Source organism: Hibiscus syriacus, unplaced genomic scaffold, assembly GCF_006381635.1.
Source record: "Hibiscus syriacus cultivar Baekdansim isolate YM2019G1 unplaced genomic scaffold, ASM638163v2 tig00112339_pilon, whole genome shotgun sequence".
Taxonomy (NCBI): Eukaryota; Viridiplantae; Streptophyta; class Magnoliopsida; order Malvales; family Malvaceae; genus Hibiscus; species Hibiscus syriacus.
In genome coordinates, this window is record NW_024063304.1 from 681,023 (window position 1) to 753,111 (window position 72,089).

The window sequence follows — 72,089 nt, forward strand, 5'->3', positions numbered from 1 at the left end:
AATACACAACTGAAGTGTCTCATTCTTCTTCTTAAAAAAAATTGTGCTCTCTAGGGTGACATATAGGTCAAGTGAAACCCCGATCCAACAACTACTATAACTAAACCTTTAATTCCTTAAACTCTTTAGGTTCAATCCGATATGGCACTATAGATACCAGAGCTGTGTTCAGGTATACCTCATTGCTGAATTTAATCTCCTTACGCTTAGGGGTACACCAAGCAACTCTTTTGGAAAAACATCAAAAAATTCTCTCATAACCCTAATTTTGGTTATCCCTTCATCAGACTGTCTCAGATAAAAAATGTAGGAATGATGGGATTATTGACCATACACCTCCACATTTGTTATTCTGTGGAGATCCTTCTTCGACATCGTATTTTACCCAACAAGATGAAGTTGATGTCGATGAAGATGGCGAAACTGAAGAGGAAAAGCAACCTAGACGAAGAAATCCTACTGAAAATAGACAATCACCACCCTATGGAACGTATTCACGAATAAGACATCACTAGTTTTTATATTATGTTTTTATGTTTTTAATTGAATGCTATATTTTTTATATTTAGTTTTTATGGTTAATATTATTTTTTAATTAAATATTATATATTTATATGTTAGTTTTTATATTATGTTATATTTATTTTTTAAATATTTAGTTTTTGTATTATGCTATATTTATTTTTTTAAATATTTTATTTTTTAAATATAAAAAGTAAATATGCATTTTACATAGCTCGTCTTCTAGGTGGACTATCAAATCAACATAAGACGCTTCCTACGTAACACACCTTTGTTGAGTTAGATAACATGTGTGTAAAACACGTCCTACTAAACGCATTTTACCGTCATGTAGTACGAAAATATGACATTTCGATAAATATTGAGGAAAAAGTGATATTTCAATATTTTTTTCATTTTTAATGTGATTTTTAAGTAAAATTACCCATAAAATTAAATAAAATCCTTGAACAATCAATTAGAATGTCTATATTTAATTCATTATTGACCAAATAAATAAATAAATTGCAAAAGAAAAAATGATGCCCACGTTATTCAGCCATCCACGAAGACTGAAAATAAAAAACTTAAAATAAACTGTAAGAAATTATATTTTTAAAAAGTATTTTTCTGCAACGATGCCCTGATTTGACTATATTTTTGTTCATTTTTTAATGCAAACCTCATTGATTGAGATCCTCTTTCAATGGCACCTTGCCTTTAGATATAATTTGTTTTTAATTTTAAGTCATTCAAACAATACATTTCAAGACTTGAAGCATTTGATTTAATTAACTAAATATTCCATCCATTTAATTTTTTAGTTTTATGAGTGAATTTAAATTATTTTCTGTCTTTTCTATGCATATTATATATTATTTTAAGATACTTTTAACTAATTATTTGATGTATTAACAATTTATTTTAATAATATTTTTTTTCATTCATAATAAAAAGGGCATTATTGGATACTAATTATAAGTATATATAAGGGTACGGACATTTATTGTTAAATAATTGAGAGTCTTTAAACAAATATTAACTTATATTTATCCTAAATTTATAAAATTAAATTTGTGCAACACATTCTAATAACTGTGGAATTGTTATTAGTTTCTTCAACTAAAATCAATTAATTTTATTATATAAGCAAAACTACAATAAAATTATTTTTTTATTAAGTTAAGTTGTTTAAAAAGTAGTATTTGTTCTAAATATTCTCAACTATTTGACAACGAATACTCAACTACCCTTACCGCAGTCGTTGATACTCGAATCTGAAACCTCTAGAAATAACAATATTCCTTTAACCATTATTGTTGGCACTCAATGATGAGCATCAATGTTGGAAGTGAATGACAAACAATTAATATTAACTTAGAAAATAAACATAACAATAACGACACATGGAGAACTAACTTCATCGCAACTCAAGTGCGGTTTATTTGAGACAATTATAAGCATCTATTTTGTTGAAAACATTTTGATGTTTTGATATAACAAATTAAGTTAAATGAATTTTAAGATTTTACAAAAGATTTTTCGATATAATTATTTGAATATCAAAAATTACTCCAAGTCTTTCAAAGTTCATTTTAATCCTTACTAAAGTGTAAAAAATATGTTTTAATCTTTTAAACAATTTTACAAAGTATTTCGAGCCTTAATCGAGCCAAAAAGCATTTCTTAATAAATCTCAAACTAAAATGGGCAGATTGCCCATAGGGAACCGATTCCCCCAGGAGTACCGATTCCCCCATGAATGGTTTGGCTCCGAGAAATAAAAGATTGCTCGAAGGGAACCGATTCCCCCCAGGGGGTACCGATTCCCCCAAGGGGGTACCGATTCCCCCTTGTATAACGATCAAAATATTTGAATTTTTAATTGCAGGAACCGATTCCCTATGAAGGGGTACCGATTCCCCCCACGCTCCAAGAAAATTTATTAATTGTTTTCACACTTAAACGGCTCTATTGACTCCACTAATCATCCCCAACATTCAGAATCAATTGAAGGAGTATTTTAACAAGCTTAGCAGCCATTGATCAAAACAAGAGTGTTCTTTCTTTGTTCTAGAATTGTGCAAACAATCTACCTTGTGAGGGTTTCCTTGTAAGTTTGCAAATTTTTGTATTTCTCTTTGAAAAAGAGTGTGCTCAAGAATTTAGGGTATAATTCTTGTGGGAGTTGTAAGGTTACTCTTTGTCCTCAAAAGAAAGAAAAAATTAGTGAATTTGTTGGAAAATCCTTAGTGTGGATAGCTAAGGTAGTGGACATAGACTTTGGTTGAGAAAGTCAAACCACTTTAAATCGCTAGGCAAATATTTTCAATTTTCTGCAAAAGCTTCCACCAAAATTTTTATTGCCAATTCACCCCCTCTTGCCAATTCCATCAATCTATTAACTCAACAATTGGCATCAGAGCCTCACTCATTTGAAGGTTTAACCACCTCTTGAGTCGATTCAGTAAGAGTTAAATCGATAAAGATGGCGTCCACTTCCGGTTCATTCTCCATGGAAGAATCCAGACCAGTTGACGTGCCTCCACACTTCAATGGAACAAATTATCGTCGTTGGAAGAAGTTCATGATGATATTTATCCAAGCATTTGATATGGAAGCTTGGATGATGATCGAGAAAGGATATTCTTCTCCTACGAAGAAGGCAAAGAAGTGGATTAATCAAGAATGGAAGAAAGCTCAACAAAATACAAAGGTTGTGTACATGTTGTGTTGTACAATTGATCCTAATGTATATAAAGGAGTTTCTTCTTGTTCAAATGTGTTAAAAACATTTTTGATATTTCGATATAACAAATTAAGTTAAATGAATTTTAAGATTTTTACAAATGATTTTATAATTTATATTCGATTCAATTTATCGAATATCAAATTATTACTCCAAGTCTTTGAAGATCAATTTTAATTCTTACTAAATGTGTAAAATTTGTGATTTGTACTTAAACTATTTTTGAAACAATTTTTCAAAGTATTTTAAACTAAAATCAAGCCTTAAATCAATTTTTCAAAGGCATGCACCGATGCATCAATACCATGCATCGATGCATCAATGAATAAATTGAAACATCGAATGCATTCCATGCACCGATGCACTCTCCATGCATCGATACACTCTGATTTAATTAAAACATCGAATGCATTTGATGCATCGATGCACAATCCATGCATCGATGCACCAGGATATTTTTCAAACATCGAATGCACTTCATGCATCGATGCACTAGGAGTCCAACGGTCAAAATATTTGAAATTTTACACTGATGCACCGATGCATAATGGTCATGCATCGATGCATGAGACGCTCCCACCCAGAAAATTAATTATTTTCACACAATAACGGCTCTATTGACTCCACTAATTATCACCAATGTTCAAAATTGATTCAAGGAGTATTTAAACAAGTTTAGAAGCCATTGATCAATAACAAGAAACATCAAGCAATTAGAATCAAGAGAGAATCAAAGAGAAAGCATCAAACCTCAAGTTTGAGCATTTCAAGACTATTTTTCATTCAATATTCATTTTGCTTTCAAGAACACTTATTGTGCTCAATTTTATTTATTCTTGAGTGTTCTTTATTTGTTCTAGAATTGTGCAAACATATTTGCCTTGTGAGGTTTTTCTTGTAAGTTTACAAATTTGTATTTCTCTTTGATAAAAGAGTGTTCTCAAGAATTGGGGTATATTCTTGAGGGAGTTGTAAGGTTATCTCTTTGGCCTCAAAAGAAAGAACAAATTAGTGAATTTGTTGGAAAATCCTTAGTGTGGATAGCTAAGGTAGTGGATGTAGACTTTGGTTGATAAAGTCGAACCACTCTAAATCGCTGTGCAATTTCTTTCAATTTTCTGCAAAAGCTTCCACCAAAATTTTTATTGCCAATTCACCCCCCTCTTGGCCGATTCAGTCAATCGATTAACTCAACAATTGGCATCAGATCCTAACTCGTTAAGAAGGTTTAACCACCTTGAGACGGTCCTAGAAGAAGCTCTACCAATTCCCGACACAACCGAGAAGATGGCTTCCACCTCCGACTCGTTCCACATGGAAGACTCCCTACCAACGGACAAGGCTCCATACTTCAATGGAGTCAACTATCGTCATTGGAAGAAATTAATGAAGGTATTCATCCAATCCAATGATCTTGATGCATGGGAGATAATCGAGAACGTCTACTCTTCTCCAAAGAAGAAGGAGAAGAAGAAGAGTGACAAAGAACGGAAGAAAGCTCAACTTAATGCCAAGGCCATGCACATGTTGTTTTGTGCATTTGGTCATGAAATCTATGAAGGGGTTTCTTCATGTTCAAGTGCCAAGGAGCTTTGGAATAAGCTTGAGGAAATCCATGGAAACAAGAAAGAAGAACCAACAAAGGTGGTGTCTCTAATGGCTTGTGAAGAGCCCGAGGTATCTTCTAAATAATATGAATTTAATTCATATACGTTTGATGAGTTACAAGATGCTTTTAATAGGTTATATTCAGAGTTTGAGACCATGAACTCCAAATATAAGAAAATGATTTCAAAATTAAAATCGAAAACGATTTTCTTTTGAAAACAATAATAGATTTTGAAAGCCAAAATGAAATTTTGAAAAAGGATTTAGAGCTTTCAAAAATAAAAACTGAAAGTTTTGAAAAAGAAAATCTTGATTTAAAAGTTAAGCTTGAATGCTTAACAAAAGAAAAAGAAATCATTTTAAATAATTCATTTAGTTCAATAATGACAATATGCTCACATTGTCATTATCATGGTCATAAGGAACATACTTGTCCTTTGAAGAAAGGAAATCGTTTTAAAATTAGACAAGTATGGGTTCCGAAAGGAACAAGGGGCATTGAACCTAACGTCCAAGGATCCAAAGCAATTTGGATACCATAATCAAAATAAATGTCTCTTGTAGGTGTGTGGGTGCAATGGTGATGAAAGTGATGATATTCAAGATGCTCTAGCCACACATGAAAAAGGAATGGGTAACCTCTAAACTTAATGCTTTTAATTTTGGTTATTTGGTTGTTCATTTGATTTTAAGCATGCATGAGTTTTTGTTTTAAATGATTATGCATCATTGTTTTAATCTCATGTATGTTGAAAAGATGATTATGATGAACATTTTAAAGTTATATTAATTTTTGAGAATTTTTAGTTCATCATAATGAATTTTGGCCAAAATTGGTTTTAAATGCAAATGATATCTCTCTAACAATTGATATCAAATTTCAAAATACTTTGATTTTATAAATTTTAATTTTTGGCCTAAATTTGAATGTTTATGCATGTGGTATAAATGAAAACGATATCTCTCTAGCAATTGATATCAAATTTTTCAAAATGCATAACATTTTGGAAAACTTTATGCAAATGCACTTAATTTTAACAATTGGTATTAATATCAAATTTCAACAATTGGTATTGCATAGAGTATTTTAGAATTGGATATATTGAATTTCATGTGCCTCTAACATGTTTGTTATTCTTTTTAGAAATTCAATATTTTGTTTAAGTGTCACGAACTTAAAAGCTAAATTTTGTTTGGAATGCTATTTATTGAGGGGGAGCTTTGATTTTTCAAATGATTTTTAAATGTCAAATTTACTACTTACTCTCCAAAGTTATTTTGAACTTCAAAGATTGAATTATTTTTTATATAACAAAAAGGGGGAGAAGTTTGGTTTGAAAAATTCAATTTCTTAATAAAAAAGGGGGAGCTTAACATTTTCATATATTTTCCAACAATTGGTAACAATTGATATTTTTTCATTAAACAATTTATTAAGGGGGAGTTTTGCCAAAAACAATTTTTTAAATGTTTTGATATATAAAAAAGGGGGAGATTGTTGAACTATGTTTTGATATAACAATTTAAGGCAAAATGTTTTTGGACTTGAATTGAATTTGCAAAATTTTTTTGGATTTGAATTGAATTTATTCAAAGTTTTAAAAAGGTTTCAAAAATAATTCAAAGTCCATTAAATTCGGATTTGAGCAGAAATGCTAAAGGGTGTCAAAGTGCATCCATGCATCCCTGCAGTGCATCCATGTATCCCTGCAGTGCATCCATGCATCTGCACTAATGCATCGATGCATCAGGCAATGCATCCATGCATCCAAACATCGAATGCAATTAGTTCATCGATGCATCCTTGCCATGCAGCGATGCATCCTTGCCATGCATCCATGCATCCTGCCATGCATCCATGCATCGATGCATCCTGCCATGCATCCATGCATCGATGCATCATGCCATGCATCCATGCATCAAGGCTGCAACGTCTAGTAACGGCTAGTTTATTTGAATTTAATGAAGGGGTATCGATGCACCTTGATCATGCATCGATGTATCATGTTATTGGCAACCTTTTTGAGTAGAAAAATCATCCCCAAACGACTCCAAAACATCCCCAACGGCTATATACAATATCAAACACATTCCAAGCTATAAATACAAGCTGAGGACACTTGAAGAAGTAAGAGAACAATTATCCAAGCAATCAAACACAAGAGAAGAGTTTTTCATTCTTATTTCATCTTTCTCTTGTAAATATTTTGTTCTTGAGAGCTCAATCTTGTAAACACCTACCTTAGAGAGGTTTTCTTGTTTACTTATTTTATCCTTTTGTAAAGGGGAAAGGTTCTAGCTTAGCCCGTGTAAAAGCTAGGGAAAGGTTATAGTTTAGGCCAAAAAAACTAGGGAGTTGTAAGGTTATCTCTTTGTCCTCAAAAGAAAGAACAAATTAGTGAATTTGTTGGAAAATCCTTGGTGAGGAGCTGAGGTAGTGGACGTAGACTTTGGTTGAGAAAGTCGAACCACTATAAATCGCTTTGCAATTCTCTATATTGTGCTCTTGGACCAGATGAATACGGAAGAGTTTCATCGTGTACAACCGCCAAAGAAATATGGGACAAACTTCAAGTCACTCATGAAGGTACCGATGAGGTAAAGAAATCTAAAATTAGTATTCTAACGCATAGCTATGAAAATTTCAGGATGAAACCAAATGAAGATATCAAAGCTATGACGGATAGATTTTCAACGATTGTCAATGGTCTCAAATCATATGGAGAGATCATTTCAAATGAAAAGCTTGTGAGGAAGTTAGTCTACTCCCTCCCAAAATCGTGGCAATCAAAGAAGACGGCAATCATCGAGTCTAAGGACTTAACGTCCTTAACTCTTGAAGAGCTAATTGGGTCACTCCTTACTCATGAAATGATGCTCAAAGATGAGGTGGACCTCGACAAGATTGACGAGACACCAAAGGAGAAGGAGAAGAAGAAAAACATTGGAGTTGCTCTCAAATCCACAAAAGATGAGAGTGATTCGAATAATGATGACAATGACAAGGAAATGGCATTGTTTGCCAAACGGTTCAGAAAAATGATGAGACCTTATCAAGGAAGAAAATTCAAACGAAATGAAGGCCTCAAAAATGAACCGAAAGAGAAGGATCCAATCATTTGCTACGAATACAAAAAGCCAGGGCATGTCAAATATGATTGCCCATAATTGAAGAAAAAGGGTCAATCAAAGAATAAGTACAAGGCTCATGTGGCTACATGGAGCGATGAAGAAAGTTCCGATGAAGAGGAACAAGAAGTAGCTAACTTGTGCTTGATGGTATTTGGGGAAGATTTTAAGGTAACCTCTAACTCATCCGATTTTGATGATTTATCCTATGATGAGTTTAGAGGAATATAATGGGTTGGCTTCGGATTATGAGAAATTATTTTTAAAATATAAAAATGATGTTTCAAAATTGAAAAATGAAAACAAACTCATATCCAAAACCAACAACGATCTTGAAAGTAAAATCAAAGATTTGCAAATCAAACTAGAAGAGTTTGAAAAGAAAAATTTACATTTGCAAAATTTACTTTCAAAGATCAATGATGATCATCAAAAGAAAATTGATGATCTTAAAACTTCTTTTGATAAAGTTGAAACAAAACATTTTGAAAAAGGTGGAAATTCAAAATCCAACTTTGTTAGAAAAAGTTTTAGAAACTACAATCATAGAGGTCCCCAAAGAACCTCTAATGGAAAAATCGTTAGAAGTATGTGGGTTCCTAAAGAACTCATTACTACTAAAGATAAAAATATCCTACACAAATGGATACCTAAGGGGACTAGGATTTTGGAAACTAATGAATATGGACCCAAAAGAATTTGGGTACCAAAAATCAAAAATTAATCTATGTTTGTAGGGAAATGAGCATTGCTACAAGGCACGGGAAACAAATTCAAATTCATGGTACCTTGATAGTGGATGTTCAAGACACATGACCAGAGACAAAAGGCGATTCATTGAGCTTAACGCCAAAAATGGAGGAGAAGTGACTTTTGGAGACAATTCAAAAGGTCACATTGAAGGTATTGGTACAATAGGTAATACCTCTTCCATACAAATTAAAAATGTTTTATATGTGAATGGATTAAAGCATAATCTATTGAGTATTAGTCAATTATGCGATAAAGGATTCAATGTCTTATTTGAAATTAATGGTTGTAAAGTCATTGACATTGCATCTAATCGGATTATGCTTGTTGGTCATAGAATAGGAAACATATACATGGTGCATTTAGATTCTTTTGATATGACTAATTTATGCCTAGTTGCTAAGGATGAACATGATAGTTGGTTATGGCATAGGAGACTAGGACATGCTAGTATGAGTGTTTTGCAACGGTTAATTCAAGGAGACCTAGTAAGAGGGTTGCCTAAGCTTAAATTTTATAATGATAAAATCTGTGATGCTTGTGCTAAAGGAAAAAAAAAGCGAGTTTCTTTTAAATCCATTAATGATGTATCAACTAGTAAAGTTTTACAATTGATCCATTTAGATCTTTTTGGGCCAACTAAAACTACCAGCTTGGGTGGAAAACAATATGCATTTGTCTTGGTAGATGACTATTCTAGATATACTTGGGTTCTATTTTTAAATACTAAAGATGAAGCATTAGAACAATTCATCACGTTTTCAAAAGTAATCCAAAATGAAAAAGGTTACTCTATAACTAGTGTTAGGAGTGATCATGGAACTGAATTTGAAAATCTTGGATTTACTGAATTTTGTAACTCTAACGGTATTAGCCATAATTTTTCAGCACCTAGAACCCCTCAACAAAATGGAGTTGTTGAGAGGAAAAATTGAACTTTAGAAGAAATGGCTAGAACCATGCTTTGTGAAAATAATTTGCCAAAAATATTTTTGGACGGAAGCCACAAATACCGCTTGTTATATTGTAAATCGAGTAATGATTAGGCCAATTTTAAAGAAAACTCCATATGAAATTTTCAAAAATAAAAAACCTAACATTAGTTATTTTCATCCTTTTGGATGTAAATGTTTTGTTTTAAACAACGGTAAAGAAAACATTGGCAAATTTGATGCTAAAAGCGATGAAGGAATTTTTCTGGGTTATTCCTTAAATTCTAAAGCCTATCGTGTATTTAATAAAAGAACTTTAGTTGTAGAAGAGTCTATACATGTTGTTTTCGATGATAATCCCCTTCCGAGGAAGGATTCTTGTGTGAATGATGATGTAGGTGTTATAAATACAAATGACGTTAGACATGACGTTGGAGAACCATCATCAAAGGAAGAAACGGAAAAATGAGGAAACTCATGATCCTCTTGAGAATCCAACCATTGAAGAAAGGGAAGTATCTTATCCAAGAGAGTACAACTATGTCAAGGATGGTGAAATTATAGGTGATCCATCAAAAGGGGTAACAACTCGATCTTCTCTTAGAAATATTTGTAATTATGTTGCATTTATGTCATGCATAGAGCCTAAGAATATTAAAGAAGCATTAAATGATGAACATTGGATTATGGCTATGCAAGAAGAGTTAAATCAATTTGAGAGAAGTAAAGTATGGACATTAGTTGAAAGGCCTAGTAATAAATCTACTATAGGTACTAGATGGGTATTTAGGAATAAGCTTGATAAGAGTGGTAATATAGTGAGAAACAAGGCTAGACTTGTTGCTCAAGGGTATACTCAAGAAGAGGGCATAGACTATGATGAAACATACGCTCCCGTAGCTAGGATGGAAGCAATTAGAATGTTATTAGCATTTGCATGTTTCAATGAATTTAAATTATATCAAATGGATGTTAAAAGTGCATTTTTAAATGGTTTTATAAAAGAAGAAGTGTATGTGGAACAACCTCCAGGTTTTGAAGATTCAAATTTTCCAGATCATGTTTTAAAATTGACAAAAGCTCTTTATGGTTTAAAGCAAGCTCCTAGAGCTTGGTATGAAAGATTGTCAAATTTTTTAATTGAAAAATGTTTTTCAAAAGGGAAGGTTGACACTACATTGTTTTTGAAGCATAAAGGTAAAGATTTATTAGTAGTTCAAATTTATGTTGATGATATAATATTTGGTTCTACTAATTATGTTCTTTGCCAAGAATTTTCTAAGCTAATGCAAAGTGAGTTTGAGATGAGCATGATGGGGGGAGCTCTCATTTTTCTTGGGACTCCAAATCAAGCAAAGAAAAGATGGCATCTTCATCAATCAAGCTAAGTACGTCAAAGATATGCTCAAGAAGTTTGGACTGGAAAATGGGAAACCTCATGACACTCCAATGAGCTCTTCAACAAAGCTTGACTTAGATGAAGGAGGTAAATGTGTAGATGTTAAATTATATAGGTCAATGATTGGATCTCTACTTTATCTAACAGCAAGTAGACCGGACATTATGTTTAGTGTTTGCTTATGTGCTAGATTTCAATCATGCCCTAAGGAATCACATTTACTAGCTGTTAAGAGAATCTTTAGATACCTTAAAGACACTCCTAGTTTAGGACTTTGGTATCCTAGAGACTCTAGCTTTAGATTGCATGCTTTTTCTGATGCGGATTATGGAGGATGCAAATTAGATAGGAAAAGCACCTCCGGTACTTGCCAATTCCTTGGAAATATGCTGATTTCTTGGTTTTCAAAGAAACAAAATTGTGTTGCATTATCTACTACTGAAGCCGAATACATTTCAGCTGGTAGTTGTTGTGCACAAGTTTTATGGATGAAACAACAACTTTTTGATTATGGAATTGAAGTTGGTACCATTCCTATCAAGTGTGACAATACTAGTGCTATTTGTCTCACTAAAAATCCCATCCAACACTCTAGAACTAAGCACATTGAAATAAGACATCACTTCATTAGAGACCATGTCACTAAGGAAGATGTAGTTCTAGAATTTGTTGATACTTTGCACCAATTAGCGGATATCTTTACAAAACCTTTAGATAAAGAAAGATTTTGGACACTTAGGAGAGAATTAGGTTTAGCCAACCTATCTTCACTTAGTGTTTAAAATAATTTTTAGCACTTTTAAGAATAAATGAAAAATGCTTATAATAAGTAATTTTTTATTACATTCATTGCCATTAGTTAGGGGGAGTTTATGTTATTTGGATTTACCTCTAATTTAAGGTATTTATTACTAATATACTATTTTTTTAATTATAAAAAAAGTAAACTATAAAAATGATCACTAATGTTTGAATAAATTTTTTATTAAAATTTTAAAAGTAATAAATTGACTACTAATATTATTAATTATTAATAAATTGATCACTTGATCTTAGTAGCCGTTAACGTAGGTGATGGAAAGCTGAGCAAGAGTGCACTTGGATGGCCTGTTCCTATTGGTGGTCTGTCAAGCAAGACACTAGGGGTTGGGTAATGCTTGCTTGGGACAAGGTGTGTCGGTCTAAAAAGCATGGTGGAATGGACCTACAGATCTCAAACTTTTTAACGTAGCCCTCTTGGGTAACCAAGTCTAGAGATTCATCCAAAATGAGAACTCGCTGGCCTTCAAGGTTCTCAAGGCTAAATACTTCCCCCATTCCTCCTTTCTTGACGCAAAATTAGGCGATAGAGCTTATGAATGGACAAGTATCCTCAAGGCTAAAGATGCTCTCTCGGATGGATTCTTCTAAAGAGTGGGAATCAACAGTTCGACAAGGATGTTCTGTGACAGATGGAGTGACTCTGGCCCTTTTGGTTGGACTTCCCATTACATGGAGAGTGGCGTTGACCCCATTCGTGTGTCCAATTTCATGCTCCCAATATTCCAAGATGGGACGATATTAAAGTTCGCTCAACTATGTAGGATGCTTCCAAGGTCTTTAATACGTTGATTGCTCCCATCCATGGTGACAGACTTCTTTGATGCCATCATAGTACATGCTCTTACTCGGCCAAGTCAGGCTATAACTGGCTTTTGATTCTCAACGGCACGGCTCCAGATCCTGATAAAATCTAGAATTTCATTGCAAAGGCCAAAACCCTCCCCAAGATAAAAATTTTCGGCTGGGGAATATGCCACAAAGCTCTCCCTACAGGAGAAAAACTTAAACAAGCCCGACTAGAGGAAGGGATTTGCAACCTATGCAATGACATGCTTGAAATGCCGCTGCGCGTGCTTAAGAACTGTCCAAAGACGATACCCATTCTCACCCTTTCGGGACTTCCGGAACACATCGTTAGTTGGGAGGGGAATTCCTGTAAAGACTGGTTGATCTATGCAGTCTCCAAGCTGAACCGCGATGGATTTGATTTATTCCTCACATTTCTTTAGAATATTTGGAATCACAGGAATAAATGGATCCACGATGCTGAGCTCCATCCGGACAGAGATGTAATTACAAATGCTTGGAGTCTCCTCGGCAAGTTTAAATAGGCAACAACCTCGTTTTCGGGTCTTGTGGGAGGATCACCCTCTCTAGAACCAGCACTTGGAGTTACCCTCCCTGGGCTCGATTAAACTTAATGTGGATGGTGCTTTCTGTTCTAATTCACAAAAGGCAACTATAGGCATTGTGGCTCGAGACACCTATGGAATGGTCCTAGGAGGTGTGGCTAGACAAACTGACCCCCCTAACTCTGCGGAGTCATCAGAAGTATGTGCTTTTACCCAGGGAATCAACTTTGTGGTCGAGAATGGATGGTGCGACGTCCTCATTGAAGGAGATGCTATCTCAGTGGTTAATTGACTGGTAAACAAGACTTCGAACAAGACCCAGGATCTCTCTATTATCGGATTGTTGCTCAATGAGGCCCACTCGCTGCTCAATGGAAATTCTTCCTTTAAAGTCCACTATGTCTGCCGAGATGCCGGCTCATTCTCTCGTTAAATGGGCCTTATCAAACCCCAATCCAGTTTGGTTTTTCCTGAACTAACCTGAATGTATTAAACATGTTGTTCTCTTTGATGCTATTGGAATATAATTCCTTCCTTTTGCTTCAAAGAAAAAAGAATATCATCATCTTCAACCCCATCTCTTCATTGTCTAGGCATAGAAATGGGTTTAAAACAAAGAGAAAGAAAAGCCCTAAACAACCCTTCGACTTCAAAGGCCACGAGCATGAAGTAAGGGAACTTAGACGGGGATTTCAACAAAGCCTCTTCGACACTAAAAAACACCAGAGTTTGGTCTTTTGATAGATTTGACGATCTGTGAGCAAAATAAGGATTCTTGTGGTATAATATTTAACCTTCATTTGCATGAAGAAGATTGCTCACGTTTCTGTGGAGAGCTTTGGGGTTTTTAGCTTGTCTCAAGGCGACTCAGTAGAGAAAAAAGAAGGAAAAATAGTTCATCAAAACCTGGTAGAGATGAGGGGCAGAGTATTACAGGGTGAAGCAAGAGCTTTTGGTAATAAAGGTGCTATTGTATAACTGTAACAGTAATCCAGGAGAAGATTGTTGTGTTTTGTGGTAGCTTACTAAAACTACACCTCAAAGATAATTTAAGTTTATGTAGGATTTTTTTGTCATGTGTAATCGGAAGCTTCTTGGTTTAGTGCCAGTAATGATTTAGGGATGTATATAAACCATAATGACTGGACACTACGTGGAAGTTGATAAGAGACTTTTTTCATAATATTTGTCGTAACATTTTCATGAACTTTTTGTCGTATGTGTTTTTTGCTCATAAGAATGTAGTTTACGTGGGTTATCTGTAAATTTATGGTCATCATATGAAGAAAGTCTCAATACTTGTGATTTATAGCCCCTGGATGGGAATTAAGAATCAGTTGATGTCATGCACTAGATTTAGAAGTTGGTTGAGTTTGACGAGGATCATATGCATTTCAAACATTAATTCAACTTTGTTTAGAGCTTTTCTTTATCTTTGTTTTATTCCATTTTCTATACCTTGACAGCGGTTTACGGTTTAATTCAACTTTCTGTCACCTACGTTGACAGTTGTTAACGTCGAATGACAAATTTAATACAAATTGATAATATTAGTGATCAATTTGTTATAAATTGATAATGTTAGTGATTAATTTATTAGTTTTGGCAAAGATATGTTTCGAAGTGGAAGATCAAAGAAACCCAACCCACCATAAACTATTTGCTTATAGATGTTGTCCCAGTGAATGGCTTTTCCATCACTCGTACCCCCAAATGAATTTTTGTATGATTTTATTAAGCTTTACAACGATCGAAGCTGGCATCTGGAAGAGCGATAAGTAGTAAACGGAGAGATTTGCTAACACCGACTAAACCAAAGTTAGGCTGCCGCCAAATGATAGGAACTTCCCCTTCTACCCGGTGAGTCTTGAATTAAATTTATCAATCATGGGCTTCCACAAATCAGGAGAGTTCTTCAAATGCCCTAATGTCAGACCCAAGTACGTAGTAGAGAATTTATCTCAACCACATTTATTTAGATCGACCCAATCGCAGACGCAGTAATCTTCAATATTTACTTCAAATAGCTTTGATTTTTTTAGATTGAGACTTAATTCTGACGCCACTTCTAAAACTTTATTCGCTTATGAGAAGATAATCAGATTATCTGCAAATTGAATATGGGTTAAGCGCGTACCACTTAACCCCAAAACTGAGATGGACGCAGTAAAAAATATAAAGCCTTTGGTTTAAAGCTCTTATTTTTTACATTTGTGGGGTCGAATTCGAGACCTTTAGAAATAACAACAATTCATTTATTATCGAGATCATTTAGTTCGTGCTTTAAAGTACACTTAAATTATATTATAATATATAAAAGTTATATATTTATAATTTGTACTAATAAATAATCATCATTACAATTTATTAATTCTCTAAATAATGATTTACCTTACTTTTATAATATATTATAAATTAAAATAAAAAATTAATTTATTTAAAGAAGATAATACTTCATTAAAATAAATTTTATATAGAAATATGCATAAACTAGTTAAGAATTGAACTCCAACAGAGAATCTTAACTGGGGTATTAAAAAATACTCTACTCGATTGACCTGATCCGTCGATCTGTCAATCCGTTAAAAATACCTGGTATTTATAATAAAAATATTCGATTTTTGGGTCGGATACTCGGCTTGTTATTTTTCGTGTTTTTAGGTTGAGCCCGGATCACAATATGTTGCTTAATTGGGTACCGTCGATTTGATATTAGATTTATTATTTATTAAAAAATTTATTCATAATTCTCAAATTATTTTACTCTAACATTCTAAATTCCTAATTTTTTTAAATTTTACCACCATACCATTTTAATTTTTTAATTTATTAAATTATTTCACATTAATATTCTAAGTTATTTTTAAAAATATTTATTTTAACTTCAAAATATTTGAAATTAAAAATAAGTATCACAACTATTCTAAATATATTTTTTTAAAAGATTCTTAACTGCTTCTTCAATGAGGAGTGGCAAGACAAAAGAAGAAAATAACTGCAAGTAAACTTTTGTTGTTGATAAAAAAAACCAAAATCTTAAAATCAAGAGTAAATTAAACGTTTAGGTCTAAATTATTAGTTTTGTTCATTTTTTATATTAAATTTTATTTTTTTCAGAATCATATAAGACATTTAGTTTAAGTTTCATTTTGGTACCAATTGTTAAAAATTTAACGGTAATTTTGACGTGTTAACATAAGATGATGTCATATCAACATTAAAAAATAAAAATAAAAATATCACATCATCAATTCTGTTAACTTTTTAACAGTGAATATCAAATGAAAACTTAAATTAAGCGTTAGGTATGGTTTAAAAAGTTTAAGTACTAAAACAAAATAAAAATAATAATTTAGGTACTAAATATGTAGTTTATCCTAAAATCAATTGGAGTTGGTTTGTTGTTAGGGGTTTAAATGAACTAAGCTTGAACGAACAATGATATGTTCGTGTTCGTTTATTTATTTTTAAAAGTGTTCGTGTTAGGTTCGTGTTCGTTTCAATTTTCAATATTATGTTCATGTTCATTGATTTATTTTTGAAGGTGTTCGTGTTCGTTTATTTATTGTTCATGAACATGTCCATTTAATGTTTGCGAACGTTTTCATTTATATGTTCATGAGCATGTTGTTTAGTGTTTGTTTAATGTTCACGAACGTGTTTATTTATATGTCCACGAACGTGTTCATGAACAAGTTCGTTTATCATTCATTCAGTGTTCATTTAGTGTCCGTTTAGCATTGTTTTAATGTTTGTTTATCATTCGTTTATATATTCGATTTTTAATTTCATTTGCAAGCTAAAGAAAAATGATTAAATTATGTCACTGGTGCTTAAACTCCTTAAAATTCATAGTTTAAAATATAACTTTTATCATGTGTTCTATTTAATCCTTATCTTCACAAATATTTAAAATGTAAAAAAATTAAAGGAAAAAGAGAATCGGGTAAACGAGTTTGTTCATGAACATAAATGAACGAGTTGATAAACGAGTTTGTTCGTTAACATAAACGAACCGAACACACTCTGTTCGTGTTCGTTCATTTATAAAATGAACATAAATTTGTTTGTTCATGTTTGTTTATTTAGCTTAACAAACGAACATTATACGAACAGTTCTCTGTTAATTTATATCCCCATTTGCTGTGGGGGAATTGGGTGAAAGACCCTTTCGGCAATTTCTGGGGTGGAATAGTTGGGCTACTTACTGGAGACCAGCAGGCCCATCTTCATCCTCGTTGGAGATGGAAACTAAAACGACTCAAATATACTTCAACAAGGCCAGATGATGGATAGAATTAGCCCCAATAATACTGCCCGAATAGTTATTCCAGAATTAATTAGTCATACAACAATTGTTACAATGATTTAAAATTCGTCAGGCGAGAATAATACGTTTTAATAAAATATATTTCCATTAGAATTTTGTCATCTCTAAATGATTAGTTTTATTAAATTTAAAACTCATTACTCCCCATACTAGTCCGCCCTCCATTATAATAAATCTTGTAGATTCCAAAATAAATTTTGGACTGCCCCTCTTAAATTAAATAATTTATCCGTCTAAATTACTGCCATGATTTTACCTCTTGAAGATGACCTAAATAATAAAAGAGTGTTGTATTTTTTTATAAAAAAAATCCGGATTTAAACTGTTGTAATTGTAATTATAATATATGTGTATTCAATAAGCTAAGAAAATTTTAAAGATATATTATTTTGTACTTCGTAATCATATTGATTATGAAAGTCGAGAGATTATCAACTCAGATTACATATAATACCATTGCGTTAAGAACGAGCTGTTAACTAAAACAATTTACAAAGCAACCAGTTGGGTATAATAAAACTGGTTTATTTGTTGAAAGGGGTAATCTTGAGAACAAGGCCAGGGAAAACATCATCAGGGTCATGAATGTGAGGGTTTTGTTCAACGATGAAAGGATCCCCACATTTTTCACCGATGGTGTGCAGCGTCTCCCCTTCCCTCACCACGTATATTTCATCGCACGCCTTGTTCCACTGCCGCAGCACCGCTTCTCTTTCGCTCGCTTGTTCTTCTTTACAGCAGCTCATGAGCAGCAGCATCACCGCCATGAACAAAGCGCCGTACCAAGAAACCTTCTCCGCCTTTGCAATGCTTGTTGAAGATACTCGACCCATCTCTCTCTCTTTTGCTGATTATGTATGAATGTCTTACGGTTCCTGGGTTCTATATATAAGAGTTGAGATAATGGGGTTGGGGGTTGGTGGTTGGGATCAGGTGTGTGTTCGGTTGAATTCGATTTTTAATAAAATAGGAATCAAATCATATTTTAAGAGTTTTTAAAAATTAGGGTAGAGTAGTCTCTCAACTATATGTTATTATTTTACTAAGTCATTTGACTATTAAAAGTTATAAAATAGTTTTCTGACTATCGAATGTTGCTTTGTTAAGACCCTCAACTAGTAACAGTTACAAACTAGTCCTCTGACCATAGAACGTTGCATTGTTAAGTTCTTCGACTTAAAAGTTACAAAATGGTCACCCGACTACTGACTATGTTTCAAACTCGTCCTTTTTCGTAAAAAAATTGGCGATTATTTAAGCTGAACCTTAACATGATGACTGAGATATGATATTCGTTTGAGATTCTAAGATTATATTTTATCATATCACAGTCAGTATGTTAACATTCAGCTCAGAATGCCGTCAATTTTTTGACGAAAAAGGACATGTTTGGAACATAATGAATAGTCAGGTGATTATTTTAATAGTCAATGGATTCAACAAAACAACATTCCATAGTTGGAAGACCATTTTGTAAGATTTAAAAATCAAGAGACTTAATAAAACAATACTCTATAGTCGAAGGATCATTTGTGTATTTTACCATAAAAATTAAAATCAAAATAGAACTAAATGGCAAAAAAAATTGAAGCTCAACCTCGAGAGAAAATAAAGCTAAAGCTTAAATAGAATACAAATATATAATTTTTTTCATATAAAAATATATAAATTTAAATTCATAAAAATTATTATTAGTTTTAAGATTTTATTTAGTTTAGTTTATCTTATAATAAATTCAAAATGAATTAATTATGTATAATTATTTTTTTCAATCTATATTTGATTTGAAATAAACAATTTTTATATAGAAAAATCGAGATTGAACCTAATTATATAAGTATATTTTTAAATCGAACGAAAACCGAACTACAAAATAAAAGTTCCAAATCGAAAAAAATTGTATAACTTGATTCAAGTCGATTTTTTGAGTTTTCCGGTTTTCATGGTTGAACCCTAAATGGGAGTTGGTGGAGTGTGTGGCGGGAGTTGAGGCGGTTCTCTCATTGTGGGGGTTGACTGATTTATTTTGCCAGAAAAGAAGCTAAAGAATTGGTTCAACTGCTTTTTATGAATTTTGATTTTGAGTTGATTCATGAATTGCCGAAAAGCTAGATGAGATGAGATGGTCGGTCCGTGCTGTTGAAATTTCCCCTCCTTGATTTAAAGCTTCACACAATTCTTGGACTTTTCAACTTCCAATTTCACGTTTTAAGACGTCATTCTCACATATAGGGCTCTAACTATATTGCGTTCCAATATTATTAAGTTTGATTCCACTTAAAAAAATTAAAATTGAGTTTGACTCGTCTCGAAATTTTGTGAGTTTAAAATTATCAAGATTAACTTGAATTTGAAATCAAAAAATGAAACTCAACTTGAAATCAATAATTGAAGCTTGACTTCAGCTTAAAAAAACTCGAACTCAAAATATTTTTAGACTTAGCTCAACTGAAGCTAAAGCTAAAGGTCGAGCTCGGTTCAAGCTTAAATTCGAGTTCAAACATTAATCTTAAGTATATGAGAGCCTTATATTATATTTAAGAAAAACATATAACGTTAATATTATTAATAATTTAATTTTAGAAAATAATATATTATTTTTACAAGTTGTTCGTTAGTTTTTCAAGTCAAATATCAAGTAGTTCGTTTTGGTACGTTAAGAACTCAAGTCGAGTTCGAGCTCGAGTTGAGTCCATCTAATTTGGGTGTTGACCGAATCAAACTCGAGTAGTCAACGATCTATCTTGTCTCATTTATAACTGTTGCACTATGTTTTGATATAACAACTTAAGGCAAAATGTTTTTGGACTTGAATTGAATTTATTCAAAGTTTTTCAAAGTTTTCAAAAATAATTCAAAGTCCTTAAAACTTGGAATTGAGCACAAAATAATTTTCTGGACAAGCAGTAACGATACTGTTTTTACAGTATCGATACCTCATGAACAGTACCGACACTGTTCATATGGTACCGATACCAAGGTAAGGGAAATATCGATACTCACTAGGTAGTATCGATACTACCAGCAATGCTCAAATTCCATAATGCAACAATAGTACCGATACCCAAAGGGGTACTGAATACTACTATGTAAAGTAGTATCAATACCATAGGCAAAGTATCGATACCATCAGGCCCCAATGGCTAGTAATAACTAGCTGATTTAAATATAAATAAAGGTAGTACCGATACTCCCTTTAAGAGTACTGATACCTTCTCTTCTGGGCAATTTTATTTTGCACGAAAATTGATCCCCAACGGCTCCAAAACACTCCTAACGGCTAGAAACGGTCACAGCAACATTCCAACATATAAATACAAGTTGAGGACACTTGAAGAACGGGGAGAACACCTATCCAAGAAATTAAACACAAGAGAAGAATTTTCCATTCTTATTTTTCTATTCTCTTGTAAATATTTTGTTTTAGTGAGCTTAAATTTGTAAACCCCTACCTGTAAGGGTTTTCTTGTTTACATTATCTTTCCTTTTGTAGAAAGGGTTTGGTTATAGTTTAGCCAAGTGAAAAACTATGGAGTGTAAATGTTATCTATTAATCCTTTAAAAAGAAAAAACAAATTAGTGAATTTGTTAGAAAATCCTAAGTGAGGAGCTTAGGTAGTGGAGGTAGACTTGGTTGATAAGTCGAACCACTATAAATCGTTGTGCATTTTGTCTATCTTTCTAATCTCCTTACTCCCTAATCACAAAACCCAATTCAACCCCTCTTGGAAAACTCTTTCGGTTGATGAATTTGTGCTTCCGCAAATCCTAACAATTGATATCAGAACTTGACTCCTTAGAAGGTTTAACATCCTTGAGACGATCCCTAAAGAAGCTTTACCGATTCCTGACACAACCAAGAAGATGGCTTCCACCTCCGGCACGTTCAGCAAGGAAGACTCTCAACCAATCAACAAGACTCCATACTTCAATGGAGCCAACTACCATCATTGGAAGAAATTAATGAAACTATTCATACAATCCAATGATCTTGATGCATAAGAGATGATCGAGAACGACTACTCTTCTCCAAAAAAGAAGAAGAAGAAGGAGTGGAGTGCCCAAGAACGGAAGAAATCTCAATTTAAGGCCAAGGCCATGCACATGTTGCTTTGTACATTTGTCCCAAAGTAATTGAAGGAGTTTCTTCTTGTTCAATTGCCAAGGAGCTTTGGAATAAGCTCAAAAACTTCATGGAAACAAGTAAGAAGAACCAACAAAGGTGGCATCCTTAATTGCTCGTGAAGAGCCCGAGGTATCTTCTAACTCAAATGAATTAAATTCTTATTCTTTTAATGAGTTACAAGATGCGTATGATGAATTATTTTTGGAGTTTGAGACAATAAACTCCAAACACAAGAAATTGATTTCTAAATTTAAAGTTGAAAATGATTTTGTTTTGAAAGCTAAAATGGATTTTTAGAGTTTTCAAAAATGAAAATTGAAAGTTTTGAAAAAGAAAATTTTGATTTAAAAGTTAAGCTTGAATGCTTAACAAAAGAAAAAGAAATCATTTTGAATAATTCATCTAGTTTAATAATGACAAAATGCTCACATTGTCATTATCATGGTCACAAGGAACATACTTTCCTTTGAGGAAAGGAAACGCCTTAAAATTAGACAAGTATGGGTTCCCAAGGGAACAAGGGGCATTGAAACTAACATCCAATGATCCAAAGCAATTTGGATACCAAAATCCAAATAAATGTCTCTTGTAGGTGTGTGGGAGCAATGGTGATGAAAGTGAAGATATTCAAATGCTCTAGCCACACTTGAAAAATGAATGGTAACCTCTAACCTTAATGCTTTTATTTTGGTTATTTGGTTGCTCATTTAATTTATGCATGCATGAGTTTTGGTTTTAAATGATTATGTTTTATTTTTCATCTCATGTATGTTAAAAATGTGTTATGATGAACATTTTAAATTTTTAAATGATTTTTCATAATTTTTTAGTTCATAATAATGAATTTTGGTCAAAATTGATTTTCAATGAAAATGATATCTCTCTAACAATTGATATCAACTTTTCAAATGCTTTGATTTTACAAATTTTAAATTTTTGACCTAAATTTAAATGTTTATGCATGTGTTTTAAATGCAAAAGATATCTCTCTAACAATTGATAACAAATTCTTCATACGTATAACATTTTTTTTGAAAGCTTTATGCACAATTACTTAATTTCAATTATTGGTATTGTATAAAGTATTTTAGACTTGGATATATTGAATTTCATATGTTACTAACATGTTTGTTACTCTTTGTTGAAATTCAATTTTGTTTAAGTGTCAAGTTTTTAAAGTAAATGTTTGTTTGGAATGCATTTTTTAAGGGGGGCTTTTGATTTTTCAAATGATTTTACTTCAAAATTTACAACTTAATCTCCACTCTTATCTTAGAACTTTAAAGTTGAATTATGTTTATATAACAAAAAGGGGGAGAAATATGGTTTGAAAAATTCAATTTCTTTATGAAAAAAGGGGAGCTAAACATTTTCATATATTTTCCAAAAATTGGTATCTTTTTCATTAAATATTTTATTAAGAGGGAGTTTTGCCAAAAACAGTTTTTTAAATGTTTTGTTATATAAAAAGGGGAGATTGTTGAACTATGTTTTGATATAACAATTTAAGGCACAATGTTTTTGGACTTGCATTGAATTTATTCAAAGTTTTCAAAAATAATTCAAAGTTCTAAAAACTTGAAATTGAGCACAAAAAAAATTTATGGACAAGCAGTAACGATATTGTTCTTACAATATTGATACCTCATGAACAGTATCGATATTGTTCATATGGTACCGATACCAAGGTAAGGGAAGTATCGATACTCACTAGGTAGTATCGATACTATTGGTAATGCTCAAATTTCAAAATGAAAAAAATGTACCGATACCCAAAGGGGTACCGTACTACTATGTAAATTAGTATCGATACCATAGACAAAATATCAATACCATCAAGCCCCAATGACTAGTAACAGCTAGTTTATTTAAATATAAACAAAGGTAGTATCAATACTCCATTTATGAGTACTGATACCCTATGTTCTGAGCATTTTTATTTTGCACGAAAATTGATCCCCAACGACTCCAAAACACTCCTAACGGCTAGAAATGGGCAAATAAAAATTCCAATGTATAAATACAAGTTGAGGACACTTGAAGAACGGGGAGAACACCTATCCAAGCAATAAAAAACAAGAGAAAAATTTTCCATTCTTATTTTTCTATTCTCTTGTAAATATTGTGTTTTAGTGAGCTTAAATCTGTAAACACCTACATTGTAAGGGTTTTATTGTTTACATTATATTTATTTTGTAAAAGGGGTTTGGTTCTACTTTATCCAAGTGAAAAACTATGGAGTGTAAATGTTATCTCTTTATCCTTTAAAAAGAAAAAAACAAATTAGTGAATTTGTTAGAAAATCCTAAGTGAGGAGCTTAGGTAGTGGAGGTAGACTTGGTTGATAAGTCGAACCACTATAAATCGTTGTGCATTTTGTCTATCTTTCTAATATCCTTACTCCCTAAACACAAAAACCAATTCAACTCGTCTTGGCAAACTCTTTCGGTTGATCAATTTGTGCTTTCGCTAATCCTAACAATTGGTATCAGTGCTTGACTCTCTAGAAGGCTTAACATCCTTGAGATGATCCTTGAAGAAGCTCTATCGATTCCCGATACAACCGAGATGATGGCTTCCACCTCCGACACGTTTATCATGGAAGTCTCCTAACCAATCAACAAGCCTCCATACTTCAATGGAGCTAACTACCGTCATTGGAAGAAATTAATAAAACTATTCATACAATCCAATGATCTTGATGCATGGGAGATGATCGAGAACGACTAATCTTCTCCAAAGAAGAAGAAGAAGGAGTGAAGTGCCCAAGAATGAAAGAGAGCTCAACTTAATGCCAATTCCATGCACATGTTGTTTTCCGCATTTGGTTCCGAAATAAATGAAGGAGTTTTTTTTTGTTCAAGTGCCAAGGAGCTTTGGAATAAGCTCGAAAAGCTTCATGGAAACAAGAAAGAAGAACCAACAAAGGCGGTGTCCTTAATGGCTCGTGAAGAGCCCGAGGTATCTTCTAACTTAAATGAATTAAATTCTTATTCTTTTAATGAGTTACAAGATGCGTATGATGAATTATATTTGGAGTTTGAGACAATGAACTCCAAACACAAGAAATTGATTTCTAAATTTAAAGTTGAAAATGATTTTATTTTGAAAGCTAAAATGGATTTTCAAAGCCAAAATGAAATTTTGAAAAAGGAATTAGAGTTTTCAAAAATGAAAATTGAAAGTTTTGAAAAAGAAAATTTTGATTTAAAAGTTAAGCTTGAATGCTTAACAAAAGAAAAAGAAATCATTTTAAATATTTCATCTAGTTTAATAATGACAAAATGCTCACATTGTCATTATCATGGTCACAAGGAACATACTTGTCCTTTGAAGAAAGGAAAATGCTTTAAAATTAGACAAGTATGGGTTCCCAAGGGAACAAGGGGCATTGAAACTAACATCCAAGGATCCAAAGCAATTTGGATACCAAAATCCAAATAAATGTCTCTTGTAGGTGTGTGGGAGCAATGGTGATGAAAATGAAGATATTCAAATGCTCTAGCCACACTTGAAAAAGGAATGGGTAACCTCTAACCTTAATGCTTTTATTTTGGTTATTTGGTTGCTCATTTAATTTATACATGCATGAGTTTTGATTTTAAATGATTATGTTTTATTTTTCATCTCATGTATGTTAAAAAGGTGTTATGATGAACATTTTAAATTTTTAAATGTTGTTTTCATAATTGTTTAGTTCATCATATTGAATTTTGGTCAAAATTGATTTTCAATGCATATGATATCTCTCTAACAATTGATATCAACTTTTCAAATGCTTTGATTTTACAAATTTTAAATTTTTGACCTAAATTTAAATGTTTATGCGTCTGTTTTAAATGCAAAAAATATCTCTCTAACAATTGATATCAAATTCTTCATATGTATAACATTTTTTTTTGAAAACTTTATGTACAATTACTTAATTTCAATTATTGGTATTGCATAAAATATTTTAGACTTGGATATATTGAATTTCATTTGTTACTAACATGTTTGTTACTCTTTGTTGAAATTCAATTTTGTTTATGTCTCAAGTTCTTAAAGTAAATTTTTGTTTGGAATGCATTTTTTAAGAGGGAGTTTTTTATTTTTCAACTGATTTTACTTCAAAATTTACAACTTACTCTCCACTGTTATCTTAGAACTTTAAAGTTGAATTATGTTTATATAACAAAAAGGGGGAGAAATATGGTTTGAAAAATTCAATTTCTTTATGAAAAAGGGGGAGCTAAACATTTTCATATATTTTCCAACAATTGGTATCTTTTTCATTAAATATTTTATTATGAGGGAGTTTTTCCAAAAAAAATTCAAATGTTTTGTTATATCAAAAAGGGGGAAGATTGTTGAACTATGTTTTGATATAACAATTTAAGGCAAAATGTTTTTGGACTTGAATTGAATTTATTCAATGTTTTTTAAAGTTTTCAAAAATATTCAAAGTCCTTAAAAATTAGAATTGAGCACAAAACAATTTTCTGGACAATCAATACCGATATTGTTCTTACAGTATCGATACCTAATGAACAATACTGACACTGTTCATATGGAATCGATACCAAGGTAATGGAAGTATCGATACTCACTAGGTAATATCGATACTACCAGCAATGCTCAAATTCCATAATGCAAAAAATAGTACCGATACTACTATGTAAAGTAGTATCGATACCATAGACATAGTATCGATACCATCAGGCCCCAACGGCTAGTAACAACTAGCTGATTTAAATATAAACAAAGGTAGTACCGATACCCCCCTTTAGGCATACTGATACCCTCTGTTCTGGGCAGTTTTATTTTGCTCGAAAATTGATCCCCAACGTCTCCAAAACACTCCCAACGACTAGAAATGGCCACAATATTCCAACATATAAATACAAGTTGAGGACACTTAAAGAACGAGGAGAACAACTATCCAAACAATCAAACACAGGAGAATAATTTTTCATTCTTATTTTTCTATTCTCTTGTAACTATTGTGTTTTAGTGAGCTTAAATGTGTAATCACCTACCTTGCAAGGGTTTTCTTGTTTACATTATCTTTCCTTTTGTAAAAGGAGTTTGGTTCTAGTTTAGCCATGTGAAAAACTAGGGAGTGTAAATGTTATCTCTTGATCCTTTAGAAAGAAAGAACAAATTAGTGAATTTGTTAGAAAATCCTAAGTGAAGAGCTTAGGTAGTGGAGGTAGACTTAGTTGATAAGTCGAACCACTATAAATCGATGTGCATTTTGTCTATCTTTCTAATCTTCTTACTCCCTAAACACAAAAACCAATTCAACCCCTCTCGGCAAACTCTTTCGGTTGATCAATTTGTGCTTCCGCAAATCCTAACAATAACTTTACTCACAACTCAAAAGAATCGAAAAATATATATTTACAACAATTTTTAAAATATCTATATTATATCAACCAGGTTTTTATTAATATTATGATAAATAAAAATTTAAGTTTAATTTAATATTTTAAATGAATTATAATATCTAAATAGATACCATTTTTAAAAATATATGGATTAAATCATATTTATCATATCAATAGTTTACAATGGTTTTTTTAACTTGTCAAAATCACACAAATCATATATAGGCACACAATTTATATTTTAATTTTTTTATTTAACATTAAAACTCATTAATATTTTGATAATTCAATTGAAATATTTTAAAATTTAAAGATTAATTTAAAATTTAAATTATAGTGTAGGGACGCTAATTGTATTAAGCTAAAAACTTAAATTATAGAACTTATGATGATCGATTTAACCCAATAATGACCAAAATATGAAGAAAGTAGTAGTCTAATTCAACATGCTTGGCCCGCTTATGAGAAATAAGATTGAAATTAAAAAAATGGCACTTTTATTGTCGCTTAATAGGAGAGGCCGCTGTCGAAGAGAAACTTTGAGATCACGAAGGATATGTGTAAGCCAAAGAAGTTCTGCGGTGGTGAGAGCAAGAGCACGGTATTCAGACTCACAGATGGAACGAGAAACGGTAGGTTGCTTTTTGGCACTCCAGGAAACCAAATTTTCACCAAGGTAAATGGAATAACCAGAGGTAGAGCGACGAGTGTTAGAACATCCAGCCCAGTCAGCATCACAGTAAGAAACTAAAGTACCGGAAGCAACAGATGGACGAAAAGAGAGGCCAAAATGCAGTGTGCCCTTGACATAACGAAGAATGCATTTAACAGCAAGAAAGTGGTCATCAGTCGGAGAGTACAAAAATTGACTAACATAGTTGACAACATGAGCAATATCAAGACGCGTGATGGTTAAATACTAAAGAGCACTAACAAGAGATCGATAAAGAGTAGGATCCGAAAACAGAGAACCATCAGAAGACAGGTGTTGGGAAATAACCATCGGAGTATGAACAGGGTTGTTATCAAGTAATTGAGCAAGACTAAGAATGTCACGTGCATATTTCAACTGATTGAGAAAAAGGTCATCAGTGGTTGGTGTAGCTTAAAGACCAAGGAAGTAAATAAGAGAACCCAAATCCTTAGTAGCGAACTCAGAGTGAACCTTACGAGTAAAGCTATCAAGAAGAGAGAAATTGTTGCCTGTAATAACAATGTCGTCAACATAAAGCAACAAATAAATGATGTTGGATTGTCTGTGAAAGACAAAGAGTGATGTGTTCGCACGATTGCAAGAAAAACCAAGGTGAATAAGAAAGGAATTGAATCACTGAAACCAGACACGAGGTACTTGTTTGAGGCCATAAAGAGCTTTCTTTAACTGATAAACATGATTGGGGAAGCAAGGATCGATATACCCTGAAGGTTGTTCCATATAGACTTGTTCAGTAAGGTAACCATTGAGGAAGGCATTTTTGACGTCAAGTTGGTAGAGAGGCCATCGGTTAGTCACCGTAAGAGAAAGTACAATACAGACAGTGGTAGCCTTGATGATAGGGCTAAAAGTATTTGTGTAATCAAGACCAGGCACCTGTGTATATCTCTTTGCAACAAGACGGGCTTTGAGATGTTCAATAGATCCATCAGACAAATATTTGGTCCGAAACACCCATTTGGAGCCCACAATCTCGGTATTGGCAGGGCGAGGGACCAAAATTCAGGTACGATTATTTTGCAAAGCTTGAACTTCTTCATCCATGGCGGCAAGCCAAGCAAGATTCTTGGCAGCTGATTTGAACCCTTTAGGATCAATGGATGTTAGAAGAGTTGAGAGAATGCCAGAGGATCCCAAGACAGCAAGATTCGTCGGGTGGCGAGGTTTGAAAATACCAGCTTTGGCTCGTGTGAGCATAGGATGAGAACCCATCAGAATGGATGCAACATGAGAATCAGAGGGCAACTTAGTAGACTCAATAGAAGGTGAGCCAGAATCTGAGGACTGCAGAGATGGACCTACAAGAGAATCATGGGCCTGTAAAGACTTATCCGCAGGATCAGTACAAAGAACACACGGACGGGATCCAGATTCAGTAATATGCTGGGAATGGGGCGTAAGAGAAGGTGGGGTTATGGTGGTGGGAGGAATACTTGTTCCAGAAAAATTGAAAATTGGAGGGAGGATAATGGTTGGGCCCGAGAGGTATCCAGAGAGGGAAAATGGGTCTCATCAAACTAAGCATGGGGGTGATATATATCCTAGAGGTAGTGGGATCAAGATAACAAAACCCTTTATAAGAAGAGTTGTATCCCATAAAAATGCAAGGAATACTACGAGGAGAAAATTTATTAGGCATGTAATCACGTAAATAGGGATAAACACGATAACTAAATGGGTGAAAATTTTCATAATTTGGAGGGGAACTGTATAAAGCTTAAAAGGGGACTTACCTCCGAGAAATGGCGTGGGCAAGTGATTGATGATGTAAGCCGCGGTGCTAAAGGCGTTAACCCAAAAGCGAGGAGAAGTGTGAGAGTGGAAAAGTATAGCCAAACCAGTTTCAGTCACATGACAATGCTTTCGTTCAGCGCGACCGTTTTGGGCCGGAGTATATGGACAATATATTGATGATGAATGCCAGAAGTACGAAGGTGTGTTTTAAAATAGTTACTAGTAAATTCTGCACCACCATCACTTTGAAAAATTTTGATACGAGCAGAATAGATTTTCCACAAATTTTTGAAATTGAATAAAAGTAGCATAGAAGTCAGATTTCAATTTCAATGGATAAAGCCAAGTGAAGCGAGAATAATCATCGATAAATAAAACATAGTAAACAAAACCCAAATTGGATTTTACTGGTGAAAGACCCCATATGTCACAGTGAATAAGATTTATGAGAATAAAGCAAACGATGACTTTTTGCAAGTTGGCATGTATCGCATAATTTAGGAGATGGCAATAAAGAAGTAAGATAAAGTTGTCCTTTTTTATTCAATAAAGAAATACCAGAATGATTCACATGACCCAAACGAGCATGCCATAAATCTTACGAAGCATGAAGAGATTTATTTTTAAGGACAGAAATAAAAGTGGAATTTATGCGCTCTAGTACATATAAGTCGCCATCACATTTACCGGTTGCCACCACCTTTCCTGTTTGGCGATTATAAACAGTAAAAAATCATTAGTAAAATTAATGGATTAAGGAAAATCATTAGTTAATTTACTAATGGACAAAAGATTATTTTAGTGAGATGAGGAACAACCAAAACATCCAATAATTTAATATCCAGGAGAGGGGAAATTTTACCGTGTGGGTAATGGGTAGGGACGCACCATTCCCTACAATTACAGAATCCTTACCCGTGTAGGTGGAAGACTGATCCAAAGTAGAGTGCGTTGGAGTCATGTGGGCCGAAGCCCCTGTATCCAAAAACCAATTAGAAGCCTCACTTTTGGATAAAGAGCAGGAAGAGGTCAAAGCCTTTACAAGGTGTGCCGTAGATTCAGGCCGATCGTACCACTGCCTACACCGATCGACAAAGTGTCTTTTCTTCGGTAAATCTGGTAGCGTGGTGGACGGCGACCATGGGTGGCGTTGGCATGACTCTGTCCGTGATTGGAGTTGTTGCGCTGGTCATTTCCACTGCCACGGTGTGGGCGAGAACCACATCCACGATGAGAAAAGTTTCGAGTAGTAGTAAACGTAGCAACTGAGGACGCCGAAGTCTTTAGAGATTTCTGAAAATTTTCAAAACTCTCTACTTTAGACACAAGATCGGAAAAATAGGGGAAGGGGTTTGTGCCATATGGGCAGTGGAGAAGTTGGAGAAATCGGGACCGAGACCACGCATGAACCAATGGACTTTGTTAGTTCCATCAACCGGACGATCGATTGCATGTAGTTGATCACACAAATTTTTGAAGGCACGGGCATAGGCAGTAACAGAATGAGTGCCACGTTTCATCAATTGTAGGTCATCTTTGAGGAGAAGTTCACAGGCTTTGGAGTGGTGGCTGAAGGTATTTTCGAGGGCAGTACAAACCTCACGGGTTGTAGAGAGGCCAACAGCTTCAGCCATTTCTTCCTCGGTAAGGGAGGAGAGGAGAAGACTAAGGAGGCGTTGTTCGGTTTCTTTGCACGCCATGTATTTTTTATTTGGCGTCTAAGAGGTGGGAGGATCAAATAGAGGTGGCGGCACAAGGGTGCCATCGACGTGACCCAGTAAACCTTGGCTTTCAAGGATGTGAAGGAGTTAGCTCTTTCATAGAAGATAGTTTAAGGAGGAGAGTTTGATGGTAACCATGTGGATCATGGTGTTGAAGAGAAGGAGGGTGGGAGAAGAATCGAGAGAGGAATCAACCAATGAGGATCGTGGGATGCTAATCCAGGTAGGCTCTTGATTCCATGAGAATATTAGGAAAAACCACCAAACTTGTTAGTGGTGAGAAATTGCATATATATATATATATATATATATATATTCAATTACATAGTGTATAACTTAATTACACATAAAGATATGATTACAAGATAAATGGAAATAATAAGCTAAACAAGCTCCTATAATTGAGGGTCAATGGTTATATATGGAATGTCGTAAATTAGGGTAGAGGATCCTCAACAAAAACGTCCTGGGACATAGTTAACACGCATGGATCCATTTATTACTTTCTCCTAAACAAAGTGAACTCCAATCTCAACATGCTCAAAGCGACCATGAAAGATTGGGTTGACACTCATAGCCACAACACTCATACTATCACTCCAAACAACTGGAGCATCGACATATTCAACCCCTACAACACCAAGCAAAGCACGCAATCACATAATTTTTGACACCACACCTGTTACTCCACGATACTCCGCCTCTATTGTGGATCGAGAAATAGATCGTTGTTTTTTTAACACCAAGAAATCAAATTAACACACACACATACAATAACTAGACACCAATCTTCAATCATCTGAATCGCTAGCCCAATCGACATCAGAGAATGCTCGAATAATGAGAGAATTCTCAAAGCACAAAACAAGAGACCATAATCTAATGTACCACTCAAATAATGCAAAATACGTTTAACGACTAGCCAATGAAGCTCACAAGGTTGATGCATAAATTGAGCAACTCATCCAACACTAAAGTATATGTCAGGTCTTGTATGACTCAGATATCACAATCCACCCGCCACATTCAATATATATGAGGATCATCAAGAGGGCGACCACTATCCTGAGAAAGCTTCGGATAAGATAACATTGGCGTATAAGCATATTTAGCATCACACATATTCGCACATTCTAAAAGTTCTCGTATATATTTTCGTTGACTTAAAAAGTAAAACCCCTTATACTGATCAACTTCAAGGCCCAATTTTTTAATTCATAGAGATCTTTGAGAAAAAAAAAAGCTCATTACCAAGAATATGAACAACATCCTTAATTGTTTCATTACAACTACCAGTGATAACAATGTCATCAACATACACGAGAACATAAATACTTTGAATACCATCACGTTTAACAAACAAAGACACATCTGCCTGAGTATCAACAAAACCAATACTCAACAAAAACGTCCTAAGTTTGGAGTACCGATGGCAAGGAGCCTGCTTCAGACCATAATGAGCCTTCTTCAATTTACACACCAAATGTTCCCCAACAGGTGACTCATGCTCAAATCTAAGTGGTTGAACCATAAAAACATCTTCAAGCAACTCGCCATTAAGAAAAACGTTGTTCACATCCACCTAAAGATGCTTCCAATTATTTTTGCACCACCAAAGACAAAACAACACTCACGGTTGAAGATTTTATAATCAAACCAAACGTGTCACGATAATCTTGAACTTGCGAAACCCTTTCGCAACTAGCCTAGCCTTATATTGAGCTATCGAACCATCCAGATTCCTTTTCATGTGAAAAGTCATTTACAACCAGTTGATGTCCTATTCTCCGGCAATGGGACAAGTTTCCATGTGCCATTCTTCAAAAGGCCCTTATACTTATCGGCAACCGTGTGTTTCCATTTAGGAAAATCCAGAACCTCCTTTATCGTGGTCAGTTCAACCTCCAAATTACACACCTCCATTGCATGAAAAGCACGGGGCTTGAAAACCCCACTCTTACCATGTGTAACAATAAGATGATTATTAAGCACCATCCGAGAACTTGTAATACCAGCAGGCTCCATACTCTAGTCGAACCACTAGAGACTTCATCAACACTGCATATCGAATCAGGCACCACAAGTTCATCATGGTCACAATAGGCACGACACATAGCATTAGCATGAGATGACCCAGGCAGCAAAGCAGGAGCCTCATGCAATTTTCAGCAGCCAATGGAACAGCGACAACACCCACACCAGGCTTCCCATCTGAGACTTCAACACGCACACATGGAGAGGTGAGAGAGACAACACCAGCGTCTACCCCCACGTTGCCCAAACAAGTCTTCATTTTGAACACTTGGTGACAAGGAAAAAACATCACCAACAGTCGCCCTACACTGCCCAAACGAACCTTCAACACGAACGCATGAAGCCTTCCTCAGCAGCTAAAATACGTGAAGGAGCAGTAAGAGCCACGTCATTACCTCATGCAACATCACAAGGCCCATGCAAATCCTCACGAGCACGTAAAACTTGTTCAACACCAGGAACCCAAAAAATATCCTCATTAGTGTACCAATCCTTCTTGGAAGCGAAACCGATATCATGAACCGAAGCAAAAAGAAAGACTAACTCATCAAACACCACACGCCTCGACAAATACACTCGCCCATCGCTTGCCAAACAAAAATATCCTTTGTTGAGAACTATAACCAAGAAAAGTGCACGACTGCGAACGAAAACTGAACTTATGAGCTTGAAACGGTCGTAAGCATGGGAAACAACGAAACCCAAACACCCGCAAATGATCGTACTTAGTGACATGTCAGTACCTGAATGACATAGATGTCACTTGAATGTGTATTCGTCTTCTCAAGTTTGGATTGATGATAATTTTGGAAGTACTCAGTTCAACGCTAAATCACATTCGATACTAAGAAGTGGATACTCGTTAGACAACAACCATGAAGACCAAATTGAACTGAACGGGAGTACAATATGTATCTGAAACTCAAAAACGTCCGAATTACTCTGGAAAACTTCGAAGTAATTGGAATAAATTTGACTGCTAAATTAACTAGCAACCTCAATAACTGAGGATTAAGTAAGTGATTTGGATAAGTCTGGAAACTCTGATGAGTTTACATAGTGTACAATTACTAAGGGTTATGAACCAAGAATCAAGTACGTCAGCATTTCATGATATCGTTGAAGCGTGGAAATGAAATAAAGACCTTGGAAGACCCATTCAGCGATGACTCAAAAGATGATTTATGGATGTTAATTGTTGTTATTAAAGAGTGAATACCTGAAGGACAAAGAATGAACCGGTCAACATGCATTAGTTCTGGAGTTGTTCAGCTTGTGTTATTTCGATAATCTGATAGATTGACACATACTGTAAATGTCCTGAACCTTCATTTCTTCCCTATCAGCTCAAGTCCTATTCTGAATAATTGATGATTTTGTCAGTTATTGAACTTTCCAATAGTTATTCTAAATTCCGATATTCTATCAGTATACTGAAGATCCGTGTTTCTCTGCCTGCTAAGATTATCCAGTACCTCTGAATAATTTCTGTAAACTCTGGGACTGCACGATTTGATTGATATAGCCCACAAATTGATCTAACGAATATTTTTTGGATTTCTTGTACTTTTTTAACTTGGCGTGTTGGCTTTCAAGTCTGTTGGTTGTGCGATTGCCAAAGTTGAGAGACTGGCCACTCTATGCAAACACAAACATTTCTTTATAATTATTCAGTCATTGTTCATCCAAATAACTTAAAACACCTGAAAAGTTAAATAAAATTAAATATAATTATTTGATATGAAATATTAAAAAAATAAAAATGTCAAATATAAAAAAATTACGTGGATATTTCCTCAATACTAATTGAAGTTGCTTGTAGTTCTCCATGTATGATATCCACGTCGGAGAATCTTCTAGCAACTTCCACGCCGAAAAAAAGAGTCCCAATCACATTGTGTCTTGATTGTTGGCTTGCAATTCTTCAAAATATTTTGGCTAATGTGCCATCTACAAAGTAATCGAGTAGCATTCGGAAAAACTTTTTCGCATGCTTTCATGAGAGCCAACTCTCTGTCAGTAATTATAACACGTGGTACCATACACTCATCTAGTGTCAACTTTAAACACTCTAACACCCACTTATAGTTGTCCATCTTTTCTTCACTTATAAAGGAAAAAGCTATGCAAAATGTATTTCTTATAGAGGTTTCGCCAACAATCTCAACAAAAGGCATATTATACTAGTTCGTAGCATTATCATCAACACATGTAGGAATGCACGCCATATCTTAAAAGATGTCGGATGAACAAAAAATAAAGCTTCCAGCTCGTTCGTAACATCATTTTTAGAAAAGTTGTGAACATAACCATTGGAGTGTAAAATAGACATAAGAACCTGCATTCAAATTTTCATAATTAAATTACACTTTGATTATTTGAAAATAAAAAAGTCAAAATATAAAGGAAATAGAAAATGATGTGTAATGTTTTACCTGCATCGTACTTTTCCCAACTTGTAAGGACTTACTAATTTTATATTGTGCATTATATATATGTCTTTAAGTGTTGACATGTTATTTTCATTTTGCGACTTTAATATCGATCGAATTTCACGTGGCGGCACATTCTTCTTTGTCATATCTTTAACCAATCGATATTCATCTTTAGACAATCGTCTCGCATATGGATGCCCCTCCATATGTTGTGTAGGAAGATGATTATGGTCATCACATATTACACTTATCAACCAACCATTATATATACTTTAATACTTTCCTACCAATTGAAATGGACAATTAATTTTTTGGGTAGCAGAATTTTTACTTGTTTCCTTCGGTTTATATTCACCACCAAGATCACACATAAGTGTGACTTCATACAAAAAACCACTTGTATCCGTGTATGATCTTTGAGTTATTATGACGTAACCAAGAGAGCGCCCATTGCTTTGCACCCAATTTTTTAAATCTTCGTGAGAGTGAAACACCTAAAATTCAATTTATTTTCATTTATGACGATATCCTCTTGCAAAATATATATAGTAGTAAATAAAATAAAAAAATTTATAATATGTAATTGTTTTACTTGATTAGAGAAAAAAGGCGACGTCGATGTAGAAAATTCAACACCATTTGAGTTGTTTTCAGAAAAAAATAACATTTTTATGTGTCAAATGAGAACAAGATTCCTGCAAAAAAATAAAAAGATAGAATAAAATAAAATTATATAAAATAAAATAATATAAAAAAATTAGCTATACATATTGCCTAAAAAGAACAAGTAAAAAAACTATATTATACTTTTAGTTGCAAAGTAACCCAAGCACACACAAAACTGGAAAAACAAAGATAACCGAAGACTAATACCTTGAAAATGTGTAATTTTATTGCTTTCTCTGTTTTTGAATTCTGAAATTACACTTATTTTCTATTGTATTCATTTCCCTCTTTTCGAATGATTTTCCCAAAAGAAAGGATCCACGATTTAGTCTCTGCCCCCCAGTCTGTTGAAGAACCCCCTTTGTTTTCACATTTTCTGCTTGCTTCATCCCTTCGAATTGTTCGAATGTCTCTATTTAAAATTTGTTTTTGGGTTACTTTTGTAATGGATTCCCCACTAGTTGATAAATAATGGTAGAGTAGCTTTTTGTAGTGAGTGGGATATGTTGAAAGGACCATTTCTTTTACCTGCAAAACATCCCACTCACCTGCACAGCACCCAACGAGCTGCCCATGCCTTCCAACACATCCCACTCACTTGCAAAAAACTGCTCTACCATTATTTATCAACTAGTGGGGAATCCATTACAAAAGCAACTCAAAAACTCATTATAAATAGAGGCATTCGAACGATTCAAAGGGAGGAAGCAAGCAGAAAACACGAAAATAAAGGGGGCTCTTCAACAGGCTGGGGGGCAGAGACTAAATCATGGGGCCTTTCTTTTGGGAAAATCATTCGAAAAGAGGAAAATGAATACGAAAGAAAAATAAGTGTAATTTCAGAATTCAAAAACAGAGAAAGCAATAAAATTACACATTTTCGAGGTATTAGTCTTCGGTTATCTTTGTTTTTCCAGTTTTTGTGTGCTTGGGTTACTTTGCAACTAAAAATATAATACAGTTTTTTTACTTGTTCTTTCGAGGCAATATGTATAGCTAATTTTTTTTATATAATTTTATTTTATTTTATATAATTGTAGTTTATTCTATCTTTTTTATTTTGTTGCAGGAATCTTATTCTCATTTGACACATAAATATGTCATTTTGTTTCTAAAAACAACTCAAATGGTGCTGAATTTTCTACATCGACTTTGCATTTTTTCTCTAATCAGGTAAAACAATCACATATTATAATTTTTTTATTTTATTTACTACTATATATATTTTGCAAGAGAATATCATTATAAATGAAAATAAATTGAATTTTAGGTGTTTCGCTCTCACGAAGATTTAAAAATTGGGTGCAAAGCAATGGGCGCTCTCTTGGTTCATCATAATAACTCAAAGATCATACACGGATACAAGTGGTTTTTTTTATGAAGCCACGCTTATTTGTGATCTTGGTGGTGAATATAAACCGAAGTAAACAAGTAAAAATTCTGTTACCCGAAAAATTAATTGTCCACTCCAATTGGTAGGAAAGTATTTAAGTATATATAATGGTTGGTTGATAAGTGTAATATGTGATGAACATAATCATCTTCTTGCACAACATATGGAGGGGCATCCATATGCGAGACGATTGTATAAAGATAAATATCGATTGGTTGAAGATATGACAAAGAAAAATGTGTCGCCACGTGAAATTCGATCGATATTAAAGTCGCAAAATGAAAATAACGTGTCAACGCTTAAAAACATATATATAATGCACAATATAAAATTCGCAAATCCTTACAAGTTGGGAAAAGTACGATGCATGTAAAACATTACACATCATTTTCTGTTTCCTTTATATTTTGACTTTTTTATTTTCAAATAATCATAGGTGGCGCTTTGTTCGCTATAATGTTTATGAGGGAATTAGAATCTGTGAAGGAATTGGAATCTGTCAAGAATTGAAATCCAATTCCTTATTCTGTTTGGTTGGCAGGAAATTGAATTAGAATCCAATTCCATATTCTGTTTGGTTGGCAGGAAATTGAATTAGAATCCAATTCCATATTTGTTTGGTTCGCACACATGTCAAATGAATTTGATTTCAGTAATGTAAAATGACAGGATTGCCCTTCATGTTTTTTTGGCTTAATTTTAGTTTGTTTTATAAATTACATGTAGCAATATATTATAAAAATTTTAAAAATATTAAAATTTAATTTTATTGATTGATTATTCATTTCAATAAATAATAAAAAATCATGCAAATAAACATCATAAGTTAAAATCATCCTAATTAGGGATGGTCATAGGTCGGGTTTTTGGTCCACCCGACCCGACCCGAGAACAAGGGAACCTCTATCCGAGACCCGACCCGACCAAAATAAAGTTTCACCCGACCCGAATATATGAATTAGAAACCTGACCCGACCTAAAATAATAATAAAATTATTTTTATTCAATAAAAATAGTGACTTATTTGAAAAATATTATATATAGAGGGGTATTATTGTAATTATTCCTAAATATATAAAGTAAAATTATATATTTTTTGGGTCGGGTCAGGTATTTTTCACCCTAAACCGGACCCGACCAAAATAAAGTTTCACCCGACTCGAAATAATAAAAAAATATTTTTATTCAATAAAAACAGTGACTTAATTTTAAAAAGTATATATAGAGAGGTATTATTGTAATTATTCCTAAATATATAAGGTAAAATTATATATATATTTTCGGGTCGGGTCGGGTCAGGTATTTTTCACCCTAAACCCGAACTCGACCCGACCCGAATATTACACTTAAAAAACCGACCCGACTCGACCAAAATAAAGTTTCACCCGACCCGACCCAAATATATGAATTAGAAACTCGACCCAACCCGAAATAATAAAAAAAATATTTTTATTCAATATATGAATAAGTTGCCAAAAGATTGATGAGGGTAGTATGGTCAAATTTCAATTCCCTCCAACAAGGGAATTGAATTCCATCATAGAATGGATGAAATTCACTTTCCCTCATTTGATGGAAAGTTGAAGCCACGAGGGATTCCAATTCCCTTTGAAAACTTGAACCAAACATGGGAAAGTGGTGGAATTGGATTCCAATTCCCCCTAATTCCAAGGGATTCATGCGAACCAAACGTCACCATAGTGTAATTTAATTATGAAAATTTGAATGTAGGTTCTTATGTCTCTTTTACACTCCAATGGTTATGTTCACGGCTTTTCTACAAATGATGTTACGAACGAGCTGGAAGCTTTATTTTTTGTTCATCCGACATCTTTTAAGAGATGGTGTGCATTCCCACATGTGTTGATGATAGATGCTACGAACAAGTATAATATGCCTTTTATTGAGATTGTTGACGTAACTTCTACAAGAAAGACATTTTTCATATCTTTTGCCTTTATAAGTGAAGAAAAGGTGGACAACTATAAGTGGGTGTTAGAGTGTTTAAAGTTGACACTAGATGAGTGCATGCTACCACGTGTTATAACTACCGATAGAGAGTTGGCTCTCATGAAAGCATACGAAAAAGTTTTTTCGTATGCTACTTGATTACTTTGTAGATGACACATTAGCCAAAATATTTTGAAGAATTTTAGGCCAACAATTAAGACGCAACGTGATTGGGACTCTTTTCTTTCGGCGTGGAAGTTACTAGAAGATTCTCCGACGTAGATATCGTACATGGAGAACTACAAAGCAACTTTAATTAGTATTGAGAAAATATCCACGTAATTTTTTATATTTGACATTTTTTTATTTTTTAATATTATTTTTTAATATTTCATATCAAATAATTATATTTTGATTTTATTTAACTTTTAAGATGTTTTAAGTTATTTGGATGAACAATGGTTGAATAATTATAAAGAAAGGTTTGTGTCTGCATGGAGCGACCAGTCTCTCAACTTTGGTAATCGCACAACCAACAGAGTTGAAAGCCAACACGCCAAGTTAAAAAAGTACTTGAAATCCAAAAAATATTCATTAGATCAATTTATTGGCTATATTAATCAAATCGTGCAGTCCCAGGTTACATCAATAAATGAAAGCTTTGAAAGAAGTAGAATTTATCGTTATCATCAACATAACCAGCCATGTTTCAACTTATTACGGGGGTTTGTTTCAAATGAGGCTCTTGATATGATTTTGGGAGAACTACATCGATTGAGTGATCTTGAGTTTAACTACTCAACATGTGTTGTCAACTTCGTAAGAGTTGTGGGCTACCTTGTGCTTGCGTACTTTCAACGTACTTAAATTCGGGTCAGTTTATTTAACTAAAACCATTTGATTATTTGGAGGACTTGGTTTTTTAGAAACTAAAACTTGTTTTTTCAGGTGAGGATATTCATTTGGATTCAATTGATATTTTTTTGGAGGACACTAGATGTTTCATGGTCAACACCCTTGGAAAATGAAGATATTCAATGAGACGATGAACTGCACATTTTCAAAGAAGAATCAAAAAGCAGTCCAATGCTGGAAATAAGAGTTTCTTAAGAAAGCTAGGCGATATATTCAATCAAAGCACAAATCTTATTAGAGAACCCGCAGTTAAAAAAATACTCGCGGGCGGCCAAGCTTGAAGAAACAAAAAAGAAGTGTGTTGTTCCGAAAAATCAAGATCCCAATAAAAGTAGTTATTTCACCAGATTTTTTGATATAGACCTGAATTTGGAATCGACAAATATTGAAACAACGAGACACAATTCATATGTGACAAGTGCACACGACTTGTTCCCAAATTTAAACGAAGAACCAGCAAGACACAGTTTATATGTAAGTCAGTCGTTTGCCAGACCTGGTTCGAAAGATTTTTGAAACAACTTCCACAAATTTTCCGTCCTTATCTTACAGGTTTACAAGATGTAATAGGTGACGGAAATTGCGGATTTCGATCAGTCGTTGTCGCTCTTGGTCTATCGAGGATCAATGGCCTCGAATTCGGTCAGACTTGGTACGGGAGTTAGATGTTAACCAGCAAAAGTATAAGTATATATTTGGAATGGCAGGTTATAAAAAAATCTATAAAACCGTACAATTAGCTGGAAAATGGATGGAAATGCCAAACACGGGATTGATTATTGCTTCTTCATACAATAGAGTTGTTATAAGTCTAGCTAATGGAGGAAACCTCGGAGGTTGTATTACGATTTTCCCGCTTTGGTCCAGTCCACCACAATCTGAGCCACATGGGACAATCGTCATTGCACATGTGAATGATAACCATTATATTAAAGCGGCATTACGCAAAGGTTGTCTTTTGCCGATGACTCATCCACTTTGGATCACATATAAAAGTGACATTGCATCTGCATGGGAATACTCATATGTTAGTCGTCAGGAAGAGTTTCGTGAATATTATTTTCATATTCCTGAAACTTTTGACCTATCAAAGTAATTATATAACATTCAATTTATTGTAATTCTAGTTTATTTATCAATGAATGTTTTAATATTTGCTTTTTTTATACATGTATAATTAAATATGTATAAAAGATAACAAAAATTTTGTAAAATAAATAATTATTACCATGTTGAAGAAATAAATGAAAAATATTTTAATATAAAACTTTAATAATGAAAAAGACCTTAATAGAAAATTTTAATAAAAAATAAAAAAGACATCATTATTACATAATGATAAAAAGTTTTAATAAAAAAATAAAAATAAAAACAGAATCATTACATTAATCTTTTAGTGTTTTAATAAAAAAATAAAAAGTAATGATTATAATCTTTTAGTGTTTTAATAAAAAAATAAAAAATAATATTATAATCTTTAGTGTTTAGTAAAAGAATTGATATATTTAAACTAACCCAAAATTAAATAAACAAGTTTGGAAAACGTGTTGGATTCATTCATTATTGGATATCCTAATCAGCCAAGAGTTAGTAGTATATTCACAGCTTAATAAGTGTGATTTAATATAATTATTAAATTGAAATTATAAATTTTGGTCGGTATCTTATCTAAAATTAAATATATTAAATATAATCAAATTATTTTATAAATTAGAATTTTGAAGAATAATATAATTAAAAGAAATAAAAATATTTTCTAATAATTAATAAATAAATCTTTATTTATTTACTAATATTTAAAATATACAGTTTCAACATTTTTTTTAAATATGAAAGAGAGCTAACAAGGCAAGCAGATTACGTATTGTTTCCCGAGCAAGCCAAGCTGTCTTCCTGCAGATAGAGATGGGCATGAGTCGAGTTGGGTTTTAGATACACTCAACCCGACCCGACCCAAAAATTCTAATACTAGATAGTTAAAGTTACACGCCATAATTAAAATTACAATCCATGATATAATTTAATAAGCTAAATTTCACAATATTTACAGTAAAGATGTAAAAACCCAAATCTCTATTCAAAATTTGCATGGCATGGCTGCTATTCTCATCTGATATCATTTCTTGCTAATTACTAATTTTCTCATCTCATTTGAATTTCTAGTAAAGATGTAAAACTACTTTGCTCAATTTAATTGGGAGCTATGTTGCACGGGGACGGCAGACTAGGGGCGTTTCAAGTACCCGAAACTTTCCTGGCACGGGGACGGTACGGGGACGGTCGGAGTACGTAACGGAACGTGCCACGGTGACAGGGTACGGTCGAATGACACGGGAGACGTTTCGGTGTTTGCTGGGGACGTTTCGGGGATGGCGTTCCTCTGCCGTCCCCGTGCAACATAAATGAAAAGCATCCGAATTCATTTTTTTTTTGGTTTTGAGAATGGCGGATTCGAGCAGTTAGTTATTGACATTTTTGGCTCCTTTTTATTATCAGGTGGAAAATGAGGAGAAGCAGAAGGGGGAACTAGAGAGTGCGAATGAAAAGTGTACCAAGCTAGTTGTGGATCCCGGAGATCGTGACAACACCGAGGCTCAGATCGTCGGAGACAGTGTGAATGACGAGAAGGAAGAGGCATCATCGGCTGCTGCACGGCCCCATCTGCCTTCGTTCTTGCAGCTATCGACCGGCGACACATCGATCCCCCTTGACGATCGATTTGGCTGTCTCCTGGAGTTCATCATTTGTTCTCCTTCTTAAACCCCGTTTGGTTGTCTTCTTACTCGATTCCGTATGACTCATGTAAAGTAGAAGTTGAAGACTCTTCGTCGTCTCTCTTTGGGGTTTTCATTTCTTGACTTTTCTTCTGAGTTTGTTTTTGTTAGTTTCCTGTCTTTTTCTTTTTTTTCTTTTTGTTTAGGGATAGCGTTAGCTTTCTATTCCCATGGGTTTTTTACTTTTGTACTTTCCAACTGTTTTCATTTTTTTAGATTAATAAATTCCCAAAAATTGTTGTCCTATTTCTTTGTTTGAGGATACAAGGATACAAGCATGCTTTACTTTTTGATCGGTTCTCATTTTCGCTTCTCATTTTTTATGCTCCACTCATCTCTCACGCCAGGATCTCATGAGCTGGAAAATGACCCTGAAAAAAGACAGCTTCCAGAAGTTGACAGAAAGGTTGGCTATGTTTGGGTTTGTTTATTTGTCCATTTCATCTTTTTGTGTGTGTATATATTAGTATCTTTTGTATTAATTTCGCCTTTTTGTCCATGTATATATCCCCTATCAAATTTCGGGTTTGATAATGAAAAGTACTTTTATGTTCATCTACACTTAATATTATAGTTTAAGTCTTAAAATTTGACACTTTAATATTATGGTTTGATTATTTATTTTATTATTCTAAAATTAATATTGTGGTTTGAATATTGAGATTTGACATTTTAATATTGTTATTTGTTTATAAATTTTATTGTTTTAAACTTAATATTGTGGTTTGTGTCTTGACATTTGATTTTATTTATAATTTTTTATGTTTATTTATAATTTTAAAATTATTTTATATGACGTACCTTAGTCGTCCCCGTACCCTGTAATTTTAGAAATTACTGTTTCCTGTCCCCGTCCCCGTATCCGTGCAACATAAATAGGGAGTATTGTACTCGTTTAAGGCATGACTGCATCGATAAAACATCAAATAAAACCCTAAACCAAGAAACAACTAAATGATAGTTACTGATTTTCTCTAAAATTAAAACCCTAAATATAACAAGAGGTTGAATAAAAACATGATTTTCACATATATAAAATCAGCAAAAAATCAAAACAAAAAGATAAAAATACTTACCTTAATAAAATTGAGATTCTTCACTTTTACAAAACACCGATTGTGGGAAGACATGTTTAAAAAAATGGAACTCTTGAAAGCATAAACTGAAAAAGAAAGATTTGGGTTTTAGTGGGTGATGAAATGATGAATTAAAACTCCATAAAATTCAAAATTTTGCACGAAACTAAAAAGAAAAACCTTACCGTCCGTTCCTTAGTTCTCTGCGTCTCTGCGCAGAAAGAAAAGAAAGGAAAGTGACAGCAAAGAGTGAATCGGGGAATGAAAATATAATTTTAACTTTTATTTTAACGGTAAACTACTCCAATGGTCACTAATGTTTAGATCAGTTTTCGTTTTCACCACTTATGTTCAAACGTTATAAATTGGTCACTACCGTTATCGTTTGTTACAAATTGGTTACTCGTCGTTAACAGGCATAATGGAAAACAAACGTGTTCTGTTAACAGCATTTAACATGTTTACCTAGATGGTATAATTACACAAATAATTCATGTTATTTATATATTCATTCAATTTAATCCTAGTTTTAATAAATTAAAATATATTTATTTTTAATTCTTATAAATAATGATATATTTTTATACAAAATAATTAAATGCTTTTTTAGTTATAAAAATAAAAAAAGTAACGTGATGATATTATTATTATTGATATGATGTAAAATTAGTACTAAATCATGCTCTATATTTTAAATGCTCTATATAGGATTTGAAAACCTGCATTAATCTTTAGCAACGATTCTTTTAAAATTGCTTTCCTATATAGAGCATGATTTAGTACTAATTTTTCATCATATCAATAATAATAATATTATCACGTTAATTTTTGTTTGTTTTTATAACAAAAAAAATTAATTATTTTGTATAAAAATATATAATTATTTATAAGAATTAAAAATAAATATATTTTAATTTATTAAAACTAAAATCAAATTGAAAGAATATATAAATAACATGAACTATTTGTGTAATTATACCATCCAGGTAAGCATGTTAACTGTTGTTAACAGGCCAGGTGTGTTTTTCGTCGCGCCTGTTAACGGCGAGTGACCAATTTGGAACAAACGATAACGGTAGTGACCGATTTGTAACTTTTGAAACATCAGTGGTGAAAACAAAAATTTACCTAAATATTAATGACCATTGGTGTAGTTTACCCTTATTTTAATGTATCTGGGTCGGGTACTCGGGTTTTTTAACCTTAAACCTGACTCTGACCCAAATCCAAATCTCTTTTAAATAAAACCCGATCCGATCCGGTTGGATCCCGATCTTATGCCCATCCCTACGTGCAGCAGGTGATCAATCAAACCAGGGGGATCGTGGAAAGAATTTAGTTCAAAGGGAAGGGACTAAACATGTTTAGCCAGACCATCCGCCACCCAGTTGCATTCACGAGGGATATAAACCATGTCGATACTCCAACAGCGAGCAATCAACCTACGGATGTGTGCCACCAATGGAGAAACACTAACTGGATTCAGTATCCAGTCAATCACCGAGAGAGCATCTTTGTTGTCCGATTCAACGATTACAGCTTGAGTATTAAGATCCCAAGCCATTTCCAGGCCTTCATAGATGCCCCCAACTCAGCCTCAAGAGTCGAGCAAATACCAATGGACTTCGAAAATCCCCTCATCCAAGCTTCTGTTGAATCAAGAATTAGTCCACCACAAGTACTCAAGCCCGAACTTGCATTCCTGGATCCATCGGTGTTAAGCATTTCTAGATCTATCGGTTTTAAGTTTAAGTCACCCCCACCGAGGAGGGGACCAAGTAGACGTTCGGTTATGGCTTCTTTCCCTCACAGGTCAGAAAAGACGGGCCCGAATGAAACCTTGTTGCATTTGCATGCTCCTCTGTAACACATTCTCGCATTCAATAAAGTCAGGATAAAAAATTACCTTGTTTCGTCGTAGCCAAAGATTCTATATGATCAAGCCGTAAAGCAGGTCCCAATCTACAACGTTAATCGGGAAATGACTTTGATTACGAAGATTGCAGTCAATCCAACTAATCAAATCCATTTGAAAGAACTCGCCTATACGGTTAGGTTTTATGATGGTTTTCCAAATTGATTTAGCCATAATGCAGTCCCAAAAAATGTGCAAGTAGGACTCAACAGTAGCACCACAAGTCGGGCAGTCTGCGTCTGATGCTAGATGTCTTCAAACATGCTCCTCATTCGAGAGGAGGCTACCCCTACTGTTGACCCAAACAAGGTTTTTTACTCGGAGAAGTCCTTTGTGTTGGGGAAAACGAGTTATTTCCCACACGAACGTAGTTTTAAAATTGACCTAAAATGTCAAGATTAAAACCACCAAAGGTTGCACAGCGGATAAACCTATCATACTATTGAATATTGAAACACAATGGAAAAGAACCGAATAAAAACAATAAAGGAGAGAACACACCAAATTTACGAGGTTCAACGAGAATATCGTCTACTCCTCGGGCACCACACCGGATGATAACTTCACTATATCGCCAATATTACAACAAATGGAATTCTTTAAAATTCCCAAAGTGGGAGAATGAAGAATACAAGAGGAAGAGAGAACTTGTTTTTGGGATGATTTCTAATGGAAATACTTAGGCCTATTTATAGTTGAGTTTTAAGAACAATATGTTCAAAGTTTGGCCACCTACCAAAGAATTTTCCAATGTGTACAAGTTAGCCACCAAATATGAAATTCACATGTTCAAAGTTTGGCCACCAACCAATATGAAATTTCCAATAAGTTGGCCACCAACCAAGATGAAATTTCCAACTTGTCAACTTAATTTCTAGACAAATCTAACAAATCTCCACCTTGGCTTGAAATTACTAAGCCTACTCAACTTCTTCAACTCCCCAAATTTGTAGTGCCTCTAATTGCGCTCACAAGCGCCACACACCCGAAGGTGTTCATACTTTCAAGAAGTTAATCAAGTTCAAACAATGATTGAACTTGATTACTATTACCACCTTGGTCATTATATCTGCAAGATTTTCTGATGTCGCAATTTTCTGAAGTAGAATCTTTCCTTCTTCAAAGATCTCCTGCACAAAGTGATACCTCACGTCGATATGCTTAGTCCTTGAATGGTAGACTTGATTTTTCGCTAAGTGAATAGTGCTCTAACTGTCACAATAGAGACTAATGTGACTTTGAACAACTCCCAAGTCTTCCATCAACCCGTTAAGCCAAATTGCTTCCTTTACAGCCTTTGAAACTGCCATGTATTCTGCCTCTTTAGTAGACAAAGCCACCGTAGATTGCAATGTAGACTTCCAACTTACTGGGGCTTTAGCAAGAGTAAACAAATACTCAGTAGTTGATCGATGCTTATCCAAATCACCAGTATAATCGAAATCAACATATCCAACCACACACTGACCAAGTGCTTCATCATGTTCAAAAACTAAACCAATATCCACAGTTTGTTGGAGATACCGTAGAATCCATTTCACAGCTTGCCAATGTCCTTCTCCAGGATCATGTATGTACCTGCTCACAACTCCAACTGCTTGTGAAATGTCAGGACACGTACACACCATTGCATACATCAAGCTCCCAACTGCATTAGCATATGGAACTTTTGCCATATACACTCGTTCTTCGTTAGTTTTAGGAGATAATTGAGAACTAAGTTTCAAATGAGAAGCCAATGGGATACTTACATGTTTGGTATTTTCATTCATGCCAAAACATTGTAATACCTTTCTCAGATACTGCTTCTGTGTTAAATAAAGCTTCCCTCTCTATCTATCTCTACTTATCTCCATACCAAGAATCTTTTTGGCCTCACCTAGATCTTTCATCTCAAACTCTTGATTCAACTGAGCCTTTAATTTGTCTATCTCCTTTTGACTCTTCAAAGCGATCAACATATCGTCAACGTACAAGAGTAGATAAATGAAAGATCCATCTTTGAGCTTTTGCAAATACACACAATGATCATATTTACTTCTAGTATACTTTTGCCTCCTCATAAAGCTATCAAATCACTTGTACCACTGCCTCGGATATTGCTTCAATCCATATAGCGATTTGTTCAGCTTACAAACCCATTTCTCACAACCATCATCTTTGTATCCTTCTGGTTGAGTCATATAGATCTTCTCTTCTAAATCACCGTGAAAGAAAGCCATCTTTACATCAAGTTGAGCTAGCTCCAAATTCAACTGTGCTACCAAGGCCAATAATATTCTAATGGAGGAATGCTTCACAATAGGGGAAAATCTTTCTTACTATGAGATCCATCTTTCTTTACAAATACCCACTTGCATCCAATGGCTCTTTTACCTTTCGGTAATTGTGCCAGTTTCCAAGTGTTGTTCTTTTGGAGAGATTGCATTTCTTCATCCATGGCACTTTTCCACTTATCACTTTCCAAGCTTTGTATTGCTTCTTGGTAAGTGATAGGGATATCATCATCAACAACTGGAAGAGCATAGGCCATCATATCAACAAATCGAGCAGGTCTACGAATTTCTCTCCTTGGCCTTGTAACTGCAAGTGGTTCTAGTGTCTCCAATGGTTCTTGGGTTTGAACCTCTTCATCTTCTGATTCTTCTATTAGAGTTGAAGAATCAGCTGCATCAACTTCTGGGATCATCTTCTACTGAAACTCCACCTGTTTTGGAGAATGCTCCACCTGCTGTGGAGTACTACTTGTCTGGAAAGCTTCACTTGTTACCTTCTTTACTAGGGCAGATTTATCAAAGGTAACATCTCTGGTGTCTAAACACCAAAGGCGGAATCCCTTCACTCCATGGGTGATTCCCATAAAGAGAGCCTTCTTTGCTCTCGGATCAAGCTCGGATTCCTTCACATGATAATAAGCAGTGGATCCAAATACATGTAAGGAATCATAATCAGTAGCAGGTTTTCCAGACCATACCTCCAATGGTATTTTTCCTCCTATCGCTGATGACGACAGACGATTGATGAGTTGGCCAGTATATGTCATAGCCTCAGTCCAAAATGCCTTGCCTAACCCAGCATTAGACAACATACATCGAACTTTCTCCAATAGTGTTCGATTCATACGGTCTGCCACCCCATTCTGTTGTGGTGTATGTCTAACAGTGAAGTGTCGAACAATACCATACTCATGGCAAACGTCAAAGAATGGGTCACTTTTATATTCCCCTCCATTGTTCATCCTAAGACGTTTGATCTTTCTACCAGTCTGGTTCTCGATCATATTTTTCCATTTCAGGATAATTTGAAGCACTTCATCTTTAGACTTCATCGGATACACCCAAACTCTTCTGGAAAAGTCATCTACAAAAGTTACAAAATAATGGTTTCCTCCCAAAGACGATGTCTTTGAAGGACCCCATACATCTGAGTGAATATAATCTACAATACCTTTTGTATTATGTATAGTGGTGCCAAACTTCACTCTCTTCTTTTTTCCTAGAACACAATGCTCGCAAAAGTTCAATTTGCAAGCCTTTGCACCTTTCAACAATCCTTTCTTTGCCAGAATTTGCAAGGATTTCTCTCCAGTATGTCCCAACCGCATATTCCACAACTGGGTTGCGTCCAAATCATCACATCCGGAAGTTGCTGCAACTGCTCCAATAATTTTACTACCTTGGTAGTATTACAAATTATTTTTCCTGATGCCCTTCATCATCACAAGTGCGCCATTTGTGACTTTTAAAACTCCATCTCTCATAGTGACTACTGAGCCTTTGGATTCCAAGGCTCCCAACGAGATGAGATTTTTCTTCAAACTGGGCACGTATCGGACATCTGTCAGAACTCTGGTTTATCCATCTTGATTCTTCAATCGAATTGAACATATCCCAATAGTTTTACAGTCATTGTCATTGCCCATATAAACAACTACTGCATTTAGTTCCACTAAATTGGAGAACTACTCCCGATTAGGGGACATATGATAGGTGCAACCCGAATCTAATATCCACTCATCGGAATGGAATGTTGTTGATGAAGCAACCAATGATATGTCAGGGTCATGTGTATCATGCTCTGCAACACATGCATCTTGAGCAACTTTTCCTTTCTTCTTCAGCTTCGGACAATCCGATGTCTTTGAAGGACCCCATACATCTGAGTGAATATAATCTACAATACCTTTTTTATTATGTATAGTGGTGCCAAACTTCACTCTCTTCTGCTTTCCCAGAACACAATGCTCGCAAAAGTTCAATTTGCAAGCCTTTGCACCTTTCAACAATCCTTTCTTTGCCAGAATTTGCAAGGATTTCTCTCCAGCATGTCCCAACCGCATATGCCACAACTGGGTTGCGTCCAAATCATCACCTCCGGAAGCTACTACAACTGCTCCAATAATTGTACTACCTTGGTAGTAATACAAATTATTTTTCCTGATGCCCTTCATCATCACAAGTGCGCCATTTGTGACTTTTAAAACTCCATCTCTCGTAGTGACTACTGAGCCTTTGCATTCCAAGGCTCCCAATGAGATGATATTTTTCTTCAAACTGGGTACATATCGGACATCCGTCAAAACTCTGGTTTATCCATCTTGATTCTTCAATCGAATTGAACATATCCCAATAGTTTTACAGTCATTGTCATTGCCATATAAACAACTCCTACATTTAGTTCCACTAAATCGGATAACCACTCCCGATTAGGGGACATATGATAGGTGCAACCCGAATCTAATATCCACTCATTGGAATAGAATGTTGTTGATGAAGCAACCAATGATATGTCAGAGTCATGTGCATCATTCTCTGCAACACATGCATCTGGAATATCTTTTCCTTTCTTCTTCAGCTTCGGACAATCTTTCTTCCAATGACCTTTCTCATGACAAAAGGCACATTCATCTTTTCCCAGTCTGGACTTTGACTTTGATCTCCCTCTCCACTTTGGCTTTTGACTTTTCGAGCGACCTCTTGCCACCATGGCCTCCGCTGCTTCATACTTGCTCTCCTTCTTGGTTTTCTTCCTAGGTTCATAACTATACAAAGCAGCAGTTACATCTTTAAGGGTAACATTATCCTTACCATGAAGTAACGTTGTCTCAAGGTGCTCAAATTCATCTAGAAGAAATCAAAACAACATCAAAGCCAAATCTTCATCTTTGAAGGTTTCATCCATGCCAATAAGTCTTCCACTAGCTCATTGAACGCAGTGATGTGTTCATTCATACTGGTGTCTGGTTGATAATCAAATATGAACAATCTTTTCTTCATGTGGAGACGATTCTGAGAGCTTTTCTTCAGGAATTTTTCCTCCAAAGCTTTCCACATCTTACTTGCAGAAGTCTCGTTCTTGTAGCCATACTTCTACTCCCTGAAAAGACAAGATCGAATCGTGCTGCACGCCAAACGATTGATTGTTCCATATTCTTTCTCCTCCATATATTCGAGCTTTTCTTCCTCAATGGCGATGTCTAGACCTTGTTGGAATAAAGCGTCTAACACCTCGCCTTGCCACATGCCAAAATGATCGGATCCATTGAACAACTCCACCGAGAAATTTGCATTTGACATCACCCTCCTCACCGGTCCAGATGAAAAGCTTGATGTCTCAACTGATCCGTATTTTGGCATTTTAATTCTAACGAACAATATTCAATATCACGAACTGTATCTTTTCAGCAACGAAACTACCAGGATAACCTCAACCGAAGCTCTGATGCCAATTGTTGGGGAAAACAGATTATTTCCCACACGAACGTAGTTTTAAAATTGACCTAAAATGTCAAGATTAAAACCACCAAAGGTTGCACAGCGGATAAACCAGTCAAACTATTGAATATTGAAACACAATGGAAAAGAACCAAATAAAAACAATAAAAGAGAGAACACACCAAATTTACGAGGTTCGACGAGAATATCGTCTACTCCTCGAGCACCACATCGGATGATAACTTCACTATATCGCCAATATTACAACAAATGGAATTCTTTAGAATTCACAAAGTGGGAGAATGAAGAATACAAGAGAAAGAGAGAACTTGTTTTTGGGATGATTTCTAATGGAAATACTTAGGCCTATTTATAGTTCAGTTTTAAGAACAATATGTTCAAAGTTTGGTCACCTACCAAAGAATTTTCCAATGTGTACAAGTTAGCCACCAAATATGAAATTCACATGTTCAAAGTTTGGCCACCAACCAATATGACATTTCCAATAAGTTGGCCACTAACCAAGATGAAATTTCCAACTTGTCAACTTAATTTCTAGACAAATCTAACACTTTGTACTTCGTAATTAAGATCCAAGTAGAGGGTTCATCAATCAAGTTCATGCTTGATCTTGGATTGTAGGCACTCTTTGTAGTGAACGCTCGTCTGCTGTCCCATTTCCAGCCAGTTGAGTCCGATTCTCCATTGCGAATAGGAGGTTTCATTGCAATTAGGTTCAAATAGGTTGAGCGACGAAGATAAGCTATAATCTTATCCAAGCGCCAATCACCGCTCTCATTCAACCTTAACGTTATGTAGGACTTGGATCCCTTGTGATTCACAAACATCACGTAAAGAACCAAGGTCTCCTAGCCAAGGATCATCCCAGAAATCAACAGTAGAACCATCACCCAAATTCCAAACAATTCCATTTTGAACTTTTTCCCAAATTAGGCTAAGACCACGCCATAATCTAGAGCAAGAATTTTTAGCAATTGAAACATGAATCCTTTCATGAATTCTGTATTTACTCCGAAGCACCTGAGCCCAAAGATGGTCATGATTAGACACCAGTCGGAAACCAACGTTCATGAGGAGAGCTTCATTGTGGAATTGTAAATTTCAAACTCTAAGGCCACCCTGATGTGTAGGTTGGCAAAGAGTTTCCTAACGAACCAGATGAACATGTTTATCTTCAGTACTGCCCCAAATAAAGCTCTGAATTAGCCGCTCAATGTCATTGCAAATTTCGTTAGGCAGATAGTAGGTTTGCATCGCATAGGATGAGAGAGCCACCAAGATGGATTTAGCCAAAACAATGCGACCAACCATGGAAAGATGTTTAGCTTTCCAGGCTGTTAGTCTATCGCGGACCTTATTGGTACGTTGCATGAGTAACATGGCGATGCAAAAGCGACACCCAAGGTACTTCCCCAAATCATCAACAGGTGTAAACTGGAATCCATGACTAATATCACTTCACAAAGCTTCATCGACATTGTTTGAGAAACATATATTAGTCTTTGAGAGGCTAACCTTATGTCTCGAAGCTTCACAAAAATCTCTAATGACTCTCTAAATAATATCAAGGTGAGTGAGCGACGCTGCAAAAAGAATAACGTCATTAGCAAAAAATAAGTGAGAGAAAGTCAGACCACCTCTTGAGATACGAATAGGCTTCCAAAGTTTATCTTCAACCGATCTATCAATAGCTTGAGCAAGCCGTTCCATACACATGACAAAAAAAATAAGGCAACAAAGGGTCACCTTGTCGTATCTCCCGAGATGCTTTAAAGTTGCCAGTCAATTCTCCATTCCATAAAATCCGAGTCAAAACTAAAGAGATACAGTGCATAATCAATCGTTGAAGATCAGAGGAGCATTTCAAATCCGATAGGGTATCATCAATGAAGGACCACTCAAGGCGATCGTAAGCTTTCTCAAGGTCTATTTTGATTGCAATCCAACCCTTACTACCTTTCTTCTGTTTCATAGAGTGAACCACTTCCTGGGCAATTATAATGTTAACCGATATATTCCGACCATGGACAAAGCTAGTTTGACAATCAGAAATCCAGCTAGGTAGGAGCGGCTTCAGGCGATTAACAATCACCTTTGTCACAATTTTGAAAAGCACTGTTCACAGGTTGATCGTGCGAAATTGGGTAAGATTTTTCGGGGTGTCGATCTTTGGGATAAGAAAAAGTAAAATGCGGTTCAGAACTTCAGGAACTTCTCCTCGGATGAAACAATCACGAACAAATTAGAGCACACTAGTACCGACCATATTCCAATTTCATTGATAAAAGAAAGCGTGGAAGCCGTCCATACTAGAAGCTTTCGAAGGTTGCATGTCAAAAACAACCTGCTTAACCTCCTCTTCAATAACTGGGGCTGTAAGAATATTAGAGGAGACATCATTCGATAACAGGAAGCATTTACAAACATTATACGTGTACCCTATCTCACCAACAGAAGTGAAAAGCTTGGTATAAAAATCAACAGCCAAAGAGTGAAGGGTTGGATGATCCATACACCAAGTACGTCATCAAGCAGAAGACAGAATTGTGTTCGTCCTTCTTCTGTTCCGAGCACAAACTTGAAAATACTTGGTATTTCAGTCGTCGAAAAGATTCCAGTTGCATCTAGGTTTTTTGCTTCCATATACTTTCTTCCTGCTCAAGAACAAGATCTAATTCCTTTCGAAGCTCCACCTCGAGATTACTTAAGAAAGTAGAGTTGCGTTGAGTGAGAAATCAGTCAATACCATGCTGCCTTGCAAGGATACATCTTTTACGCTTGCCAATCTCCCCGAAAGTATGAATGTTCTAGTTAGCAAGCTTAACTTTGAGATTATCAAGATTAGTAAGAGCATCAGAATTCTCTTGCCAAGAGAGTTGTATTAAATTAGTAAAATCCGGGTGATCCTGCCAAGAGAAAACAAAATAGAACGGAGGCTGCATGGTCATACTTTTCTTCGGTTGAAGGCCCAAGAGGATAGGGCAATGGTCTGACCAAGGCGATCAAGGTGGAGAACCAAAGAATCAGGGAAGTTATCTAGCCAACAAGCATTAACTAGATATCTATCCAACCTTTTTCTTAAATGTCACACCCCATTTTTTAATTTATAAACTAATTTGATTAATTCATGGACTAAATTGCAAATTTTAGAAGTTTGCAGCTCGGTGTTAAACCTATAAAAAGTTCAGAGACTTAACCTTGAATTGTCCCATTTTTTAGTCATGGAAAAAAATTAAATAAGAAAGTGTGGCTAAAGGGGTTTAAAACTCTATTTAGCATGGTCACCCATGCCCTAACCATTTAGGCTAGGCACTATTCATGATATTTTAATATAATATTACTTTTAACATTTTAAACTCGAGATATAAAACCCTAAAACCCTCAATTTTCCTAAAAATCCTAAAATCCCTAGCCACCCCGTCGTCTCCCTGACTCTCCATCGTAAGGCCACCGTTCAGCCCACCACCGCCATCATGTGCTCGCCATCAACCAAAGACCAAAACCCCTATAGTCCCTCATCGAAATCAGCCGCTAATCGTCGAAAAAAAGTCGTAGAAGCTTTGCCGTCTCCAACCCCTGTTGCCTTGGTTCTCCCTCGATTCATGATGTTCAAGGTCTTGGCTCGCCTCACCGCCTGCACCACCGAACTCCCCACTTCCGTGCGCTCAAAACCTTACTAAGACCGTCGCCCATCGTTGTTTGCCGTTGGGGGTAAGTTTCAATTTTTTGATTGATTTATCATGGATTTGGTTGAGTATATTGGCTTGTTGTGGGTTGTTATTGGTGTTTGGTTGCTCGTGGGATACTCATCCAACCAACCCAACCCTGTCGTCGCCGTTACGCGCCGCCGCGTATGCGTGAGGCTCCTTTTCCAGCCATTTTTCCTTCTAGAAATGGTCCAGGTGAATTAAATCGGCCCAAACCAAGCTGAACTGGATCTGTTTGACCGAACTGAGACAACTCAAACAGAACTGACTCAAACCGATCTGACCATTGCCCGTTGACCATTGACTTTGACCAAAAAGTCAAAATTTTCAAAAAGTCATATTTTATGTTTTTCGACGTACTGAGTCTAAATCCGAAGTTCGTTTCTAAAAATTCAATCCTGGTAAGCTAGTTTTCGGCATTTTATCTCAGGACTCAGTACGAATTTTCATGTTTAAGTTTCGTTTCTAATGTAATTGGTTTTGCAACATATCCGAGACATAATGGGACATGGAATTAAAGTTTGAGAGCGATCAAACGGAGTTTAATTGGTTAACCGATGTGGCTTTATGGAACATGTTGGCATTGGTTAATGCATAGATGAATATGTTTGGTTACATGTGTGTAATTAATATATATTTTTAAACTCGATCCAAATGCGATGAAAAGTAATTAAACTGAATAAGACACAGATTACACATATAAGACACTAGAAGACTGATAAGAAATAATTTCAAGTTTAGTGATTAACCGATTAAACAATCAACCTCAAAATCTTTAAATTCTAATTATTTTTTAAAAAGTTTTAATTCCGAAATCATCTGGTTAAGAAAGCACGAAATCACCCCTATGAGGTAAAAATGGTCCGAACTAACCCTGATAGTGAAAGTACCCTAAGAATTCGTGTTTAATCCGATAAACTATTGATTCACCTGTTAAATTCCTGATCTGTTAAGAAAGTCACTGATAATCAGATCTTAACATCTAAAAAAGTACAAGACCTAGAATTATTAATTTATCATCAAATACCTAAAGGCTAAAACATCGAAAGTACTATTTATGTTTGAATTGTTTAGAAAAATTGAATTAAATAGAAAGACTGAACTAAAGGAAATGACCAAAATACCCTTGAAGTGTAAAATAACCCAAAGTACCTCCAAGCCCTATAATGACTAAATACCCTCAGGCTCCGAAATGAATAAATCAACATCGAATACCAAAATGACCTAAATACCATCATGACTTAGATTGAGCAAATGTTTTGGATAAATTCTGATGATACCGGTGAAGCTTTAAATACAGTAATGCCTCTGAGGTTTATAGAGTACGACCTAAGTAGGTCGATCAACCCTAATACTGTCATAATATGAAAAGTAATTAAATACCGCTTAAATACATGTTTGTATCCTCATGATTAGTCCAAAGATGGTTTTGAAGGTGATCAATTCGATTCTACAGGGTAGTCAGTTTTAAGAAATGAATATTTGTGAAGTTTTCTCTACCTACATACTTGATAAGTATTATCTTTGCTGGGATTTGTACAATGCGATTGGAATTAGAAACCTGTTAAGATGTTTGAAATCTGGAATTCTATAAATCGTTACATACCCTTATTAAATTGATTTATCAAATTTATCAGGAATCAAATTACTATAATGCCCTTGTGAATCTGATTGAATGAATCACCCTTGGAATATCTGAATCTTAAGTAATTATGATACAATAGTTCTTAAATACCCTTAAGATATATCCAAACACTAAATGATCTTGATGTATCGCATTATGAATGGTTGATTAATATGTTAGCTATCAAACTTGTTTTAACAGGGATCTCATTTATGAAATTTTATTAAATTACAAAAGTTTTGTAGTTCCATACCTGATAAATACAAAGTACTCCCGGAGAATAACTGAATCCTCTAGTGTGTTCCCTATGTGATGTATGATTATTTTATTTGTCCTGAAATGTGATTTACTGAAGTTACTATTTTACTGAATCTTTTAACTGTTTGATATTTTGATTTACTAATGTGTTGGTTTACTATTTATGAACTATCGCTACCTGATATGTGCTCTCTAGTTACATGTTTTCACTGGAAAATACAATAGTACATGATTTATAGATCATGAAATCTATTGGTTACTATTTGAACTGTTTTATTGGGACACTATCTAGGTAGGCTGGAGTATGTGGTTCAGCTCTGCTCAAGCTAGTAATTCATTACGAACCTAAGGTATTACTTGGGTAGGCTCTAAGGCCCCAAGGTATTCCCTTAGTATGAGTCTGTATTTTGGTGTATGGATGGAGGGCATTCATGTGATTTAAATAACTATATTGACATTTTGTACAACATTTTACTGGATAATGGTTATGATATTAAAGTTACTGCTCAATATGATTTCTATTGGATACTATATGGGTAAAAGTCTAGAGTACGGAGGTTTAGCTTTGATCAAGTTGGTAAATCCTTACGGACTTAAGGTGACCCTTGGGTAGCCCCATTATAACACCCTCAACCCGTATCCGACCCGGATCCGAGTCCAAGGTGTTACGTTGACTTTTCAAAACACTTTTCTTTACAAATTAGCTCAAATTTAAATTCGCATTTCAAAAAAATGAATATTTTACATTAATTAAAAGCAATTGGTTTTAAAAATCATATCAGAGCATATATATTTCAAAACATTAATTACATGCCAACTACTTTCAATAAAAGAACATACATATGATTCAAAACTCTTTTCTGATCTGACCTTCGGAAAGAAGCGGATGACCTGTCTTATTCCTCTTTGCTCTTTAATTTTCTCGAAACCAACGTGTGAAACATTCACACACTAAGTCTATGACTTAGTGAGGCATATAAAACATATAATGTAAACTATAACTCCTAACAATACAGGCATATTTCATAATATCATATCATACAACCTCATATACCCTTTAATGTAACAAATACATACACACACACACACACATATATATATATATATATATATATATATATATGTCATCATTCATATTTTTAGCGTTATCATATATTTTTATCATTAGTTCCTTTTTATCATATAATATTATACTTATCATTTATACACGTCATATAACACATACAACCAACCATATCCATGCACCCATATCATCATTATCCTAATCATATCATTGTCATTATCATTATCACTAATCCATTTAGAACATATAATCTGGTAGTTAACATTTGTAGCACTTCATACCATACCTTTTACAAACAAAGCACATACATCACACAATGTTTCTTTATGTTATCTCTTTATTAGCCCATGCATACTCTGAGAACTAAAGATATGCGAGTACATAGAGGTTGTGCACATATGTTGTCACCACATCTCGTATAAAGTGTAATATCCTAAAATTGGGGTTAGTGACTAAAATGGAATTTTTGGAAACTTTGTGCTCAATTTTGAAACAAGTTAAAAGTTCAAGGACTTAAATAGAAAATTTTTAGTGTTATATTAAATGGTAATTGTGGAAATTTTAAAGGGCATAATATTAATTTCATAAGAAAGATTTTTATTTCTCCTTTATATAGGAGATGGCACGTGGAAATGAAGGAAAGAAAATAGAAAAGTCTGGAGACTTTGATTTAACCTTCTTCTTCTTCTCCTCTTCTCGTAAGCTCCATGACAAAGGTAAGTTGGTTCCAAGTTGATTAATTCTTTTGTTTTAAAGATGGTTTTGATTCTTAGAGTGATGGAAAAGATTAAGGAAAGCTTAAGATGGATTAAAACTCAAAGATTATCAAGTTATAAGAGATTGAAAATAAGAGGTTTCAAATTGAAATCTTGGAATAAAGTTCATAATTAGAATTAGAGGTTAAATTTGACTTGTCAAAGGGTTAATTAAGAATTAGAGGTGATAGAATTGAATTAAAAATACATTGAAAATTTGATGAAATTCTTTGATTCAAGAATTATGGTGAATTATGAGAGATGGTGAAGTGTTATAGTGTTATAAGAAGGTTTACATATATATAGATAAGTTTTAAGGTATAAGGAGGGGTTAATAAGTAGAATTTGAGGACAAAGTAAGAATTTTTGGGCTCAAAATGTAATTTCTGGGTTGTGTGCATCGATGCATCTTCAATGTGTATCGATGCACTCTCAAATAAATGAACATCGAATGCAATCAGTGCATCGATGCATAAGGAGTGCATTGATGCACCCCCTTAAAATGAAAACATCGAAGGTGATTTGTGTATCGATGCCTGGGTAGTGCATCGATGCACATGTTAAGGAATGTATAGATGCACTTCAAGGGGAAAATATAATAATACCTTTATTTTGGTATAAGAAATGATAGATTAGAATACATCAATTGGATACTGATATGTATCAATGTATGATTATATAGATATCGAGCAAGAACAAGTTCCAGAACGATTATCAAGTTAAGATTCAATCGAAATAGAGGAAATCATAAAAGTGGATTGGAACGTAGTGAGGCCAAGGTGAGTGCACATTATTTAGTATATGATGTAATGGGAAATAAGACTTGCGACAAGTCTATTTCCAATAGTAAAATGCATGAATTCTTAGATAGAAGTATGCTTTTGATATGGTTCATATATGTGCATGAGTCGATGTGGTGACATGATATTGTATATGTTGCATGATTATATGTGTTAACATGCTTTTGTATATAATGATATAAGAAATATGTTATATGTGATGTATATATATGAACATATGTGAAACTGAACTATGTGATTGCATGAGAATGATATGAGCCATATGACATGATATATGTGAACATGAGAAAACAAATTATAAGATATGAGCTATGTGATCCTATGAGAATATGAAAAGAAGCTATTTGACTACATGTATATGTGAAAAAACTATGAGCTTATATGACATGTTATATGGAAGTGTATATGTGGAATGATATAAGTGAAAATGCCCATGTTATATGATATGAGAGCTATAGGTATAGTTGGCATGCCAAGAGTCGAGGGTCTACGCGGTCATTCGGGACATACAGTGATCCTTCGAGATATTTCATAGTGGTCCTTCGGGGCAAATTTCATATCCCCTAGTGGGACCCCATACAAGCTGTGGTGACAGCATAGTGCACAACCTCAATAGACTCACATATCTACAGTTCTCACATATGTACATGGGCCAACAAAGAGATAACAATAAATATATATATATATTACATGTAAAATATATGCTTTTGTGATATGAATTGTATTATATGGTATATGAGATGATGTGTATATTGTTTGATTAATTGAATCATGTGTGGCTTAAAAGAATGAATATATAAGTATATGATTATGAGACATAAATGTTAAGAATATGGATAGTGGAATAGGGTTAGTAATGGAAATAGTGTGAGATATGTATATGTGTATATTACATTGTATGTAATGTTAAATTGTTTTGGTATGACATCATGAGATGATGTGTTCCTGCATGTTTAAATAATTAGAGTTCTTTTTATAAATGTAATGTCTCATTAAGTCATATACTTAGCGTGTGATTGTTTCACACGTATGTTACAGAAGTGAGAAGAGTAAAGAGCAATGTGGAGCAAGACAGGTCAGTTCTCCTTACCGAATGTCAGATAAGAAGAAAGGTGAATAATATGTATTTTAATATATAAATTTCTAGTTGGCATGTATTCAAAATAATATATTGTATAAGCTCTGAATAGTTCTGTAAATGTTTTGAATAAGTTATATGTTATAAAAATTTTAAATTACTCACTATTTTATACAAGTAAATATTTTGAAAAGTCAATGTGACACCTCAAACTCAGATCCGAGTCAGATACGGGTTGCAGGTGTTACATTTAATGGTATCACAGCTAAGGTTTAGCCGATTCTAGGCTTAAACTAAAGTCAAATAAAGTTTAAAAATGTGTACATGCCAACTCAGAGTGAAAAATTTCTGATCTGATAGTGTAAGGAGTATGATGTCTTGTTAATAGAATAAGATTTGTATGATATAGTAGAAATTGATTATAGAAATGGTTGAAGTGAATCGATAGCTGGTAAATATGATGGTGATAGCAATTCACCTGCCCTGGCCAGGCATGATGAAGAGCGGAAACCTCAGAAAGTGTCTTATAAGATTAAAGGTTGATTTCAGAAAGTTAAAATCATATCTGAATAATGATAGAAAGTTTTCATTATTTTGAATCGGAAAGGTGATATGGATTTATTTTGTTATTTTGTGGATAAGATAGGGTGAACAAGTTTCACCATAAGAGTGTTAAAAGATCAAATGATGCAGTGAGAATTGGTAGAAGAGTTCAAGAATAAGTGTATCAGTGGAAAGCGTATAAGATGTATAAAGTCAGAGCTTATGAGTTTGAAATGAACGGATAGTATTGTGTATAAGCAAGAGTGTGAATATGATAAGGATTTGCAGTTAAGATGAAAAGAGTTATCGTTGGCCAACCAGAGTATGTGATGAAAATGTACTGGAATTAGAAGATGATGTCATGGTAAGTTAACCAAGTATGATGCAAATTTGGATATGGTGGTGTATTCTAAGTATGGAATTGTAAGGTAGTAAAGGATATAAGGACTTGTATGATTGAGGAAAACGTAAGTACAAGAGATGATAAAGAATGGTGTTCTGTATAAGTAAAGTTGACTATCAAAATCATGAAAATATGATAAGGAGTGATAGTTAAGGATAAATATATGAGATATAAAAGAGAAAATGAGTAGTACTGTGTATGAGTTTGAAAAGTTGAGTAAGATATCGCTGAGAAATATGCGATAAAGATCAGTAATCAGAGATGAGTATAAATGATAGAAAAAAAAGTATGTGAGCTTAAAATAAAAGATATGACTTATGTATAAGAAGATTTTGATTTTGAATGAATAAAGGAATAATGGAATAAGAAAATAAAAAGGATTGAGTTTAAAGGATCATATATGATAAAGGTTATATGGAAGTGTAAATGATAAGTTTGATATAGAAGTAAGAGAAGTGTGTAAGGTGATATGAAAAGATTGCTTAATTTCGTAAAGTGTATGTTTAATCATATTTGAATAAGATTTAAGGTTGTGTTCTTGGTCAAATGATGATGGAAAAGAGTTTGGTTATTGTTATAAGGTAATTAGAGATGGATGTTACTGTCTACGTGATGAATGACATTATATGGAATTTTAGAAAGGTTAAAGGAAAATACATAATCAAAGGAAAGAAAAGACATGAATGGATTGAGGTTACTGGTTACTGTGTATATGATAAGTGACAGTAAATGAATGTATAAAGGAAAAAGGAAGTTGAAGAACTAAAGGAAGGAAAGGTTAAGTAAAGGAGGCAACATGAGAACATTAGAAGGTATGTTCTTATTGGTATGTGCAATGAAAATTTGAGGACGAATTTTCTTTAAAGGAGGGGACATTTGTAATATCCCAAAATTGGGGTTAGTGACTAAAATAGAATTTTTAGAAACTTTGTACTCAATTTTGAAATACGTTAAAAGTTCAAGGACTTAAATAGAAAAATTTTAGTGTTATATTAAATGGTAATTGTGGAAAATTTGAAGGGCACAATAGTAATTTCATAAGAAAGATTTTTATTTCTCCTTTATATAGGAGATGGCACGTGGAAATGGAGGAAAGAAAATAGAAAAGTCTGGAGACTTTGGTTCAACCTTCTTCTTTTTCTTCTCCTTCTCGTAAGCTCCATGACAAAGGTAAGTTGGTTCCAAGTTGATTAATTCTTTTGTTTTAAAGTTGGTTTTGATTATTAGAGTGATGGAAAATATTAAGGAAAGCTTAAGATGGATTAAAACTCAAAGATTATCAAGTTATGAGAGATTGAAAATAAGAGGTTTCAAATTGAAATCTTGGAATAAAGTTCATAATTAGAATTGGAGGTTAAATTTGACTTGTCAAAGGGTTAATTAAGAGGTTAGAGGCGATAGAATTGAATTAAGAACACATTGAAAATTTGATGAATAATATATTGTAATATATAAATTTCTAGTTGGCATGTATTCAAAATAATATATTGTATAAGCTCTGAATAGTTCTGTAAATGTTTTGAATAAGTTATATGTTATAAAAATTTTAAATTACTCACTATTTTATACAAGTAAATGTTTTGAAAAGTCAATGTAACACCTCGGACTCGGATCCGGGTCGGATACTGGTTGGGGTGTTACATTTATCCCACTAGGGGCATATAGAATTTGTTTTGAAGGACCGCGTACTCGAAAGACCACATAGATGTTCTGAAGGACCACATAGATGTTCTGAAGGACCACATATAACATATATGTTCAGAATGACCACTCCTTAAGGACCACATCATATTCCAATGGACCAAATAGGTGTACCGAAATACCACATATATATTTCAAATGATTACATATATGTCCCGAAGGACCACGTAGAACCCTTGACTCTTGGCATACCAACTATACCTCTAGCTCTCATTTCACACAACATGGGCATTATCATTATGTTTATCACATATTCACATATTTATATCTCATATGCATAAATCTATAGATCACTTTCATATAGCTCATATCATACTTTCGTATAAACACATGTCTCTTATCACATGTCTTATTTTATAGACATGTATTCACATACTTTATTATTACATAATTTATATCATATGTTCATATAGACACGTAAATCATCACCATATAACCTATACATATCACATAAAATGTAATACATATCATGCATATTCATATAAACACATAGATTTTTATTACATATTCTATATCATATTATTATATTAATGATTCATAATATAGTTTATACCAACGTCACATAACTTATTTTACTTTTTCACTTCTTCATATAATTTTATTATACTAATTCCTATAATTTATCATACCATCATGTACCCCATTTAATCTAGTTTATACAACAATGCCATATAGTTTATATCCTAGTTTCACATAGTTACTATATCATATTTCTTATATACTAATTTCTTATCTTCCCTTAGTTCATTTTCACATAGCTTGTCACATAGACATAAATTCTTATAACTTATTATTACCTAGTTCTTACAACATTCTTATATGATTTCCTATTACTTTGTATCATACCTCGTATCACATAAGAATCTAACAAGTTTTAGATCGCAGTTCCATTTAATATATAAATCTTCCTATATAATTTATCTGACATATTCATATACTCACTTATGTCACTATCTCCTAACTTATATTATATTCTCATATTATCATATAGTTCAACCCGACTTAGTTATCTCACTTTTCATTTAATCACTTAAATCTAATTTATATAATTTATACATTGTTGTCATATAATTACTTATATCCTTATCACACAAAATAACATATAAAACCTATGACCTTATTCATATACTCATGCATACATAATAATCATATCAAACACAATTAATATTCATAGAGTCATGCAATCAAATATTAGGACTAGACTCATCGCGAGTCTTATTTCTATACACATCATATACCAACTAATATGCACTCACCTGACCTCACTAGTCAATATCAATCTCTAATTTCTTTCTCGATGACTATTACTTGGTCGATTTGTCCGGACTTTGCTCTCAATCGTTATCTACACGAATATAAAATCCAATAATTATCGGAATTTGAATTACTCGAAAAGATTGTTACGAATATAAACTATTCAAAGAACTACTTTGTTAATCCCAACTTAAGTAGTATCGGTACTACTGTTACAGTACTGATACCCTCAAGGTTGTAGTATCGATACCCTTCCACGGTATCGATACCCATTTTTGATTATGTAATTTCATCTCCAGAATGGTACTGATACCTCCTCATTGGTATTGATACCCAATGAATATTTATCCCACTTTTTGCCTTATGGTATCGATACTATTCATGCAATATCGATATCTACTCCAAATTTTCACTTGTTTTTACCGTGTAGTATCGGTACTTACTCATCTAGCACCGATACTACTATCTCATATTACACTTCTTTTAACCCGAAAATTACCAAAACTGCTATTTTACCATTTTACTATTCCATAAAGCCTTTAAACTTAACTATACACTCCTAGACTGACTTACTTCACTTTAACACTCTTTAACATCCAATATTCTTATAGAACACTTGGAACCAAAAATCGTATCAATTATTCAACATGTTTTTAATCCACTTCTATTACTTCTAACTTCTTAGACCCTTGACAAGTCAAATTCAACTTCAAAATCTATTTACTCCTTCTATTTCAATAATTTACTCAAAAACTCTTTATATTAAATCTTCCATAACTTATCACTCTTTGAGTTTTAAACCACTTTAAGCTTTACTTAAGCTTGTCTAGGACTTCAAGAATCAAAACCATAACTAAAATGCAAGAATTAACCAACTAAAAAGATTTATCACCTTAGCTATGGAGTCATGATGGAGAAGAAGAAGAGAGATGAAACAATTCTCCAGAAATTTATTTTTTTCCTTTCTTCCTTCTCCACATGGATATAAAGACTACCAAATGAATTTTTAATCATTTATCATCAAATGACCATTTTCCCTTCCAATTTTTCAAAATCAGTTCTCAAAGTTTCAAAACTTACATTTCAGTTACTAACCCTGATTTTAGGATGTTACATCCATATACCCCCAGATACTCACTTAGGGTGGTTCCTTTGATGTGTGCTTAGGGTAAGTCCTTATGGATACAGTTCTGGGGAAACTGTATATCGGTGTTCGGTTGGAGGGTATTACTGTGGTTTTAAAAAATGTTTTAAACTACTAATATTTTAAAAGGATCTATACACATTTCTTTGTTTTGTTGGAACACACTAGACTCCCTAATTTAATCTTCTGAATATGTCTCTCTGAATACTTTCTTCGGACCGTAAATCCATGTTTGTATCTAAAGACTTAGCTAAAGGAATCTGAAATCATCAATAGAATATGATGATATCTGTCCCACTGAGGAAAATTATGTTTTACCATATACCTGATTACCTATTGCATTCATCTGGTAGTTCTGTATTACTGAGCTTTTCGAAGCTCACTCTATTACTTACCATTTCAGGTTAAAGAGTTTGATTCTGTGCTTATATCGACATCAATAAAGGAGTCCCACCGACATTGCTTGCAGAGTACGATCCATGTAATTGGGGGCATGTAGGTTGTATTATGTTTTATATTCAAGTCTGAATCTTGTTTTACTACTGGATATTGGTAGATTTTATTTTAATATATATAAATGTTTTTTGAACTTGTATTTTATTTATAAATTATTTTACAGTTTTAAATGGATTAACAAAAAAAATTAATTTTTTCTTAGATTTTTACTGTGGGTCGCTCCAGTGACCCTAATATGACCCCTCAAATCGGATCGGGTCACCAACATCGATATGAGGGTGTTACATTAAAGAACCACGAACCCAAGTAAAATTTGACCCGTGAAAACCGAGATCCATAAAGGTGTTTTCAAATACAAAATTAGTGAAGCTTCTAAACGGTCCAATACGCCTATTGGCACCTTCCAATCTCTCATGTGGGTGGAGAATTGAATTAAAGTCCACTCCCATAATCCAACGATTGTTATCTCCCGGATCGAGTTTAGTGATATGCTCCCAAAGGGACATACGAAGCGATACAAAGAGTGAACATCATCAATAAAATAAACAATAAATATAAAAAAATTTGAATTTTAAGATAGACATGTGTCTAACCTAGAATATACATGTATCCGCCAATGGTTGTTATCTCTAAAGGGGTTCTAGTATCAACTATTGTTGAATATTTAAGTGTTCATTATTAAATAATTGAAATTTTTTATAACATATACTATCACTTTAAATTAATAAAAAATATCACATGATACAATTTTATTGGTGTATAAAAACGAAGGTCATTAGGATCATCCTAACATATATTGTTTTATATATAACCATTAAATAAATAATTAAAAAAATATTTAAAATTCAAATAAGAGATTAATGAATTCATATTCAAATAATTTATTATTTTATATATAATTATTAATTATAATTTTAAAGATATTTTGAAGTAAAATATGTTTTATAAATAACACTTGGTAAATTTAATATAAATAATTAATAGCATTTAAGTTTTATTTTCTCATCCAAAATATATAATAGGAAAAAACAATAAGAGATTAAAGTAATTTTATAATGAGCAAAGTATGCAAACAATCTCTCGATTATAGGACGTTGTTTGTTGAGTTCCTTAATTATTAAAAGTTATAAAATATTCATTCAATTATATAATATTATTTTGTTGAATCTCTCAACTATTAAAAGTTACAAAATGATCACTTGATTATTCATATGTTCCAAACTCATCATTTTTTGTTAAAAATTTGATGACCGTCTAAGTTGATCATTAATCTACTGACTGAGATATGATAAAATCATATTTTATTGATAACTACTAGCATCGTCGTTGCTTTCAAGCACTGGATCGACAACATAATATTTTAAGTATTAGATCGATGACATAACGTAAATGGAGAGTCGATCCATAAAATACAACTAAAGGGTTATGAGATCAGATTTTATAATATCACAATCAATATGTTAACTTCCAGCTCATACGATTGTGAAGTTTTTAACAGAAAATGACGAGTTTGAAACATATAAATATTCTGATGATTAGTTTATGACTTTTAATAATTTGTAAATTCAACAAAATAATACACAATAATCAAGAGATCTTCTTATAACTTTTTAATAATTAGTGAATTTAACAAAATACATTCTATAGTCAAGGGTCATTCCTTTGCTTTACCCTTTAATTATATATAGTTTGGAAAAGGTTGAGTGACAAGACATAAGAATGAGGGTACAATAGAAGCACATAGGACTGGACCCAAGTTAATGCACATGGCAATGTATTATTGGATAGCGTGTATTTATAAAATAAATACATGGTTTGGTCTGATAGTTACGAGCTGGCTGGCTAATCGTAATCACCACTCACTTTCATTTGCATATTCTAAGCACGTGCCCCACCCGACATACAAATTAGCCTTTTATTTTTTTTCTTCAATTTTTTATAATTAAAAAAAACACTTTTTCACCGACTTTTATTTCTAAACTGTCTTTCCTATTTGGCTTATTTAGGCAAATAACGGGAAAAAAATTAAAGTAGAGCCGTGGAAGAATTATTTAGAAACATAAAGATATTAAAAATAATTAGTTAAGAAAATAGATTAAAAATTAGAGTTTATATCACTCAATATATTTAAAAAATATTATTCGTAAAATAAATTATATTCTCTGAAAAGCATTTTACATATTTAAAATATGTTGGGTAAATCATTTTCCACTTATTGATAAATTTTTTAGAAATTATTTATTATAAATATTAAATACAATAAATAATATTATTTATTATAAAAACTTAATATCATTATTTTTTAAATATTAGAATAATTTGTTTGTTATTATTAAACATTATTTCTATAATTTTATAAATAAAAATATTAAGACTAATAAATTCTATTAAAATAATAATATATTAATTATTTATTAAAATAAATATACTATATTACACTTTTAAAATTATTGATAAATATATTTTAAGTACTTTTATTAAACTATTAATAGACTATTATATTAATATTAAATACATAAATAATATTATATTTAAAAAAAATCTAGATATAATACGTGTTGTTTAACGGATTTTTAACAGTAAACAACTAAAATTATAACGAAAAAAATTATGAATGTAGTTTGGGATCTTAAAAATAAATTATGAATGTGATATGGAGACTCGTTTTATATTAAGCCTAAATAATTTATTTAGGCACCTAAAATTATTTAGGATTATGGAAAGGTTGTTTTTGGATTTTCTTGTCAAAATCCTAAAAATAAATATCTTCTGCACATGCCCTATCTTACACTCCTCAAACAACAACACATGGAAGTTAAAAGGATACCAACTAGTTAAAGTATACTAATCGAATTTTCAAAATTAATTTATGCACATCAAGTACAAGTTTGAATAATGCACAGGCAATCAGGAGCATGATAATCAGTCCATACTCGTTAATCAAGAAACTGCATGCCGCGTTCATATCTCTTTGACAAAACATGGATATATGTGGTAGGATTTTATAGGACATGACACCAAACTCTGTTATTAATAAGTCTTTAGGAGTAGTGCTTGTATTCAAAAAAATGATAGAGAGAAGACTACGGTAGTTTGACCATGTCCTTAGGCGACACCCGTCGGATGCCGTCAGGAGGATAGAGTCGATTACAGTCGACGGTGTCAGAAGGAGAGGACGACCAAGGAGAAAGTGAATAGACTGCTTGAGATCTGATTTGATAGATTTAACCCTTACCGAAGACATGACCTCTAATAGAAAAGTATGAAGACTTAAGACAAAGATAGTCGAATAGTGTAGGTCACAGAAATATGGTGTAGCATCTATGTTTTCTTTTTAATGCTTTTTTAGTAAATTTCATGACTTCTACTTTTTATATTTATGTCATTGGAATTTATGAAGGCTTAGAATAGGGTAGCGGAGTAGTGTTGTCTTAGTTTAGGTTTTAACCCATTTGACTTTATTCCTTCTCGTAGCTTACTATCGTTGCCTTCTGTATATTATTCTCTTCATGTTTTCCATGTTTAATTTTAGTCAGGTCTTACATTTCTGTCTATGTACAGAGATTTTTTTCGCAGAGATTTATTTGCAAGGATTACTTTTCATTTCAGATGCGTATATAAAGATTGCATAAGAAGATTGTTCAACCATGTATTTATTTATTTATTTATCCATACATTGTATTTTATCTTTATTTTTAATTTTTCTTACTGCCAGATATTTTTCACAGAAACTGCTCTCAACCTGACGATGGAGGCAGCCTACTACCTTACCTCCCCTTACCCCATCACATATGGAAATAAGGTTTTGTTGTTGTTGTTTCCAACATTAAACAATGTCTTAAAAAAGGAGCCTCGTGCTACTTCTCATAATTTTACATTTGGTGATCCCAAGATATTAGCACCCACTTTTCCAAGGTTACCTTTTGCATTTGCACCAGCTTGGCTGGCAAAGTGCTTCCCACTGGATGCCTCGCCAACCACGATTGATTTCTTTATCTGCCAACAAGAAACAGGCACCAGAAAGTTCAAAAGAAAGCCGTAATCTCACCTTGGTTACCATACACAGAGATTAACAAAATGTCAAGGGCATAGAGTCTCTCCCTTCACACACCAGCATATAAAAATACAAAAGACGAATACATTTTAGTTAGTTTATAATTGCTGTGAAAGGGAAATAGGCACTTACCGCTGCTAGCCGCTCTTTGTGAACCTCATTCGTAAGCTGCAGAAAGAGAAGTCATCAAGATTAAGATTAGTTTCCCTTTGTAAACAACCGAGCACCGACATCAGTTTTATGGAAAAAAGACAATAGCATACCGGTTTTCTATAAGTCTTGATCTCATCGCCGGTAAATCCGGGGAGAATCATACTCCAGTTTCTCTCTGTATCAAGCCATAGAAGAATAAAAGTTGAAGTACTAGACGTTAAAGACGAAGAACAAACCAAAGTGAACAATTTTACAGAGTAACTAACCAAGATGTAGGAGAATGTCTTTTGCTTCCAATGTATCTGATTTTCTATGCTTAGCCAATGAGCAGCCAAATGTTGTGATCTGTTGAAAAATTATGAAAGAATATGAAAAAGGATTCGACGGTGGTCATATTATCGGAAAGTTTAGAGAATGAAATAGAAATTGTAATATTAAGTTCCATAGAACCAACACAAAGCAATGAGAGAAAACCACGAACATCAAACGAAAAAAGAAAATCAAAACATCATTAAACAAAGCAAATACAGTATATGACTTCTCATCCAACATAGTTCCACTCTTCTTAGAAGCTCAGTCCCCATTTAAGATGGGGAATGAAATTCATTGTTCTTAAAATTTTTGAAGATATTATAAAGAATTCAACGAAGTCCAAATTTAAGCTCAATTATCTGATCCACCATGTTGGTTGGTATGATAAACACGAAAGGACAAGAAAAATATTTAGGTTCAGTTGACATTTTCCTTTCAAGGGAAAAATCAAAATCCATAAACCAATGTTACACTGTTTTCACATAAAGCAAAATAGGCTTGATCAAGGTGAAATAAATTTTAATAAACATAATCTTATCCTAGTTGAAGAATCCTTACGTATCTTGAGATCTGCCCAACCCCGAGTGTATATATACAAACACAATAAGTTCTTTGAATTTCTATATATATAAAAAAAAACTTCTTTGAATAAAA

The 72,089-nt window shown here is 33.7% G+C and overlaps 1 protein-coding gene and 2 pseudogenes across 1 annotated transcript; 1 reads left to right on the plus strand and 2 right to left on the minus strand.

The window, feature by feature from the left end:
• The first annotated feature begins 8,766 nt into the window (after nucleotides 1-8,766).
• Nucleotides 8,767-14,220, plus strand: LOC120177845 (annotated as a pseudogene).
• A 3,854-nt stretch (nucleotides 14,221-18,074) lies between these two features.
• On the minus strand, nucleotides 18,075-18,411 carry LOC120177838. The gene has a single exon (XM_039183841.1). The coding sequence runs from the start codon at nucleotides 18,403-18,405 to the stop codon at nucleotides 18,097-18,099; it is 309 nt and encodes a 102-aa protein (XP_039039772.1). The 5' UTR covers nucleotides 18,406-18,411; the 3' UTR covers nucleotides 18,075-18,096.
• A 52,282-nt stretch (nucleotides 18,412-70,693) lies between these two features.
• LOC120177847 overlaps nucleotides 70,694-72,089 on the minus strand; it is a 4,445-nt pseudogene continuing 3,049 nt past the window's right edge.

Excerpts from the sequence above, each read along its gene's own strand:
- LOC120177838 (XM_039183841.1), bottom strand. The coding sequence starts at position 18,405 with ATGGGTCGAGTATCTTCAACAAGCATTGCAAAGGCGGAGAAGGTTTCT.